This window comes from Labeo rohita, chromosome 8, assembly GCF_022985175.1.
Source record: "Labeo rohita strain BAU-BD-2019 chromosome 8, IGBB_LRoh.1.0, whole genome shotgun sequence".
Taxonomy (NCBI): Eukaryota; Metazoa; Chordata; class Actinopteri; order Cypriniformes; family Cyprinidae; genus Labeo; species Labeo rohita.
The window spans coordinates 3,984,330-4,056,418 of NC_066876.1; the positions used below are offsets into that span (position 1 = coordinate 3,984,330).

Genomic DNA, 72,089 nt, shown 5'->3' on the forward strand with positions numbered 1-72,089 from the left:
ATTGGCTGCCCACTGCTCTGGGTGTATGTTTGCTCATTACTAACTGCTGTGTGTGTGCATTTAAATGGGTGAAATTCAAAGCATAAATTCCAAGTATGGGTCACTTGGAATCACGTCCTTTCCTTATTTTCCTTAGAAGAGTAAGAGTTCCAGAAGAGTAAGTTTTTGTGTCATTGTGAGGGAACAATAAGACGTGGTTCATTCAGTGACCTGAGTTGGCAGGAGGAAGCACACATTTGTAGTAGTGAGTTGACGTAGGGTGGAGCTGTTCCAGTGGTATTCCAGAAAGCCAGTGTCAAAACTTTAAATTTGTTTCTGGCCACAACTAGGAGCCAGTGGAGTAAGATCAGGAGGAGTGTGACAAAGGTTCTTGAATGATTGAAGTCTAGACATGCTGCCATGTTCTGGATCATCTGTAAAGGCTTAGCTGACTGAGTTGGAAGGACCACCAGTGGAGCACTACAGCTGTCCAGTCTTGAAATAATAAGTGCTTGGTTGGGAAGGGCCTGATTTTTTTTCTGAAGTTGTGAAGTGCAAGCCTGCACAATGGGTCGTTGTTGAGAACTACCCCCAGGTTCCTTGCTGTCCTGGTTGGTGTTAGTGTTGTGAATCCCAATTACACAAAGATATTGTGATCAGCTTATGGGTTGCAGGGATTACAAAGAGCTCTGTTTTTGCAAGGTTGAGCTGCAGATGATGGTCTTTCGTCCAAGCTGAGATATGAATTGAGACATCATATGAATCATATGAATATGATCTTCAGGTTTAAATGTAAGATAGAGTTGTATATCATCTGCATAGGAATGGTAGGAGAAGCAATGTGTCCTTATGATCATGCCTAGTGAAATTGTGTAAATGTAGAAAAGAAGAGGTGCAAGGACTGAACCTTGAGGCACCCTGGTGATTGGCAGATGTGACCCAGACACCCATCCTCATCCATCTGCCAGTAAGGTATGAATTAAGCCTGATGCCCAAGCCAGAGAGGGTGGCCAGGTGGATCTGGTGGTTAATGGTATCAAAGTCTTCAGAAAGGCCCAGCAGAATAAGAACAGAGTTCATTCTTGCCAGCCGAAGAGTTTCAGCAATAGTCAGCAGGGCGTTCTCCCTGAAATGTCCACTTTTGTAGCCAGACTGGTTGGCATCAAGTAGGTTGTTCAGTGAGAAAAAAAGCAGAGAGCTGACTGACTCTTTCGAGCACTTTAGAGAGAAAAGGCAGAAGAGAGACTGGTCTGTAATTTTTCTGTAGGGTTAAGTGTTGGCTTTTTGATGAATGGGGTTACCCAAGCCTGCTTAAATGCAGAGGGGAATGTTCCAGTTGTGAGGGATGTGTTGATGATGTGAGAGCAGGTAGCAATGTTGGTGAGATCTACTGTAGTGGGTGGGAGGGGACTAGGTTCAAAGAGACAGGTTGTGGTATGGCTGACATGAGAACTTTGGGGACCTTATTCTATGAAATGGGAGAGAAGGATAAGAATAGTGAAATGTGTGTGTGGCAGTGGGTGGTTGGTTAGAGGCTTTACTATCTTTAAATAGTCAAGGACGAACCTGTAATAATAGCCTGAGACACCAATGAAAAAAGACTTCAACTCCTTGGCTAGGTCTTAAGTGTTTTTGTTTTCTCTGGGCCTGTCTCCAAACCTTTATTTGACATGACCCAGGTAGTGCACTGAAGTCTGAAGAAAACAGGATTTATCAGAAGACATCTTAAAACCATATTCCCTCAAACAATCTAAAACATTTGTCAGCCGTGCTTTATGCTTTTCCAATGTTTTGGTGAAGACAGTCAAATCATTAAGGGGAACCTCTCTCATGCACTTCTTCATTAAGCACTGGAATGTGCTTGGGGCATTCGTGATCCCTTATGGCATACGATTCCATTCCCAGATTCCATACAAAGACAAGGAGGACATTGGTGGATGTCAATCCATGATATCCATTACATTAGGGCACATAGAGCACCTAAGTGTATCTATATTAAATCACTTTTTATATATTATACTGTATATAGATAAGTGTATCTATATTAAATCACTTAATATTTATGCAATTGTGAAGCATGTATATGCTCTCAAACCAAGGCAGCCAGGAGTGTATATCTTTACTTAGGCATTTAAACTTGGAATCCAGAAGAGCAAAGCTTCTCTGAAGCAAGATGCTTGTAAGACCTCCTGATCGGTGTGCACCACAAAATGTGTCATTCAATTCTCGGGCAAGCATAAGCTTGAGGAGTTTTTGACTATCGCCTTTAGCGCTGCCTCTAGCAGTCTGGAGTAAAAGGATATAGAATGCTTTGGACACTAGCAGTGGACAGAGACTATGATGAGAAATGCGTAAAGTGGTTGTCCCTGGTTGTAGCTTTAGGACATCAAGTGTTTTTCAAGTTTTAGAACCCTAAAAGGAGGTAACAATATGCCCCTTTGGTCCTTGGCTCTAAAATACTACTAATGCTAATACTAATTATTTACAATAATATAAAAAGATAAGGATTGAGTGGTTGTTGGGCTAATGAATATTAACCATGCTCAAACTGATTTGCTAAAAGGCTCGATGATAAATATTCCAAACAAGTCCCGTATTTTGACCCCCCAAATAAGAAAAAATAGCATTTATATGTAGTGCATCACTTCAATGTGGTGTTACTTGCAATGCAGTGTGGGTTGTTGAATATAATTCAGCAGTACATTTTTGGAGGACACAAACAGGGTTGTGTGATAAATATACAGGTTTGTCAAACAAAACAGGATTTTTAGTAGAGCTGTCCTCTAATTATCGACTAACCATTAGTTCGAAGTGGCTTGGTTGAAAATTTTATTAGTCGCTTAGTCGCAGAAAAATAAATGCACAGGAAGTGGCAAAGACACGCAGTCCTTGGCAGACAGATCATTAACAGCTGGTCTATGTAGTAAACGCTCACCTATCATTCATCAACTTCAAATATGGCTTTTCATCTGAAAGATGTATGTAATAGCAACTTTACATGGCAGCTCAATCTAATGTTAACCTAGAAAAATGAGCGCTATTCAAGTGTCTGTGCAGAGTGTGGAAGCTAAATAGTAGCATACTCCCTGCATGACAGATGGAGGAGCCGGTGCGGTCACTTGCTCTCAAAATACGCAGTCATTTTTGGATATACAGATGAGAGTAATAAATTTTTTGAATCTGTATAGACTCTACGTTTATTTGTGTGCATTCACAATAACAACAAAACGTTGCGCTTTTGTAAAATAATTAAAGCAAACAGGATGCGCTTTCTGGCGTGTTGGTCTCTGTGAACATGAGCGTGAAACTTCAAAACTCTATGTATACTTGCCTTACAATGAAAAATATATCTATAGAGAGTAAAATGTCTACTTTTAAATTAACCAATTCAAATAGAAAAAAGTATTCTCAGATTTTGCAATCCGCCTGAAACATGCATACAGGCGCTTCACTACTACGGAGTTGACAAGTCAGTGTCGCTGATTTAATCTCTTAAGTCGAAAACAAAGAAAGCACTAGTTTATCAATAAATCATTCAAATGTTAATGCAGCCTCCTTACTGTTTTTCCCTGACACATTCATAATTATTATATCTGTCAATGCACTGTGGCAAGCTTTTTTGCATGCACTTGACTGCTTATTAGGTTATTTAGGCAATTAAAGGTTCATTATTATGATTTATATTGTTTATCAATAAACGTGCGGCTAATAGTCGACTAATGCTTAAAATGAACGACTACTAGTCGACCAGAAAAATCTTTAGTCAAGGCAGCCCTAATTTCTAGTGTCTTGAATCAAAGTAATAGAGCAAAGACTGCACTGTCCTTATATATATTTTTTGTGGATATCAGTGGTACTTTAATGTGACACTTGTGGGATGACAAATCTAGATTAATGTCAGATATGTAAAAACATTTAAATTTATGCAGGAACTGCTTTATCTTAAATGCACACTAAGTTAAAAATGTAAAGTATATGCAAACTGGTCAGCACTGGTTTTCAGCCAGCAGGGAGGGTAGCCTGTTTACAGCTGTTGTTGTTGTTGTTGTTGTTGTTGTTGTTTTAATACTCAAAATACCCACTATCTCAGAAATCTTTTTTGTGATTATAATCCAACCTTTAAAACCCTGCTGATAGTTCAGAATGTTACACTTTGTTTCACAAGAGTTTGAATTGTAAATTCAAAAATATGTAACATTTGTTATGTATGAAGAGATGTTTGTGGTGTAATGCTCTATTTAAAATTGATTGACATACTTTGTGAGTTAGATATGGAAATTGACATTTGTATCCTTGAATATGATGGTTTAAGCAAATTGAAACATGCTTTAAGAAAATTAAGTTTAGAACTTAAGCCTGACTGCTTTTAAATGGCTAGACACTACACATCCCTGTTTCAGGACCAGTGGCCCATCTTAAACCATGCTTCTCAGTAGCATTTACATTTTGCTTGTGGGCTTTACTAATTGCTTCATTTTCAGAGTTTCTTGGTCATCATCTGACTTCAGCTTGGAGGGAGATTACTTATTGGGTGGCCTTTTCATGTTACATGAAATTCAATATGAAACAACCCTGTTTTCCGCAGAGACCACTGAATGTTCCAGGTAAGTAAGGACCTTCCTCAAAGTCACATTTTTGAACTGAATATTCAATTACATGCTATTAACTTCTTCACTGATGTTTTCAAGGCACAGTTCCTCAAAATCTGGTTATCAGATGTTGCAAGTAATGAGGTTTGCTGTTGAGGAGATTAATAACTCCACCACTCTTCTGCCCAATGTTTCTCTGGGCTATGAAATTTTTGATCATTGTTCTAATACAAAGAATTTAAACTCAGTCTTACATTTTATGTCAAAGAATGGCTCAGTAAAACCTAAAGAAAAACTCAACAACTATCAGCCTAAAGTGATTGCTTTAACAGGGCCATATGGAAGCACAAGAACTATGACTATTGCCACTGACACAATGGACCTGATTCCAATGGTAAGCTCTTTCTTTTTATAAACCAATGGTAAATTATGTTTCTTTATAAAGTTCCTACATTTTGTTTTGTTGCTACTATATGAGTGTTTTCTTCTCTTTCAAAGGTGAATTATGGAGCTGCTAGCTATGTGTTAAGCAATAAACTCCATTATCCTTCTTTTGTAAGAACAATTCCTAGCAACAAAGATCTGATAGAGATGATTATTCACATCATACAATGGTTTGGATGGAACTGGGTTGCTTTTCTTGGTAGCCAAGATGATTACAGTTTAGATGGACTGAAGCTGTTTAACAAGTATATAAACAATACTGGCATTTGTTTGGCCTATCAAGAGGGTCTGAGTCTAAATGCAAACTACAGTCAAACACTTAAAAAGATTGATAAGCTCAACATCAATGTCATTGTTATTTTTGCTTTGACACCGTGTGCAAGCAAAATGATCAAAGCAGCCATAGCGAACAACATCCAAGACAAAGTATGGATTGCAAGTAATTCATGGTCTATGAATCAACAGATTCCAAGAGAGCCAGGAATTGAGAAAATTGGCACAATCATTGGCATTACGGAGAGACTGCTGTCATTGCCAGGATTTAATGAATTCATCTATAAAGCCAGAGGAGCAATGGATGCTGGCCATAACGTTAGTGCTGCAGGTGACGTCCAGAGTAAGAGCAAGACATGTAATCAAGTTTGTGATTACTGCTCATTGCTGACCACAGAGGAGATTATAAATGAAAATCCCACATTCTCCTTTGCCATCTATTCTGCCATATATACCATAGCTCATGCCTTACATAAGGTTCTGCAGTGTGACATGAATGAATGTTCCAAAAACATAAAGGCCAAGCCATACATGGTAAGCAAAGTGAATCATTATTTCAAATACATGTTTGAAGTAGTTAGATATTACAATAATTTGACTAAAGAATAAAACAAAAGTAATGTTAATTTTGATATAATGATATACTTTTATTATTACTATTATTATTTGAACACACTTCACACAGCTTCTGGGAGAGATAAAGAAGTTGGATTTTCGACTCAGTGGCCGTCAGGTGAAATACGATGATAATTATGATCCAACCATCAGTTATGCAGTTGTGCTCTGGCACACTGATGTGAATCCTCCACAGTTTGAGATTGTAGGCAGATATGATAAGCTTTCAGAAATTACTTTTACCATCGACAGCTCTCTCCTGCCCTGGCATAACAATTCTGTAAGTCTTATTTGATAGTTTTGCTTTACTGCTTTTCTCAGTCTTTTTCCAAATGAAACATTAATTAACAGAATTCTACTTTAGCAAAGCAATTCAGTTTATCATCATTATTAATGAATAATTAGGTCTGCTGTGGAGTAGATTAAAATCTCCACAGTGTTTCTCTGGGCTGTGAAATGTTTGACCAGTCTTGAATTTTTATCTGCTTAAGTTTTATATACTAATCCATGCAACAGATATCAATTTATCTCTTTTTATGCATTTATAGCAGATTCCATTTGAATAAAGTTTTTAAAAGCAGGATCTAAGAAATCTTTGTGCATTTAAAGTAATTATGTAATTTGTATTATATAAATCACAGTTAGTTTATGGACATTGCATTCATTTCCCTTCCAAAGTAGAATTTTGATGTAGCATGATGAAGTAGATGCTATGGGGAATATCATCAGCATGACCACCGTGTAAAGCATCTGTAGACACATGCCAGTAATCACTGATGGACGGTAGTTCATAACGTCACAAGCAGAGAGCCCATAAAAAGGCACCTGCAACACACCTCATTAACTTATTTTGTCTTTAAGAGCAACTTGTTTATGTACCCAGACAGCAGACGTACAAGATGTATGTTAAAGATTGCTTGATCTGGAAAGATTGCATCTGCTGTATACAAACGTCTGACAGACGTCTGTAAGATGTCAGTTTTACATACATCCTAAATCATAAACATCTTAAAGACATCTAATAGACGTCTATTTGACATCTGATACGAAACATCTTATAGACGTATTACAGATGAGCAAACACTCTAAAAAATATGTCTTCCAGATGTAAATGCAGATATCAAATAGACGTCTCCATGATGTATGTGTGCTATCAGGGTAACGGTTTAAGATAAAAGCTGGGTGCACTCATTGGGACTCATTCATGAAACTTGTGTAAATATATGAGTAAATTCAAAATAATTTGCGTGTAAAACAGAAAATTCTCATGTGTTAAACTTGTATGTTAATGAATTCCAATAATTCGTCAATAGGGCGCTCGTGCACGCTCATTCACAATTAGCATAATCCCTGCCTATGGATTACAGATTGCGTGTCCAGGAGTGCAGTTGAATATTCTGGTCTGCTTTCTCAGATTTGGCTCCAGTATATTGCATAAATGCAAAAGAGACTAATAGGCCATATCCCTAACAATAAATATTCAAGAATGTGTGTCCACCAAACAGTTTTAGCCAGCTGAAAAAATGTCAGACACTCCAGCTGGTGGCGCTTGAAAATGCTTTGGTGGCATGCAGCTTTTTTCCATCTGAGACGCTTTAGTTGCTATGATCTGGAAACACCCATGGCGGCAACATATTGCTAGTATCATTGAAAGAATTTTACTAAATATATACGGCTGGGTAAATAGTGACAGTGACAAGTGCAGTGTTTTACAGTTATCAACAAAAAAAAAGAGATCAAGGGCAAATTAATTTGTAATTATTATGGCAGTGCATCAAAATTCAATGTCATCAGTTTGTCAAAAAGAACATAGAACTTTTTGTTCACTTTTTACGCATCATTTACATGCGGTAGGAAGCAGGTGTACTTTTCTTTGTAGCATTTTATAGTTTAACCACTCACTATAGTGAGTTCTGGAGAAAGGCCTAGTTGCCCAGCCAATGAGTTTGATCCTTTACCTTTAAATGGCTGGTTGGCATTCACTCAAGCCTTTCACAGCAGCGCGCTTTGAGTTCCTCTGAAACCCACCACCTTCCCCAGCTCCACCTGTATAGATCTGCTACAGGTTATTTTGTATGCTATTGTGCAGCAGCAATATGTCTTAAATACTCACAGCACTGTATCACCATATGCTTTAGCAGTAGCAAGTTCCTGTACTTGCTTGCACAACTACAGCAATAACCAACAGCAGCAGAAATTGAGCAGCAGCGTAGCAGATCTATTCCACCAAGACCAAATACATTAACATTGTCATATCCATTACCATGATAAAATCTTCCAAGAGTTGTCATGGAAGCAGTGCATTTACTCAAGCATTTACTAATTTACTCTCCGCTACTTAATCTAGTCATTAACATTGAGTAAAATCTCTCCTGGAAATGCTGCCTTTGGTAGCCTGCTCACTAATAGCCTTGTTTAGATTCTGCATCTCATTGCCATGGCTAGGGCTTCTCTGGGTGCTCTGTCTGTGATGTATTGGACTGACATCTGTTGAAGATTATTGGTGTGTGCTTACATGTGCTTTCAACACTAGTCAGGCTGATTGCATTCCCCATAGCATCAACTCTAAAATGCAGTGTCTCATTCCCCTTCTCAAGGAACCATGGTTACATATGTTACCTGAGATTTCATTAATAATTGTTTGAATGCACTAATTATAGAATTGTGTAAAAGTGCTAAAGACACATAAAAACACATTTTCCTGTTCCTTAAAGGTTCCCTTTTCGAATTGCTCTGTTGAGTGTAAGGCAGGATATTCAAGGCAACCTGAAGGCTTTCACAGTTGCTGTTTTACGTGTAAAAAATGTCCACGTAACAGCTATGTGGATTTTTCTCGTAAGTACCATAAGGCATTGGTCAATGACAACTTGGTATTTAAAGAGATTCATTTTTGGTGTGGACTGTCTCTTTAAGCTTCTTCAGTCCATTTTATCTCCACAATACCATACTGTATAGGAGATATGGTGTTTTCCTGAAGTGTGATTTGAAGACAAAGTATTTCCTCACATCCAGTTACTATTATTATGGCTTTTGGCAAAATACTATACTGAAAATTCATGTTATTTTACTGTTTTTCAGGGGATCCTTATACCTGTTTACCATGTGCAGAGAGTGAATGGTCTGATGAAGGCAGTGCTACATGTAAGACACGCTCTGTTGTCTATCCTCAGTTCACAGAAATCCCCTCCATCATTGTCATGGTTTCTGCTGCATGCCTAATTATTCTCCTTATTGCTGTATTTTGCATTTTTGCCTACAATTACGACACACCAGTGGTGAAGTCTGCTGGTGGCAGCATGTGTTTCCTCATGTTGACCAGTTTGATTTTGTCTAGCATAAGTGCGTTCTTTTTCTTTGGAAAACCCACATTTGTATTTTGCCTTCTGAGAAATGCCATATTTTCCTTTTTCTTCACTGTCTGTATTTCCTGTTTGACTGTCCGTTCCTTTCAAATTGTTTGTGTTTTTAAAATGGCTGCTCAGTTCCCTAAAGTGCACAGCCTTTGGGTAAAACACAATGGCCAGTGGCTCTTCATTGCATGTACGACTTTTATTCATTTTATTTCTTGTGTGATATGGATGACTGTCAGTCCTGTCAAACTCATTGCTGACTCATGGACTTATAAAGACCAACTCATGCTTATTTGTGAAAGGGGGAACAATATAACCTTAACCATAGTTGTGTTCATGGGCTGGTTTCTTAGTTTCCTGTGTCTGTTGTTTTCTTACATGGGAAGAGATCTGCCGAAAAATTACAATGAGGCCAAATCAATAACTTTCAGTCTCCTTTTGTACTATCTGACCTGGATTGCATATTTCACAGCAAACCTCACTCTCAAAAACAAATACGTCATCATTTTGAATGCCACGGCCCAGATATCCAGTATAAATGGAATTCTCTTCAGTTACTTTATTCCAAAATCTTACATCATGATCTTCCAACCACAAAAAAACACTCCTGCATACTTTCAAACATCTATTCAGAACTACACCCAAACCATTAGTAGAACTTAGACGTTAGTCTTTGTGTATAGAAAAAGTTTGTTCTTAAACTCTGTTTATACCCTGGTTTAGATCTTTCACTTTTATGTTACCACAATATTAAAGAATTAAGAGACTTTGACATTTTTGAGATTTACATTTAGATGTAATGCCGTTTAAATGCAAATGATTTGTGTGTGTTTTCTGCGTCGTCTTCTTATTTTAAACTTTTAATATCTTAATAAAGTTGGTGTCCAAGCAATTATCTTGCATGTTTGATGTCATACTGACTGTCTATTTAAACTCACAATATATATACATTTCCAAAATGTAAATAAATGGTTGTACACCATGAGAGAACAGGTGCTGCAAATAATTTATTAATAACTTCATAATATTTCTCATTGTAAAAGTGCCGTTTACAATGAGAAATAAGAACACTGACTGCGATTGTTTGAAGATGTACAGTACTGTGCAAACGTTTTAGGCCACTAGTATTTTCACCAGCTAAAAAATGGTTTAAAGTAAGTTATTTCTATCTTTTGCTGTAGTGTGTCAGTAAAAAATATCGGTTTACATTTCCAAACATTCATTTTGCCATTAATTGTAATAATCTAGTGAGATTTTTGTTTGCACAAGGAGTCTGACAACAGCCAGTGCTCCACACAGAGATCTGAACTCATCATCATCCAGTCTGTCTCTGGAATGACATGAAGACACAGAACAAACTGAAACAGAGTAAATCCAGAAGAACTGTGGCAACGTCTCCAAGATGCTTCAAGAGACCTACCTGCAAAGCTACCTGAAAAATTTTGCGCAAGTTCACCTAGGGCAAAAGCTGCTGTAAACGCAAAGAATGGTCGCACCAAATGTTGATTTCATTTAGTTAATAGAAGGTAATTGATAAAGAAAATCTATTTATGACAGCATCCTCATTTTACAGCATTTTTACACAAGTGTCTAAAACTTTTAACAGTGCTGCAGCTTTGCAGGTAGGTTTCTTGAAGCATCCTGGAGACTTTGTCACAGTTCTTCTGGATTTAGTCTGTCTGAGTTTGTTCTGTTTCTTCATGTCATTCCAGACAGACTGGATGATGATGAGATCAGATCTCTGTGCAGAGCACTCGCTGTTGTCAGACTCCTTGTGCAAACAAAAATTTCACTGGATTATTACGATTAATGGCAAAATGAATGTTTGGAAATGTAATCTGATATTTCCTACTGACACACTACAGCAAAAGACTGACTTTAACTGACTTTAAACCATTTTTTAGCTGATGAAAATACTAGTGGCCTAAGACTTTTGCACAGTACTGTATATGTAGATGTATGTATATAATGTCGAAGCATGTTAGCACGAGAGGTTAATGGCTTGCTGATAAAAGTAACACGTTTTGTTTGAGCATCAGTAACTCAGTGGTTGTTTGTGCTAGATCTCTGAAACTTTGATATATATGGTAGCCACGCGTCTACTACAAATAAAACTTACTTGGATGTGTACTGCATAATCACAGATTATGTGAGTTATTGTCAAATACGAAGAGTTCCGTTGTGACAACTTACCCCACTACTGGGGTGAATTGTAACACAGGCTGGGGATAGATGTAACAGTGTGAAGTAATTTGCTGAAATAAGACACACACTATGCAAACACTCGACTGAAGAACAAAGAATAATCTTTTTTTTTTTTTTTTTACTAAAGTGAACCATTTAAAGTGACAAAAACAGTATGCTGTATTCATTTTAGGACTTTAAATTTAGCACAAAAACAATTGCTGTGTGTGTGTTTGTGTGAGTGCATGTGTGTGCTGTATTTAGTCACTAGCTGTGTTGTCATCTACCTAGTTTTATGTGAATTCTGGAATATCACATTAAAAAAAATGCTGGATGGAAATGTCAAGATGCGCATAGATTCTAAACATGTGCACAAAAACACGTATGTGCTCATTTGAGGCGGATAGTGTTTTTATCGAGTAAGAAGATGTGCATAAACTATGATGGAAACACATTTTACATGGTTAAGGCTTGAAGGGATACAACTCTATCTATTGGGCATGCGCACGCACGTCAATCGTAGATGTAGATGTAAATGTAGACGTAGATGTTAAAAAAACACAATCTAATAGGTTGTTAAACAATTAATTTCATTGTTAGTTTCTGGTAGGAGCTGTATCCTTTCTAGTCACAGCCATTTTACATAAATCCCTTGATGTGCAACAAAAATGGAATCATCATAAAGAGTTGGTTGTAACATTTTTAATGAACCGTTACAACTAGCAAACTGTTTAGCATGTGGGTTTTAAGTTAGCATGAATGCAAAGTATAAAATTCAAATAGAGAAACAGTTACTTTAGGTTATGTAAGTCAAATAATTGTTTCTACAACACAAGGCAAAAAAAAACAATCTTAATGAAAAAAAAATTTACTTTCCTAAAAATCTACAATGCTGCTCACATTCACATGACACTTCTCCTGTAGCATTAAAAATGTGACTGAAGTGTATGAAACTGATGACATCATCACAGCTCCTTTCTGACTTGTCAAAGTGACAGTGTTCGAATTGTGTCAAAGCTCTTGGGGGCCCCTCTAACCAGATCCCCTTTTTTTTTTTTTAAATAAATCAATAAATCAATAAAACCTTATACAAATATTATTCATATTTTTGTCTTGTCCTTGTTATCATTGAGAGAACCTAATTCTAAGATAAAAAGCTTATTTTATGATGATCAGCAAACAATCACTAAGCAAAGAAGAATTAAGTATCTAGCCAAGGAATGTGCGATATTGACAAATAATTATATCTCAATATTTTAAGAGAATTAATTGATAACGATAATCAGACAGTATTTTGCTGAGTGTGTTGCACTGCAGGACCGCAGTGGACAGCTGACTCCTAAAGTTCTTAATATTCTTCATATTCAGAGTGGTCAGTTGTGACAGAGTGTTAATATTTTAACAATTTTAAAGTGATTTTTACCTGTTATGGGCATTTTTTACCTTTATAAAGCCATTCTTTTTTCTATAAGTGTGCATTATTGTTTGCGTCAAATTCTTATATTTAATCAGCAAAGTAAATTAAGAATTTTAGACTGTTACCAAACAAATAAAATCATTATCAACAAAATTCTTCTTTTTAAAGCAGAGGAGACACAGACAGATGTATTACCCACTGGTTAATGCAGGTCATGAATGCATTAAATGCATAAATAATGTTTTGATATTTTAATCTTAAAATGTTGAATGCTGATCTGAATCTGATTTTTTTTTTTTTTTTTTTTTTTTTTAAATGATAAGGGATTTTAAATGTGAAATTAAAACCGCCAGTAGGTGGCAGCAAGTCACTGCTAATAAGTAAGTCATTGCTATTGTGTTCAATGTTGTTCAAAGATGTAAAACAGTGCTGTTGCTGTGTTTGGAACCATTTTTATTGGCGAAATAGAACAAAAATGTAACGTAAGTCCCTTAACTTATAGTTTATTGAACTGTTGTATAAAATCAATATCACATTAGTGATTTTTGTGGAAAAATGGCACTCTTTATGTGATATTGATTAACTATAGCCTATGAAATTATATGAATATACATTTTCTGCCCTCATACCTTGAACTTTGGGAACGTTCTAAATGCATTTTATTAGACTGAGTCACGCAGTGAAATAACTAAATGAGCACAGTCAGTCTAGCTATTGTTTAAGCACTCGTAACTTCTCTTATAATGAATGAAGCTGTCAAATACACTGTATAATAAAATAATCTCTTACATCGTACGTACATATGCACTTGTTGCTTATGAGGGAATTCGCAAGATTCAGTCTGAACAAGACTCGGGGTTTCATCTATGACTATTCTGAACGCCTCTGATTGGCCACTGCATTCTAAACTCAACAGAGTCGTGTATGATTGGTTATAATGAACAATGCTGTAAAAACATGCAAGAATAAAATATGATGTAACGTGAGCAGGTGTAAATTTAATACAGCAATCGAATCTTTTACATCTAATCATTTAATTTTAATTTTCACTAGTTTCATGTTTGAAGTATTACAGTTTTATTGGCAAACCAGGGGAACCCCCAAGCATATTTGTTTTGGTGTTATGGGCGGTCCCTTAATGCTAATAGGAGGTGAGTTTTCAGGAAAATGTCCAGCTTTCGGGAAAGCACTCCCATATTGAATCTCCTTAATTTCAAGTGGCCGTCCAACATCATTTTCAGCAAAATTAAGTGAAACTTTTTATCATTGCAATCACTTTGAGTTTAAATTAACAAATTTTTATTTAGTATTATGGTTAAGAAAACTTTTTTCGTGGATTGGCTGGCTGTTTTTTTTATTGTGTGTGTGTGTGTGTTTTTTTTTTCAATAGATAACTTAAAATTATACATTTTATAATGCAATAATAAGAAGTAATGATGCTGGTAATTAGCTGTGAGCTCAGCTTGAAGGCAGATTACGTGTACGATGAATTTCCCAGAAGCCATTGAATGTTTCAGGTAAGAAAGGGCTTTATTTTTTTCCTGCAGCATTTCCTTAATATTTCATTTTAAGCCATTTTTCTAAAACAAATCTTCAGTTGACTCAATTAACTCCTATTCCATAAAGGTTCCTTTTCAAACCTCTCTGTTGAGTGCTAAGAAATGTTTTCGAGAGAATCTGATAGATTTTATAATTGTTTTCTGTATAAAAAGATGTTTGACTAACAATGTGGACTGTTCTCATAAAAGTAGACAACAACATCCTGGCACTTTCCTCAAAGCTTACAAACTCTTAGCTTAATCTCTCTGCCTTGCATGATTTTCAAGAAGAATTTGTTGACGCAGACTTCACAGCTGGTTCTTCTTCTTTCTTCTTCTTCTTCTTAATGTATGGGCAATATCACAGGAGCAGGAGTTTTTCAAATTGGAATTGCTTTTGAAAAAACATTCAGCTTAGATTTATATTACCAAACAACCTTTTTGTCTTCCTTAAAGACACTTGGCTTGAAGGTGTACTTATTGACACATTTTTGTCCTTTGCTGTCAGTGGATGAACCATGAATTCAGAGCTGAATAGTCAGGGGTGTATGAAATTACTCAAACAATATACTTGCGTGAAATTATGGATACTGAGTAAATTACGCAAATTAAAATCTAAGTATTTTAAGTTAAACTTAAACTAAAGGAAAACTTTTTTGTTTACGGGGGTGTTTACACAACACCGTTTTCAACTAAAAATGGAAAGCCCATACATTTTGGCCAATGGTGTTTTGGGGGCCTGAAAATACAAAATTTTGAAAGCAGGTTGCAAAGTGCAAGGTTTTGAAAACGATACCATTATCATCACTGTGTGAACTAAAAAAATTTGTGAAAACCCAAATGAACAGTCAGTACTCAAATACAACCTCTTTAAACAACTGGAGGAAATGGCATCATTCTTTTTTTAAAGCTGGACCTGGCTGTGCCAATGCTCAAGTGACAAGTCTGTATGTAAAGTCCAACAGAGAGAAGATCTTCATCAGAACAGATCACACACTGTATCCTGGTCATGGTGCAGGATGAAAGGGACAACGCAAATGACCGAGGATCCTTTCATGGATTTGTACAAGAGAGGAGAGGCAGAGCTTGGTGAGTCTGAAACAGATATTGCTGTATCATTATCGTAATGTTGTTCTCTCATGTGACAGAGTTGGATATAATGATTCCCAGAAGCTTGAATGCCACAGGAGACTCAGGGAGATTGGGTGTGCAGGCTGTTCCTCATGTTCATCTTCTTCTGGTCATCATGACAGTACACATAGACCTTGAAATTTCACAAATATATGTTTATACGACTGCCTAAATAAAATAGTCTTGTTGATGCATATATATATATATATATATGTGTGTGTGTGTGTGTGTGTATTTATTTATTTATTTTTTTTGGTTTGGGACCAGTGTAAACCCACTCACCTCTGATTTCACTCTTATATTACATTCTTGAGACCATTAGCAGTTAGCAGTCAAGTCATTACCTTGACTGTGTTTCAGTTGCAATCAGTGCACATACTGTGTCATTTATAAAGCAAAACATTAAAATTTGATACCAAAAAGGACAGTCCTATAATATATATTAGTAGCCTTGTTTTATGCATTATGCATCTATATTATAAAATCTCTGTTACACTTGACAATATCTGACAGGTCTGTCAGAAGTGGTTTACTTCAGCCAAATAACCTTCATCATGGGGTTACAAAATCACTGATGCATGCATTGCATACAGCTGTGTTTGTTGTGATTCTGTCATCATGTAACTCCTGCCAGCTTCCTTTCTACTGTGGATTATTACAAAAATGGGTTTTCTCCATACGATGAAAGTCAGTGCTCACCAAAATGGTTTGGTTACCAACACTCTTCAAAATATCTTCTTTTCCACAGAAGAAATAAATGCACACAGGTTTGAATGGCATCGGTGGAGTAATTGATAATTGATTGAAAAAGGCCTAAATAACATTTATACATAGAGTCACGGCCAAAAATATCGGTACCCTGAAAGCAAATGCAACCCTTCTCTCAGAAAATTGTTGCAGTTGCAAATGTTTTGGTACTTACGTGTTTATTTATTTATTTATTTTTGTTTGCATTGGAACAACACAAAAAAAAAAAAAAAAACAGAGAAGAAAAGTCAAATCTGATACAATTCCACACAGAACCCAAAAAATGCACTGAACAAAATCATTGGCACTCTTAACTTAATATTTGGTAGCACCCCCTTTGGAAAAAATAACTTAAATCAATCGCTTCCTGTAACTATGAATGAGTTTCTTACACCTCTCTACTGGAATTTTGGACCACTCTTCTTTTGCAGATGTCTTCTCCCAACTGCTGTTTTGAGATCTCTCCACAGGTGTTCTATGGGATTCAGATCTGGACTCAATGCTGGACATTTCAGAACTCTACAGCACTTTGTTTGTAACCATTTCTGAGTGCTTTTTGAAGTGTGTTTCGGGTAATTGTCCTGCTGGAAGACCCACGACCTCTGGTGGAGACACAGCTTTCTGACACTGGCCACTACGTTGCGGCCCAAAATTCTTTGGTAATCATCAGATTTCATGATACTGTTCACACAGTCAAGGCATCCAGTGCCAGAAACAGCAAAGCAACCCCAAAACATCTTTGAACCTCCACTATGTTTGACTGTAGGGACTGTGTTCTTTTCTTTGAAGGCCTCATTTCTTTTTCTGTAAACAGTGCCAACAGTGTCCTTTACCAAAAAGCTCTACTTTTGTCTCATCTGTCCACAGTACATTCTCCCAGAAGGATTGTGGTTTTGTCACATAAGTTTTGGCAAACTCGAGTCTTGCTTTTTTATGTCTTTGTGTCAGCAGTGGTGTCCTCCTGGATCTCCTACCACAGCTTCCCTTTTCATTCAGATGGCGACAGATAGTGCGACCTGACATTGTTGTACTCTGTGTCTGCAGGTCAGCTCAAATTTGTTTGGAAGTTAATCTGGGTTCTTTATCCACCATTCGAACAATTCTTTGTTGTAATTTTTCATTAATTATTTTCTTCCGTCCACGTCCAGGGAGGTTAGCTACAGTGCCATGGGCTGTAAACCTCTTGATGATATTATGCACAGTGGACACGGAAACATTAAGATCTCTGGAGATGGATTGTATCCTTGAAATTGTCCATGTTTTTCCAAAAATTTTTCTCTCAAATCCACAGACAACTCGTTACACTTCTTTCTTTTCTCCATGCTCAGTGTGACACACAACACAAAGGTTGAATCAACTTTTCTCCATTTTAACTGATTGCAAGTGTGATTACTATATTGCCCACATCTGTTACTTGCCACAGGTGTGTCTAAATACAAATTACAGGACCATCACATGCTTGAAAAGCAATTATTTCTTACAATTTTGACAAGGTGCCAGTAATTTTGTCCAGTTCATTTTTGAGTTCTGTGTGATATTTTAGGGGGGAGGGGTTGTTGCAGTTCAAACAAAAACAATAAGCATGTGAATACCATTTGCAATTGGAACAATTATGAGAGAAGTGTTGCATTTTCTGACAGAATTGCAAGGGTCCTGATATTTTTGGCCATGACTGTATTTGTCCCCAAGCATCCAGTTAGTCATTGGTTATGATTTTCTAAAGATTTCTACTCAACAAAGCCACTTCCTCTGTTATTCAGTCTGCCATGCAATTTCTAGATAGATAACATTTTTAAGCAAAAAAAGAATCTTTGCAACTGCTTATGAGTTTCTATTGTGTGAAATCCAGATTGATTTTATACAAGGCCGAATGGGGGTGTGCTGGAGGCAGTTGACACATTGAAGGCTCAGAATCTGTCCTCACATGCTTCTGTGAGCCATCTATATTAATTCACCAACAATGATCTGAAATGAATACAGTGCAGAGCTCAGTGCGTCACAAAATAATGCTTTTGAATTTAAGCAGTCTTTGCTCTAATGAACTGTACACTGACAACAAAGTGTTAAATGAATAATTCACCCAAAAATGAGAATACTGTCACCATTTACTCATGTAATTCCAAGTCTGTGTGATATGTATATAGTACGATAAAATTTGAGTTGACAATGTGATCAAATGTAACATCTACCATAGTGAAAAACAGATACTAAAATGTAATTAAAATACATTTAGTATACTACAAATACATTTACATATTATGTACTTAATATACCCTGCATTTGAACTTGAAGTGTGCATTGTGCACAAGTAGTACTCTTGTGAGTCTCAAGCGATATGTCATTAAATATGTTAATAGACTTGAACTATACTTAGTATAAAATACATGCATTTTAAATCTATTACTTTTTACTAGGGTATGTTTAAGCCTACAGGATATATTCATCATAGTACATGCTTAGTGCAAATACAGACAATGGTTATTTGTCAGCCAAGTTATAGAAATGTAACTGATCCATCGCAGAATAGGGTGATTGTTTAAATGTAGACTTTAGGTGAAACTGAAATTGTCTTTGGCAAGCCCTGAAGTAAAGCAATACCACTGGTGTGAAATAATTTCATCTTAGTTTGGAACATGAAAATGCTGCTGATTCAAATCTCAAAGAAGCTCTTTTACAACATCAGCACATGGTTTGTCTAGTCAAGTGCACTGTTTCAGACGGGTTTAGTGCCAGAGGTGTAGTCCTGATGTTGACCGTAACAATATCTCTATGCAGAAGAATCATATGACACATTTGCATAGATCAGGAGGAGGCAGCTAGACAGGATGCCCCACATGTGTAGATCAGTGTTCCCTGAATGTGTTGTATGCACATATGCTTACTGGCTAGTTGTCACACTTTTTCCAGTAACATTTTTGGTTAGGGGTATTTCTGAAAGTAACATCCAAACATATACAGGTACATGTCAATAAATTAGAATGTCGTGAAAAAGTTCATTTCAGTAATTCAACTCAAATTGTGAAACTCGTGTATTAAATAAATTCAATGCACACAGACCGAAGTAGTTTAAGTCTTTGGTTCTTTTAATTGTGATGATTTTGGCTCACATTTAACAAAAACCCACCAATTCACTATCTCAACAAATTAGAATACTTCATTAAAAAAAAGCATTTTTAGTGAATATTTAGTGGCCTTCTAGAAAGTATGTTCATTTACTGTATATGTACTCAATACCTGGTAGGGGCTCCTTTTGCTTTAATTACTGCCTAAATTCGGTGTGGCATGGAGGTGATCAGTCTGTGGCACTGCTGAGGTGGTGTGGAAGCCCAGGTTTCTTTGACAGTGGCCTTCAGCTCATCTGCATTTTTTGGTCTCGTTTCTCATTTTCCTCTTGACAATACCAATTCTGTATGGGATTTAGGTCTGGTGAGTTTGCTGGCCAGTCAAGCACACCAACACCATGGTCATTTAACCAACTTTTGGTGCTTTTGAAAGTGTAGGCAGGTGCCAAATTCTGCTGGGAAATGGAATCAGCATGGTCAAACTGGTCAGCAGAAGGAAACATGAAGTGCTCTAAAATTTCTTGGTAAATGGGTGCAGTGACTTTGGTTTTCAAAAGACACAGTGGACCAACACGAGCAGATGACATTGCACCCCAAATCATCACAGACTGTGGAAACTTAACACTGAACTTAAAGCAACTTGGACAACTGTAGCCAAATTCCTTGACACGTCTGTGTGTGGTGGCTCTTGATGCCTTGACCCCAGCCTCAGTCCATTCCTTGTGAAGTTCACCCAAATTCTTGAATCGATTTTGCTTGACAAGCCTCTCAAGGCTGCGGTTCTCTCGGTTGGTTGTGCATCTTTTTCTTCCACACTTTTTCCTTCCTTCCACTTTCTGTTAACATGCTTGGATGCAGCACTCTGTGAACAGCCAGCTTCTTTGGCAATGAATGTTTGTGGCTTATCCTCCTTGTGAAGGGTGTCAATGATTGTCTTCTGGACAACTGTCAGATCAGCAGTCTTCCCCATGATTGTGTAGCCTAGTGAACCAAACTGAGAGACCATTTTAAAGGCTCAGGAAACCTTTGCAGGTGTTTTGAGTTGATTAGTTGATTGGCATGTTACCATATTCTTATTTGTTGAGATTGGTGGGTTTTTGTTAAATGTGAGCCAAAATCATCACAATTAAAAGAACCAAAGATTTAAACTACTTCAGTCTGTGTGCACTGAATTTATTTAATACACAAGTTTCACAATTTGACTTGAATTACTTAAATAAATGAAACAGTGGAGGTCGGACTGTGACAGCTGATCTGAGGTAAGACGCTCATGTCAGTCAACTATCATGGGAACGGCCTCTGTTGGTGTGAAAAAATAAAATAAATAATAATAATTGTCTTCTGGCATGATTTTTTAAGGCATTTTATGGCTTTTTTATGGAGCGATAAAAAGAGATATCCAAAAAAAAATTCCCTCTGTAAAAACCTTTGAGTCTAATATATCAACAACATGAATCAAGAATTTTGAACCTGGTTTCATCCAGTGTTGAGATTTTTGTTCTAGAAATGTATAGAAATTAGTGCATATTTAATTAGATAACACCTCATTTGCATATTTCGTCATAGCATTTCAGAAAACATTTATTACAAAAAAAAATGTCATTTTTAATGTAATCAATAAACTGTAAGTATGGTGATTTTTTTTACCCTATTCACCTGGGGTGTCTCGCTTTAACAATCACCAATAGTGAGGCTGTCACGATTGTGCTGGATGGACTAGACGAAACACGATATAAGATAAACAAAGTCTTTTAATATACATCCAAGGGTACACAGGTCAGGAACAAGCAGGAACAAGGGAGACATCCACACACGGAAGTAAACAACATCAAAGACCGACAGAGAACTAAACACTGGGACAGACTTATAAAGCGTAATTGATAATTGAACACAGGTGAAGGGGATGACGATGACGAGGACTAAACCAAGGCAAACAGATCAACGGGGGGAGACAATGGGAGAAACCAATATATATACAGACAGAACTGTGACATTACACCCCTCTCCCAGAAGGCGTGTCCTCACGCCGTAAACAAAAACAAAAAAGGACAAAAGGGGTGGACAGGCAGAAACACAGAGTCTATATGGGAGGAGGCTTCGGCGGAGGATGGACTCCCGGGAAAGGAACAAAGAACAAAGTCCAAAGGGAAAACAAGACAGTCCAGGGAGGTGACGATGGTGGGAGGAGCCAAGGGAAAGACAGGAGGGACCCGAAGCAGGAGGAACCAAGCCTGACCCAGACCACAGCCATGATGACCCACGGTGGAGCCGATGGAGGGAGGAGCCATGGTGGAGGGCAGGCTGATGACTGGTGGTAGAGGCCGAGGCGGAGACGGACAGCCGATGATCCTGGGCGACACCGAGGATCCAGAGGGCCCAGGCGGAGCCCAAGGCTCTGGCGACCAAGGCGTAGGCGGAGATCCGGAGGTCCGCGGCGGAGCCGGAGCAACAGAGGACGATGGAGCCCGGTGGAGCTGATGGACTGATGGGCGGCGGTGGAGACGAGGGAGCTGAGAGACTGGGTGGAGCCACAGGGTCGGAGGGTCGGAGGGCCAAGGCGGAGTCCAGGACTCAGAGGCTGAAGGCGGAGATGAGGGATCCTCCAGCCATGACGCCGATGGTGACTGGCAGACCTGCGGTGAACCCACTGCACAGATGGTGGGCTGAGGTTGAGCAGAGGGACTGACAGGCAGCAGTGGTGGCATGGTTGAAGTATAAAGATTGTTAGACGGAGGGAGGGAGGGAGGGAGGGAGGGAGGGAGGGAGGGAGGGAGGGAGGGAGGGAGGGAGGGAGGGAGGGAAATCTATGCAGACAGACAGTTCAGAATTTACAGGGAGTTCAATGTTCAAATCCTCAGAAAATCTCATTTCTGGATCATTGTCTCTTACTGTTTGTCCCAGATCTAAATTCAGCTCACCCTCAGCGGTGGTGCAGTGGGTAATGCTGTACTCAGCAATTTCACACTCCACTGACACTTCCACCGTCGCGGTCATTGTGGCCGGCTCACGCACCTGGTCTGACGGCTTGTGCAGCTCAGGCTCTGTGGTGATCAGCTGCTCTGTCGCTCCTCTCTGCGATGGCTCGCTGGTCGCGGCGGGCTTTAGCTCTCCGTCATCGGTGGGCTCTGGCTGGTATTCCGCGGGTCGGGGTGGTGACTGGCTGGGCTCTGGGTCCGGAGTGGCACTGGCAAGATTCTCCATGGAACAGGTGGGGAATGAGGATCGGTTTCTCGCCAGTGTCCACTCCACAAACGCGGCGAAATTGGCTCGAGGGCCGTCCTCGGACGACAGCGCTCTGCATGACGCGTTGAGGCTAGCGTCATAGAATGCACAGAGCGCGTCGTCCGGGTAGCTGGTGGTGTGAGCTACTAGCTGGAACATGATGGTAAATCCCTCGAGCAGTAGATCCCCCTGCTTCAGCCGGAGGAGGATGAATTCTGGACGGAGTAGGGGATTCATTATGATGACACGACGGAAACAAAAGACTGGGAAAAAGAACGATAAACAAAAAACAGGGAAAAACACGGAGATACAGTGTCGGTTGGTCTTTCTGTCACGATTGTGCTGGATGGATTAGACAAAACACGATATAAGATAAACAAAGTCTTTTAATATACATCCAAGGGTACACAGGTCAGGAACGAGGGAGACATCCACACACGGAAGTAAACAACATCAAAGCCCGACAGAGAACTAAACACTGGGACAGACTTATAAAGGGTAATTGATAATTGAACACAGGTGAAGGGGATGACGAGGACTAAACCAAGGCAAACAGATCAACAGGGGGAGACAATGGGAGAAACCAATATATATACAGACAGAACTGTGACAGAGGCATGCTTTTACACTATATCAAAGTTTTGCATGGTTATTTATTGGCACAGTTAAAGAATCAATATGTTTTTACCTTGGGAATGAGAAATAATGTAAATTAAGACAACCATAATTATTACTACTGCAGTTTTACTTTTGTTCTGTAAAACAAAATGACTGAATTATTGAATTATTATTATTATATTATTGAATACTTGATTGATTGGTTTGATTTTCAAGATGTGCGATATATAGTAGCAATATTTATAAAATATGTTTTTATCATAATATTATTTATTTAATATGTGACATAATACATCATTAATATTTATTATTTTTTTAAGATTTAATATGTATTCATATTGTTCCTGTTGTGTAGCCTAGTTATACTGAATGCTTAAACAACTGAAGTGACATCTTTGTAGCCTTCTTTTCCTCTAATGATTTTAAAAATAGTTTATCTGTATTATCATTTAAACCTGACATGTGTTTCTTGTTTTCTTTGCTGTTTTTGTGTGTTGTGTTGTATTTGGTTGCTAAACTGCCATTTGGTTTAATATTTACTAATATTATGCATTTATATTAGTACATTTTGAATGTGAATTATATGTAGTTAAATTAATAAGTCCCTGTTTTGCCTTGAAGCGTCGGCACAGAGTGAGTCCCCTGCGCTCCTGTGTGGCATATAAGGCAGTGATGTCATTTACACACAGATGTTCATCACGGCTGCACGGTCCAAGATTAATCAGTGTTTTCTATCAAGCATTTGGAGGTTTTGCGGAGAAATTACGTCAAATGAAACAATGACAGAACTTTGGACTCATCATGTTCTGGAGAACCGGACCCAGCAGTCCGCACTCAACAGCACAGATTCCCCGCCGTTGGATGATTTGGATGTTAACACGGATATTTATTCCAAAGTACTCGTGACGTTGATTTACTCTGTGCTGTTTGCAGTCGGTTTAATCGGGAACTCCATGACCCTGTACATTTCTCTCCAGAGGAGATCCATTAAACATGTCCAAGGCACCGTTCATTATCACCTCGCCAGCCTCGCTGTGTCCGACCTGCTTATCCTGGTGCTGTGCATGCCGGTGGAGCTGTACAGCTTCATCTGGATTCATCACCCGTGGGCTTTCGGTGAAGTGGTCTGTAGGGGCTATTATTTTCTGCGGGACGGCTTCTCGTACGCGACGGCGTTCAACATCGTGAGTCTGAGCGTGGAGCGCTACATGGCGCTCTGCCACCCGCTTAAAGCCAAGAGTCAGATGTCCCGCGGGCGCACAAGGAGAGTCATCTGTGCGCTCTGGTGCGCGTCGCTCATTCTCGCCTCCCCGATGCTTCTAACGATGGGGCAACTTTACGTGGGTGAAGAGAGCATCTGTACCACCGTGGCCTCCACCAACACCGCCAAGACTGTTCTACAGGTGAAGTAATTTCACTCTAAGTCATCCGTAGTAGTTCTTTTTTTATAACTCGGTTGTACTTCACATGGCGCTAACAACCCAGCTAGGAATGTTTCACGTTCTGGGAATGTTTTCAGCGGGAAGTTTTATTTTAGTTCCCAGGATGTTCTGCTAAAAGGTAGGATAACATTCTCTAAAAACATTCTACAAATGTTTATTGATAACATTGTTAGAACATTAACCTCTAACATTCTAATAAACCTTCCCATCACACTAGATGTGGCTCAAATGTCAAATTTTGTTTGAAAGTGAAAACCCAACCTTTGCTTGATGTCAAGCTCCAGCGTCAATAAATAACTCCATACCAACAAGTTCTTATTGAGATTAACAAATGTTTAGATGTTGATGTCTGTTTGAAAGTAATAGTTTGGTTTGATGTCACCATTATGGCTATAAGCATTTGCTTTAGTTGGGCAATTTGACTTTTGTCTCAATGTTTTTCTTTAGCTGTTGCAACTATGTTTGTTCTGGTGAAAGCAGCAAAAGAAAATGTGATCACATGATGGTTACTTGTTGATGTTAACAATATCATCACATAGTGATGAATTTCATATCTGTGGCTGTAAAAATGCATTACAACAGCATAAGATCTAGTGGTGTTTTTAATTTAATTGATCTGTATTCCTGCCTGAAATGTTCAAAACACACTATTCACAAACCACTTGAAACAACTGAATGTTTAGACACCAAAAATCAGTGTATGAATCTCAACAATGGTAACGTGCTTCAATGCATTCTGGGAGCCCTGGATGAGTTTTGTATGATGCACCCAGAATGTTGCAGCATGATTAAAAAAGTGGGTCAACATTTTTGAGATTCATAAACTGATTTTTGATGTTTGTGTGAAAAAACAAATTAATGTTTTTTTTTTTTTGGAATCCTTGAAATTATCTGATTAAAATTCTACTGGATTTCAGTCTGTAGAAGCATTGCATTAATAAGAAACTTAGATTAGACTCAATGAAAACAAATAACTACATGATGATACCTGAACTATCAACACGTTGCCAACATCATGTGATGACACTGTCTCTTGCTGTTTTTGCAATAACAAACATAGTTACAACAGCTATTAAAAAAAAAAAAAAAAACATTTTGAAAGAGTCAAATTACCCAATTAAAGCAAATGCTTATCATCATAACGGTGACAACAGCTAAACCTCAAAATTTGACATCTGAGCAACATCAGAGTCCACATCCAATGTCCAGTGGGAAGCTTCCCGATTAAATCTTTATTAGAATGTTAGAGGATAATGTTCTAACAATGTTAGATGGTAAACATTTGTATAAACATAAACATTTGTAGAATGTTTTTAGAGAATGTTATCCTATTTTTTGGAGAATATTCTGGGAACTAAAATAAAACTTGCCACTGAAAACATTACCAGAACATATCATAATGTTCTCTGAACATTTGTAGAACAAAAATTCCCTAGCTGGGAAGCTTGTGCACCTGAATATTTCCAAAAGTATCCACAAATAATGTTTTGTTTTGTTGTTTTCACTCAAAAACTGGGATGCGTAAGCTAAGTTCAATAAGGCCTACCACCAACCAGTTTCAAAAAGAAATACATAACTTGTGCTAATTGAAAGAAAACTGGCAAAAAGATTGATTTTTTTTTTCAAAGACAACCTGAAATAAATCTCAGAGCAAATTAATTAATGTCAGAATGACACTGTTAAAGAGAAAAACTGTCAAAAACAGAGCAAAAATGAGACTCTGCTCTAATGATCCAAACCCAAACTCGTATTAGAGGCACTTTTCAAAAACATATATTTTGTTTCAGATGTAGAAACTATTAGAACAATGGCAGGGAGGGGAAATGTGTTTTCCCCTTTTGACTTTTGGGAAATAATCACTACACATGATGTAATGTCTCTCATTCCCACTTTTTTACTATTCCCTATTTCAGTACTCAGTGTTTTTCCTTACAGGTAAATGCTCTTCTCTCTTTTGTTGTGCCAATGGTGGTGATCACAGTGATGAATGGCCTGATTGGACATCAGCTTCAAAGAATGACCCATCATGACTTACACTGTTCAGCAGCTTCAGATGTCATAGCAGAGACAACCCGTGAACGCTCCATACGCCATGGCGTTAAAGTCTTACGTGAGTGAAAGACATTTGTGATTTAAAAAATAAATACTGAGTAACTTTATTTTAGACACAAATAGTTCCAAACAAAGCCAATACTGAATGATTCAGTAGTTTTGAACAAATTGATTGAGTAAATGATTTATTATAATCACTTGTTTCATTGCTAAATGAATCAGAAATTTTGAACAAATGATTTCAGTGAGTCAAATGGCTAATTCATAAAGACAATCACTTGTCGCCACCTACTGGCCAAAACAAACTGTTGCATAATTCGTTATATTAGTAGATGATTTACCAGTCTTGTGAGTGCACATATTATTTATCACAAGCATTACTTAATGGGTAAAATTAAGTATAGGTTTAGAAATTAAAAATGGGTTTAGATTATATAGTGTTTTTTTCTTTCTGTTATCAGGTGGGGTTGTTTTTGCCTTTATTTTATGTTGGTTTCCTTATCACTGTCGTCGACTGATGTACTGCTATGTAACAGAGTGGACAAAGTGAGTTTTGCATTTACATATAACTAAAACAAAATTCTTATTTGTTTTCAAATATTTCATAACCTTGGTTTTGTTTTTTTCCCAACAGTGCACTTTATGATTTCTACCATTACTTCTACATGGTGACAAATGTGCTTTTCTATGTGAGTTCCGTGATCAATCCTGTCCTTTATAACCTGGTCTCGTCCAGTTACCGGCAAGTGTTTTTCTCCACTGTCACTTACTTTTGCCACATGCACTCTAAAAACCGGAGGACTAACCAAAGCAAGAGGAGTTTAGAGCTACCACAGCATCTTCATCTGTCCCTCGTCACACCCCGTAACAGCCAGCAGACCCTGTGTCCCATGGTGCTCATGGAAACTATGTACTAATCTGAATTCATTCTGGATTACAGTACATGTTGCTGTTTTCTTCCATCAGAAAAACAAAGGGCATGTAGAAAAGTCATGTATCAACTGCAAAAGTAGTGATAAATCTTCAACATTATACACTGTCTATTCACTAGTTCACTAAAATGTGCAAATGTGATGTTTCAAGTGCATATAATATGTGGGCTACTGCAAAAAAAGCAAGAGTATGTAATTCTGAACATGGAGCATGTTGTCATGACAAATATGCCATGTACCTATAAGAATTTTAATTTATTTTATTTTATTTATTTTATTATTATTATTTAATGTATTATAATTTTTTTTTCAAATGTATTACTCACAATTTATTTCCATAAAATATTTAAGAGCTTGTTCATTGGGATCATTTAGAGCCTTTGAAGCTGCTTTGAAACTGCATTTTTAACCGTTCTCTCCACTATATGGAGAGAAATCCTGGAATGCTTTCATAAAAAAAAAACTTTGTTGTGACTGAAGAAACAAAGACCTGCATATCTTTGATGATATGAGTAAATTATCAAGAAATTTTTATTCTGAAAGTGGAGTAATCCTTTAAAAATGGTTGCTCTCATGTACTCTGTAGCATGCAAAATACATATTTCATTCTGTGTGTTGTGTTCATACAAATTACAGTGCCTCATCAATATGTTTACGTTCACTAAAGCAGGATATAGTAATATAAAGCTAGTATTTAGTAATATAAGTGAATGTCAATTTTAGTCTTAATAGGGCATGTAACATATATTGACATGCAAAAAATTACATGCATCACCTTTTATGTGTTAAGCATTGAATTACAAGTCCCTTATGTTTTTGTGCATTTGTACACAATCACTGAATATAAATGTATACAAACACAGTTGTCTAATTTTTCTCTCTCTCTCTTTTAAATCACTAAAATTATAGAACTGTATCACCTTGCCACTTCTATTTGTCTAATTTTTTCCCCCTTCTCTTTGTTTGTGATCTGTCAAGGCTTTATAGCAAAAACTACTGATGATGCTCTTTTGTCTGAGATCTATGATGAAACTCCCAATTTATTACTAGCTACACCTCCTGTCAATCTAGCAGGTACTTATTTTTTATAACAGGCCAGATAGAGAGGGAGGCAGCAGTAGTCTACTACAGAAATGAGCACTCATCTTTCCAGAATACAGCATAGCTTTCAGTAGATTCACAGAAGTCACATGCACTGAATTCTTCACTGAATACTGAGCTCATGTTTGCTCTGTATGTCCTGTATGCCTTTTCTCAGCAAATCCCAATAAAAAATCTTAAAAAGTATCTCTCTTTCTCAATCATTATTTCCCCTGTAGTAAATAGACTAAAGAACCACAAAACAAAAATATTACTCGTTACCTCATGGATTATTAAACGGATAGTTCCAGCCCTTGATTCTGATTGGTTGAGCTGCGTTCGAAGTTGTAAATTACACTACAAACATACACTTTTGTTTACATCTGCGTGTTGCTCAGCAACCACTTTGTTGGAACCACAACCGCTTCTGAGGAACTACATTGTTTGTCAGAAGAATAATGTTATCAGTGTCATAAACAATGCTGGCATTAAAACGTGGCTTGCAACATTAGCTTTTAAAGTAATGCCCACCAACCCTGATGTCTAGCATTTGTTTGGCATTCGCCAGCACAAACAGTTTGACATTCAGTTGCAAAAGCAGCTGGAAAATATTCAACAGCTTATCAGAAGCACTCTGCTTGGTCCTGCAAAACAATACAACAAAACTCAACCTTAACTGCCTTCTTCTTCTCAACTATTTTCTTAATTTTCCCTAACCATTCTCCCCTAGCAGAACACCTTTACATTGCCCAAAAAGTCTTCTCACAGTTAGATATCCCCTCTCCCTAGAGAAAATCTCTGAAATTAGTCTTGATTTTATTGAATTTGTTTTTTTGCTTTATTCATAACTTGCTTGAAGCCCACTACTGTTGTAATCATGATTAACTGTCTCTACTAGCCCATCTAAACTATGGCACAGGCATAAGTTCTCAAGGCTGGCCTTTCATTTCGCACCTTGTGATTCTGACCACTGCAGCTCAATGTCTAGATAAGGTGTGTCACATTCAGTTCCTGGAAGGCCACTGTCCTGCAGAGTTTAGCTCCAACCTCAGTAAACACACTTGAACCAGCTAATCAAGGTCTTCAAGATTACTAGACAGGCAGGTGACTTGGAGCTGGTTGGAGCTACACTCTGAGGGACAGTGGAGCTCTAAAACAGAGTTGAAAAGCACCCACTTACCCTTACCATAAAAAGACCTAAATGTGCTACCTTTCCTCATTGAGCATATTCGCTTCTCGTGCAGCCAGCAGAGCAAACTTGGTGGGTCTCTCTACTCGTTGTTTCAGAGAACCAGGGCTATTAACAGTAACCTGTTGTTCTCTTTCATCAATTTGTGTTCAAGATCCACCTATAGGAGATATGGACAGCTCCCCGGTTACCCAATACACTCACAGTGAGGCCCTGAAACCCAGAGGATGAACTAGGAAATAACAAGAATAAAACCCGCTTAAATGCGGGGGTACCACTCAAACTGCTCCCTTCTCAAGAAGGGAGTAGATTTTGTCTTTTAGACAAAAAGAAGAGATAACTCTCTTGAAACATGTGGGTTTTCTGGCAAACTGAAGTTTGTACCTCTTCGTTATTGTGTGACTCACCCATCCAGGGCTGACACAGACTGCCATACAGTGACATGACTCTAGAAATTCCCTACACAAACCGGAGAATTGCTTAGGGCTGCTAATTTGCCTGGTTTGCTCATTTGTGACACAGTGGTGCTATCTAGTGGACAATTTAGTAACAAATTCATTAGGTTTGTTACTTTTTTTGGATCTTTTTGTGTGTTGGGAAACACTGGGGCCGAAGCATTTATTACATTTGTGTGAAGTGTATGTGGGAAGCTGTGAAGTGGCATTCCTTGTGCTTTTTATAACTCTAAAATTACCTCTGTTTTTTTGAACAGGGGAATGCAAAGGGCAAAAGTGGTGTCCAGAGGGCTGGCTGCCCATGTACATGGGGTTAAATGGCCATATATCCGGTTATGTTCCATAGCAGAAGCAAAAGGAATGGGAAAAGCGAGTTTAAAAAAATGCCAGTGTTTAAAGCAGTGAGTAAAATATATATTTTAATCTCATATCAATGAATTTCAAATGTTTAATTCTGACAGATATTCTAATAGGCTAAACCCTGCAAACATGTCCCTGTGGTACCCAAAACTAAACAGGCCCAGTGTGGACTTGCCCAGGTGGGACCCACAGCTTTGAGCTCACCGGCTCTCTGTCAGCAGCCCACACTAGCGGACTACCCACATTAATCCCACGATGGCCCAGTGTGGGCCAGCCCGTTCGGGCCCAGAGCAACTTTTGTACTTTTGGGCCCATGCAGATTTTGCGTAGGTAGCCCTGTAATGCAACTAGGAGAATACGAACAACATTGACTGACCATTCTAATGTTGCCATTCAATTGAAATGGAATGGATCAAATCAACACAGACCTTTTCAGAACTTGTTGTTTCATATAGGCCAGGGACCCTCAAATCTGGCTTGCGACCCCGCTAAAAAATCCAGCATAAACCAGCATGGATTCCAAGATGGTTCAAGCTGGTTTATGCTGGTTAATGTTGGTATAGTGCTGGTCCAAGCTATTTTATGCCGGTGTAGTGCTGGTGGACCAGCATATCCATGCTGTTCTCAAGCAAAATGGAGCTGGTGATGCTGGTTCAAAAGCATGGTCTTGCAGGGTAAAGTGCCAGTAGGCCAGTGTTCTGTCTGCAAGTAGTGTTTGGGGGACAGACAGTTATTGCTTGCATATTTTTCTGTTCAACACATTTATGCAAAAACAGTATAATTGCTTTAGTTATAATTACATTATTAATATCAATGTAAACTGATAAAATGTTTCAAAGGAATTGCTGCATAAGACCTATACACAAATCAGTTTAAAATCAGTTAAAAGGAGCTTAAGTACATTGCTTAACAAATGCATTTAGAGATATTAAATCCAAAAAACAGAAGCTTATTCATAAGCATCTGTTCAATAACAGGGGTTATTAGCGAGAACTCTTTCAATTTCAGTTAACAACAACTTGATAATGAAAATTCAAAACTGAAAGCTGTTGTTTTTAAAGACTTTCATACTTATCTGGGAAGTCACATACCTCAAAATCCAGCAACTAAAAGGAACACTAATTACCATAATGGTAACAGACTTCAGCAACCTTTGTACTTGTACCATATGAAAGAAATAAAGCCAGACAAGTGCATATGGTAATTTTGTTTTTGTAGCTGTTTAATCATCATCTGGTGAGATACTGATTTCACCTAAGGCTGTGTTGTTGTAAGTAGTTGTGGTGTTTCTGCTCACCTCTTTCCTTTTTTTGTTGTTCTTGCTGTTCCTCTCAGTGATTCTGCTTGTTAATCAAAGGTGACCTGCTTACCATGCTGGGGACCAGCAAACCAGCAACCAGCATCCCATGCTGGGGACCAGCAAACTAGCAACCAGCAATCAGCATCCCATACTGGGATCCATCAAACCATCATCTCATGCTGGGGACCAACAAACCAGCAACCAACATCCCATACTGGGCTCCAGCAAACCAGCATCCCGTACTGGGATACAGCAAACCAGCAACCAGCATCCCATACTGGGATCCAGCAAACCAGCAACCAGCATCCCATGCTGGGGACTAGCAAACCAGCGACCAGTATCCCATACTGGGATGCAGCAAACCAGCAACCAGCATCCCATACTGAGGACCAGCAAACCAGCGTCCCATACTGGGGACCAGCAACCAGCATCCCATACTGAGGACCAGCAAACCAGCGACCAGTATCCCATACTGGGATGCAGCAAACCAGCAACCAGCATCCCATACTGAGGACCAGCAAACCAGCATCCCATACTGGGGACCAGCAAACCAGCAACCAGCATCCCATACTGAGGACCAGCAAACCAGCGACCAGTATCCCATACTGGGATGCAGCAAACCAGCAACCAGCATCCCATACTGAGGACCAGCAAACCAGCATCCCATACTGGGGACCAGCAAACCAGCAACCAGCATCCCATGCTGGGGACCAACAAATCAGCATCCCATACTGGGCACCAGCAAACCAGCATCCCATACTGGGGACCAGCAAACCAGCAACCAGCATCCCATAAGGACCAGCAACCAGCATCCCATACTGGGGACCAGCAAACCAAACCAGCATCCCATACTGGGCTCCAGCAAACCAGCATCCCATAATGGGGACCAACAAACCAACAACCAGCATCCCATACTGGGGAAACCAGCATCCCATAATGGGGACCAACAAACCAACAACCAGCATCACATACTGGGATACAGCAATCAGCATCTCATACTGGGGACCAGCAAACCAGCAACCAGCATCCCATACTGGGCTCCAGCAAACCAACAACCAGCATCCCATACTGGGGACCAACAAACCAACAACCAGCATCCCATACTGGGCTCCAGCAAACCAGCATCCCATAATGGGGACCAACAAACCAGCAACCAGCATCACATACTGGGATACAGCAACCAGCATCCCATACTGGGGACCAGCAAACCAGCAACCAGTATCCCATACTGGGATCGAGCAAACCAGCATCCTATACTGGGTTCCAGCAAACCAGCAACCAGCATCCCATACTGGGGACCAACAAACCAACAACCAGCATCACATACTGGGATACAGCAATCAGCATCTCATACTGGGGACCAGCAAACCAGCAACCAGCATCCCATACTGGGCTCCAGCAAACCAACAACCAGCATCCCATACTGGGGACCAACAAACCAACAACCAGCATCCCATACTGGGCTCCAGCAAACCAGCATCCCATAATGGGGACCAACAAACCAGCAACCAGCATCACATACTGGGATACAGCAACCAGCATTCCATACTGGGGACCAGCAAACCAGCAACCAGTATCCCATACTGGGATCGAGCAAACCAGCATCCTATACTGGGATCCAGCAAACCAGCAACCAGCATCCCATTCTTCTCCCATCATGCAAAACATATCTTATGCTGGTGACCAGCAATGCTGGATTTTTTACCAGGGAAAATCCACTTTCCTGCAGAGTTTAGCTCTAATCCTTATCAAACACACCTCAGCATGCTAATCAATGTCTTCAGGATCATTAGAAAATCACAGGTGGGTGAGTTTGATCAAAGTTGGAACTAAGCTCTGCAGAAAAGAGGATCTCACAAGCCAGATCTGAGATTCCCTGATATACGCCTATCTGCTTTTCAGAGGCTGATTAAAAATGCTCCTTTCAGCCAAGACCTACTGATTCTGAAGTTGAAAGTTTTAGGCCACGTTCATACAGCAGCAGAATACGGTTGTTGATACTGTATTTGAGTCTTTAATACGGTAACGTTCACACACAGTACGGTTATTTATGGGTGTGACAAATGTATTCTATAACCAAACTCCGGTAAATTCTTGGAACACACGCGCTGTGTAAACGGAACAGGACTGGACAACAAGAGGATAAAAATGGATGCTCTTGTCCAGCTTGATGAGAATATAAGTCAATGCCTTGAAAGGTAATATGAGAACAGTAAAAAAAAAAAAAAATCGAATGCATATCTATGCAAATTATAACACATATGATATTCAAAAACACCACTCAAAACCGCTGATTCATTATTTTTCCTTTCACTGACCATGATGAAGTAGATTACAAATACCACATTGTTTGAATTGCAAGCTCTCAGTTGCAGAAAATGTAACCAGTCATACTCAAAGAAAAGTGACTTTCCATTCAGAGATGGTGACATTTAAACATTTCTGTTTCTTTGTTTGGTCTTTGTTTGGCTGAGCTTTATTTATTTCAATAAATTATAAAATAAAATTATACAGGTATAACTGAAATGTTCTGCATATTGATTTAATTAAAGTTAGCATTATTAGCATCTCTCTGATCTTTGTTTTAATTTACTATTATTATTTCACTCTTACCTTGATAATGCATTTCTAATGAGTTGATATGCTAGTGAAAATGTTCTTGAAGAACATTAAAGTGAATCTTAAAATATATTCTATCTGTAGTTCAAGAAGTATAAAAGTGTGTTATAAGTGGAATGTAAAGAAGTACAATTAAATTACACTAAAGGTACTTGAAGTGGTTCAATTTTAACACAACTAAATATTGCAATTAGTTTAGATTTGATCTTAAAGGGGTCCTATTATGCTGTTTTACAAAGTCTTGATTTTGTTTTGGGGGTGTACTAGAACATGCTTTCATGCTTGGTGGTTTGAAAAATGCATTATTTTTAACATAATTCACATTATTACAATACATTTCTCCCAGCCTGGCACAAATGGCTCGATTAGTTCGGGGTTTAATGAAGGCCCGTCTTTCGAAAAACGAAATGTGTTGTGATTGGTTAGCTGTCCCACTGCATTGCGATTGGCGAACAGCTTAGATGGTGTTTCAGTACTGCCACGCCCAGCAAGTTCTGTGTACAACTGTTAGCACAAGCTAGATTAAAGTGATTCTTACGTTTTAAATATGGATATTTTTTCTTACAAAAACACATAGATTCGCTACAGGAGGCCTTTATTGATCCCCCACCTTGTCCCTACACACCAACAGCCAACAGGAACTGTGCCAATGTGAGATCACTCAAGCCTGATTGCTCAGCCCCCTGACTCGATCGAAAACGATCTTTGAGCAAAGCAGGTCAAAACTCTTGAAGTGAGAGCAGTCTGTCTTAGTTGACACACCTTTTTTGTCTGAAGCGTGCAGGGGTGCCCAGCAGGAGCCACACTCTTGGCATAAGATTTGCACGATGCCACTGAAATTTGCGCCTAAGAAATTTGCTCTCTGATTTGCTGATTGCCACAGAGGAGAAGCAATGAGGAGCTGATGTAATTATTTTGGAGTATGCTAGGATGTGGCATAGGTGGTTGAATGTGACACGTGTGCAGTGACATATAGATTAATGTGAAATATGTAAAACATTTAAATGTATGCAGGAACTGGCTTAGGCAAATTTAAAAATGTAAAATATATGACAACAGCATGTTGCTATTTTTTCCCTAGTCCATTTAGAATCTATAAATTTTGTATTGACTGGTTTTTAGTCTCCAGAAAGAGCATTAACAGTTTTGAATACTCAAAAAAAAAAAAAAAAAAAAAAAAAAAAAAAAGGATGAAACCATATCAGTATTCACCTCAACAAATGCTGCATAAAATCTTATATACATATACATCACAAAGTAATCACAGCTTATTTGTTTAACCATCCCTAATCTGGAAAACCCTTATGATTCTAATCCAACTGTAAAACCCTGCTGAGAGTTCATAAGGTTTCACAAGAGTTTGATTTATAAAATTAAACATTTGTGCAATTTCTATGTAAAGAGACATTCGTGGTGTAATGCTCTATTTAAAAATGATTGACAAGCCTTATGAGTTAGATATGGAAATGGACATTTGAATCACTGAATATAGTGGTTTAAGCAAATCGAAATGTGTTTTAAGAAAATTAAGTCTTGAATATAAGCCTGGCATTAGCCATAAGCACACAGTCTGTTTCATGACCAACGGTCTATCTTGAACCATGCTTCTCAGTAGCATTTACATTTTGCTTGTGGGTTTTACTAATTCTTTCTTTTTCAAAATTTCTTCAACATCAGAATTCAGCTTGGAGGGAGATTACTTATTGGGTGGCCTTTTCCCTTTACATGAAATTGAACATGAAACAACCCTGTTTTCCGCAGAGACCACCGAATGTTTCAGGTAAGCGAGGACCTTTTACCAGTCTAGGATTATGAGTGTACAGTCATTTAAATCAAAGCAGCATTTTCTCATTGCTAAACTGAATATTTAATAACATGCTATTAACTTCCTCACTGATGTTTTCAAGGCACATTTCCTCAAAATCTGGTTATCAGATGCTGCAGGTAATGAGGTTTGCTGTTGAGGAGATTAATAACTCCACCACTCTTCTGCCTAATGTTTCTCTGGGCTATGAAATTTTTGACTATTGTTCTAATATCAAGAATTTCAATTCAGCCTTAAGTTTCATCTCAAACAATGGCTCAATAAAGCCTAAAGAAAAACTCAACAACTATCAGCCTAAAGTGACTGCTTTAGTAGGACCATATGGAAGCACAAGAACTGTGACTATTGCACCACTGTTCACAATGGACCTTATACCAATGGTAAATTAAGTCTTTATACAGCGTATATAATAAATTGCTTATGAGCTTGCTTCCTACCTTTTGTTCAGGACTACCAAGTTACTACATATATATGTGTGTGTTTCCTTCTCTTTCTAAGGTGAATTATGGAGCTTCTACCTATGCGTTAAGCAATAAACTTCAGTATCCTTCCTTTGTACGAACAATGCCTAGCAACAAAGACCTGATAGAGATGATTATTCACATCATACGATGGTTTGGATGGAACTGGGTTGCCTTTATTGGTAGCCGAGACGATTACAGTTCAGATGGATTAAAGCTGTTTAACAAGTATATAAAAAACACTGGCATTTGTTTGGCCTATCAAGAGGGTCTGAGTCTAAACGCAAACTACAGTCTAGCACTTAAAAAGATTGATAAGCTCAACATCAACGTTATTGTAGTTTTTGCTTTGCCACAATATGCAAGCAAAATTATCAAAGCAGCCATAGTGAGCAACATCCAAGACAAAGTATGGATTGCAAGTAATGCATGGTCTATGAATCAACAGATTCCAAGAGAGCCAGGAATTTGGAAAATTGGCACAATCATTGGCATTGCAGAGGGACTGTTGTCACTACCTGGATTTAACGAATTTGTCTATAAAACCAGAGAAACAACTGATGCTGGCTATAATGATAGTGCTGAGAATGACATCCAAAAGGACAGTAAGACATGTAATCAATTTTGTGATTACTGCTCATTGTTGACTGCAGAGGACATTATAAATGAGAATCCCACACTCTCCTTTTCCATCTATGCTGCCATATATACTATAGCTCATGCGTTACATAAGGTTCTGCAGTGCAACATGAATGAATGCTACAAAAATACAGTGGCCAAGCCATACATGGTAAGTGAACTCATGTGAAACCATGACAAGTTGAATCAGTATTATTACACATTATATTGTATTATCACTTATATTGCATAATTATGCAATAATTTAATAAAGAGTAAAACAAAAGTAATATTAACTTTATTGATGTTATAGTAATTTAACATTCATATAATATAATATTAATAATATAGTTGTGTATTTATACATTTGTCTTTTTTATTTCTTTACACGCCTCACAACAGCTTCTGGGAGAAATAAAAAATTTGGATTTTATACTCAATGGCCGTCAGGTGAAATTCGATAATAATTATGATCCATCTATCAGTTATGCAGTTGTGCTCTGGCGCACTGATTTGAATCCTCCACAGTTTGAGATGGTGGGCACATATGAGAAACATCCAGAAATTACTTTTACCATTGACAATTCTCTTCTTCCCTGGAATAACAAGGGTTCAGTAAGTTTTTTGAGCCTTTATCTAAACATTTAGCTTTGTAGACTACAGTTTTCTCCATTAATTCTATGTTTTGCCAAATGAAAGTTAACTAACAGACTTCTAGCAAAACAATTTATTGTCATGATGATTGAGAAATGAGGTTTGCTGTTGAGGAGATTAAAGCAGTCATGAACTGCCTTATATTATTTGGTACTGTTCTCTGAGGTGCCCTTATAATGTTATCATGATTTTAAGTAATAATGTTTTTGACCCCTGATTTGACCCCCTTTTATGACGATTATAGACTTTGAAGTAAACACCCACTGCATGATTGGCTAACAGTTGTGTATGTTTGACAGCCTACATCCTTCACAGATGAACACTGCTATAATTTAGGTTTAAAAAATGCATACTTAGTACAAATGATCTGTTATAACAGACAAAGCAATAGTGACCACTTAAAGGAGAAGTCCACTTCCAGAACAAAAATTTACAGATAATGTACTCACCCCCTTGTCATCCAAGATGTTCATGTTTTCCTTTCGTCAGTCGTAAAGAAATTATGTTTTTGGAAGAAAATATTTTTAGAGTTTTCTCCATATAATGGACCGCTATGGTGCCCCGAATTTGAACTTCCAAAATGCAGTTTAAATGCAGCTTTAAACAATCCCAAATGTGGTTGTAAATGATCCCAGCTGAGGAAGAAGGGTCTTATCTAGCAAAACGATCGGCTATTTTTATAAAAAAAATATATAAAATATAAAAATATTTAAATAGTTTTTAATCTCAAACGCTCATCTTGTCTTGCTCTGCCTAAACTATGTGTATTCTGGTTCAAGACAGTTAGGATATGTTGAAAAACTCTGATCGTATTTTCTCCCTCAACTTCAAGAATCATTTTAAAATCATCCTACATCACTGCAGAAGTACAGACCCAGTCTTTGCAAAGTGAACATGCAAAGAAGATCAAACACCCTTAACAAAAAAGGTAAAACAGTGATATAGGGAGAACATGATTCTGGAAGTGGACTTCTCCTTTAATAACAAAGGTCACACTTGAAATTACTGTCGGGGCCAATGTAGTCTGCACAGCATTGTCTTTCAGTTTTAATCTTTCTGAAAATCCTGTCGAATTGTGCGTAGTTTGTAGATGACTAATTCAAGGTTCCTCAGGTGGCAGCCTTGCTTGTTGTTGACCATGGCTTTGGGGATAGATTCTGTAATTGACTTTAGATCCTGATCGTACAGCCAGCGATAGCGGCCCTCCCTCAGGAAGGACATTATAGATTGCTTGGTTCAAGAACTTGCAGGGTCATAACGGGGTTGTGCTTGGCTCCTAACCCTGCCTAGCTTATAATTACCATGCACACCAAAGTGTGCGTCCCTTTGTTTCAGTTGGGACTCAGCAATCTCCAGGTCTTCTTTTGCTTTCCACTTTCTGCCTATCTGCACCATGATGCCTGTCAATGCCAGGCTTGACTCCCAAATAGAGTAGTGCCTCTCTGGTGTGAGAAACCTTGAACTCCTTATTGAGGATGCTGAATGGGAGCTGGAGTGCATTTCTCTTTTCATAGAGTACTACGCTGCGTGGCAATCCCAATCACCTGCGGAGATAGCTACTGACCTTCTTTTCCATGGTCTCCACTGTTGACCTAATACATCAGCAGAAGCCAGAGAACTTGAAGTAAAATGCCATGTTGGTATATCAAGGCCTTTAATCGGACTAGTAAGCCAGACTTCTCGACTGTGGTGTGCCAAGATTCAAGTTCCCTGATGGTGGATAATTGGCCGTTGCATCCCTGAGGCTTCACTCAAAGACCTTGGCAAGGCTCCTAACAGACTTCTTGGTGATGGATGGGATTACAATCCCACCCACCTGGAATCAAAACTTGTCCATCACTTTCCCCTTTTCCTCACCATGGACCTGGACTTGGCAGACTTGAAACTCATCCTAATGGGCTACTTCCTCCTTGGAACAAGTCAGATGTCTCACTTCCTTACTGTCTCTCTCTGCCACCTTTTGTATCAGTCTGTTTTGCATCGTAATGAGTTTCTTCCGAAAGCTTCCTAGAGCTCAATGAGTGATAGTTTCTGATCTTCAGTTTCTACTTTGAACTGTCTTGCCAAAGCTTGAAGCTCTTGTTGCAGCTGGTAGATTTCATCTGCCTTTTGGTTCATGGTGTTCTTTGATCTGCTGGTCTTGCACAAAACTGACAGTGATGGTGGTCCCTGTGGTTTCCTGTGGTGGTAATGTTTCTTGCAGTATGCTCTTCAAATTGGCATCATACTCTATGCTGGCTTGCTGCAGACCACTCGATCTGATGCTGCTGAAATGCTCTGCCTGAAGCAGAATAGTTTTATGCTTGGAGGTTCTGGGCACTCTGGGGTGTCTTCAGGCAAGTGTCATCCTGTGTCTCACTAGAATATACATTTCATCTTGGTCTAATAGATTTTAAGGCTGCACTGATTCCTGCAGGCCTTGCTGCAAATGTTCCTTGCAATTGCAGTTATTGCTAATCTGTTTGCCAAGGTCATCACTGTTGGGACTGTGCTAGTGCGGCATGCATCCTCCACCCTCTCAGAATTTCCAAGGTTTATGACTCTGTGGGTGAATCTGTAGCTTTATGAGGTCCCTTTTCTTGGAATATGCAAGTTGGGCTACTACTCTTTCCTGCTTCAATTGCTGTTTGTCAGCTGACCTCCAGTCGTCACCAATCTATTCTCAGTTGTCAACCAGTCTATTCCTGGCTGTCATTGGCTGAGCCAGTATAAATGCTTAAAAGATACATCATAGGATGCACTGAGACACATGATCAGTAATGTTTCTGTGGTCATTGGGTGTTTCAGGTCTTTTAACATCATACACCCTCACCTAGGTGACCCAGCCAGAGTTGATCAGACCCTGTCCCAGTAGCACTGGGCCACGGATCAGCCATCTGAAAGCCCTTACAATCATATAGCAACCATAAAGAAGGAGCCCTAGCATTCTGTGGAAATAACATATGGCTGGAGCTCCAGTGTGTTTAATTGAAGGAGGTTTTTCCTACCATTGCTGTGCTGATGACGTACAGTTCTATCTTTCATTTCTACCAGATGACCCAACGGTAACTGCAAGGATCTCAGGCTTTCTGGCGGTCATCTCGGCATGGATGAAAAATCATAACTTGCAGCTCAACCTGGTAAAGACTGAGCTTCTCGTCTTTTCTGCCACTCTGTGACTCTACAGCTTGGTTTCACCATCCAGCTAGGTTCATCAACAATAACCCCATCAAGTTCAGTCAGAAATCTTGGAGTAATCTTTGATGACCAGTTGACCTTCAAGGACCATACTGCAAAGCAGCTCTGTCATGCAGGTTTTTGTTGCACAACATCAGAAAGATCAGACCTTTCCTAACAGAACATGCTGCACAATTTCTTGTCCAGGTCCTTGTCATTTCTTGTCTCCATCACTATACTGGGGCATTAGGACCCACCCAGACCGCAGGGTGAGCACCCCCTGCTGGCCTCACTAACACCTCCTCCAGCAGCAGCCTAGTTTTCCCAAGAGGTTTCCCATTCTGGTACTGACCAGGCCCAACCCTGCTAAGCTTCAGTGGGCAACCAGTCTTGGGCTCTAGGGTGATATATCTGCCGACAACTTGTGTCTTACTTGTGTTGATAATACAGTATGAAGTTCTTCAAGTTAGATATCTTTCTTATATGATGGAATTATAACTGCACCTTAAGTGGCACGTGATCCAAAAACCATAATGTCATCGGTGAGCACCCATCACTACACTATTTCTCCTCCCTCTGTGGGTGAAAACAAAATCATCACAACTTTGTTGTAGTGTCCATGTGTGATCAACTCGTAAATATTATCTTTCCAACTTGCACCATACTAATATCACATAGTGGAACTACAAAAATAAAGTATGTCTTCAAACAACCTTTGCAAATAACCCTTTCAGGCAGTATGTCTCCCCCAGTCACAAACACAGGTCATAAAATCTTGTTTTACACAATTGTCTGTCTGTATAAGTATAAGTCTATGAATTTTGCTTGTAAGACCACTTTAATTAATGACTGCGAACAGGAAGAGACTTTCAACCAGTATGACAAAAATGTTTCTGGAAAAAATTACCTGCCTCAACTTTAACAGTTCGAAAGCAAGAGCTAAGAAATTTTTTTGCATTTAAGGCAATAATGTAATTTTTATTGTGTTCACTGATTTTAGTTAAGGGAAATGTGTAAAATCGGTTGAAATAATTGGTAACCTAACTTTAATAACACGTCTTCCCATTCCTTAAAGGTTCCTTTCTCGAACTGCTCTGTTGAGTGCGAGGCGGGATATTCCAGGCAACCTGAAGGTTTTCATAGTTGCTGTTTTATATGTAAAAAGTGCCCGTCTAACAGCTATGTGGATTATTCTCGTAAGTACCTTAGGCAGCAGACAATGACAACTTGGAATTTAAAGAGGTAGTCCACCCAAAAATGGAAATTCTGTCATCATGTACTTCCCATCATGTGATTCTGGACCTGTATGCATTTCTTTTTCTATCTGCAGAACACAAAAGAAGATATTTTGAAGAACGTTAGTTCCAAATAATAATTTCGGTTCCTATTGAATTTTCTATTGTATTTTTATCCATTCAAAGTCAGTGGAAACTTTCTTCAACATATCTTTTTAATGTTCCTCAGAGGAAAGAAAGTAAGAAAGTCATACAGGCCTGGAATGACATGAAGGTGTATAATGGCAGATTTCATTTTTGATGTGGACTATGTCTTTAAGCTTCCTTAGTTCATTCTACTGTACAATAATTTACTGATATTTGAAGAGAAAATATTTCCCACATCAAGTTACAATTATTGCAAAATACAACTAAACATTGATATTATTTTACTATTTTTTACTTTTTTTCAGGGGACCCATATACCTGTTTTCCATGTGCAGAGAGTGAATGGTCTGATGAGGGCAGTACGACATGTAAGACACGCTCTGTTGTCTATCCTGAGTTCACAGAAACCCTCTCTATCATTGTCATGGTTTCTATCGTATGCCTAATTATTCTCCTTATTGCCATATTTTGCCTTTTTGCTTACAACTATGACACACCGGTGGTAAAGTCTGCTGGTGGCAGCATGTGTTTCCTCATGTTGACCAGTTTGATTTTGTCTAGCATAAGTGCGTTCTTTTTCTTTGAAAAACCCACATTTGTATTTTGCCTCCTGAGAAATGCCATATTTGTATTTTTCTTCACTGTCTGTATTTCCTGTTTGACTGTCCGTTCCTTTCAAATTATTTGTGTTTTTAAAATGGCTGCTCAGTTCCCTAAAGTGCACAGCCTTTGGGTTAAACACAATGGCCAGTGGCTCTTCATTGCATTTATGACTTTCATTCATTTTATTTCTTGTGTGATATGGATGACTGTCAGTCCTGTAAAAGCCACTGCAGACTCATGGACTTTTAAAGACCAAACTATGCTCATCTGTGAAATGGGGAATACTATAACGTTTACCATAGTTGTGTTTATAAGTTGGTTTCTTGGTTTCCTGTGTCTCCTGTTTTCTTACATGGGAAGAGATCTGCCGAAAAATTACAATGAGGCCAAATCAATAACTTTTAGTCTCATTTTGTATTATCTGACCTGGATTGCATATTTCACAGCATACCTCACTATCAAAAGCAAATACATTGTCATTTTGAATGCAATGGCCCAGATATCCAGTATAAATGGAATTCTCTTCAGTTACTTTATTCCAAAATCTTACATCATGATCTTCCAACCACAAAAAAACACTCCTGCATACTTTCAAACATCTATTCAGAACTACACTCAAACCATTAGTAGGACCTAGACTCTGACATTAGCATTAGATCCTTCACTATTATGTTACCACTGTCTTAAAGAAACACAAGCACAGAAAACAAGTAGACAAAGAATGGAGATCTATTCTGGGGTTCAACCTGCATTAAGATACTATGTGATTTCTGAGATTTGTACTTGTAACTTACAATAAAGAACATTTTTAAATTCAATAATTAGTGTCAATGTGTAATCCATATAGATTTGTGAAGTATGGATCTTGTATGTTGGATGTTATACTCACTGTCTATTCAAACTGATATATACTGTATATTATAGTTTTATGCAAAAATTTGGAAACCCCTTGCAGAAACTGTGAAAATGTGAATAATTTTAACAAAATAAGAGGGATCATACAAAATGCTTGTTTTATTTAGTACTGTCCTGAGTAAGATATTTTACATAAAAGATGTTTACATATAGCCCACAAGACCAAAAATAGCTGAAATTATTAAAATAACCCCCTTGAAAAGTTTGGTAACCCTTGGTTCTTAAAGGGGTCATCGTATGCCCATTTTCCACAAGTTGATATGATTCTTTAGGGTCTTAATGAAAATTCTATAATATACTTTGGTTAAAAATTCTCAATGGTTGTGTCAAACAACACCCTTTTTACCTTGCCAAAATCAGCTCTGCAAAAATCATCCCATTCTGGTCGCGGCTGCTTTAAATGCAAATGAGCTCTGCTCGCCCCGCCCCTCTCTTCTCTCTGTGGAGTGACGAGCCTGTTTACTTTAGCTGCATTTAGCCACTAAACTTGCTAACTAGCACATTATTAGGAAAGGCGATCACAAAGATTCATAAAAAAACCCTTATACTCACTTCTGCTGTAAGTGAAGCTGGATCATGAATGATTTGCACGAACATAGCAGTGGCGGCTACTGGTCTGTCAAATAGGGGAAGCTCATTTTTGGCCTACATCATAAAATTGTCTATTTATTTAAAAGTAAATTCTGCCCTACATTCCTTTTCAAGAAAACGGTCTGTGACCCTGTCGTACCAACTAGGCGTCTTTTCCAGTGACTTGACCAGTGTCCTCTCAATGGCCAGCAGAGCTAGGCTGCTTAAACGGCCTTGGCCCATTGTGTTTCGGGTGTAGGACTTGAGCCGCTTTAAACTTCTACACCTGCAGATGTAGCTCCAATTGTTGCCACTAATGAGAACAGTTTGTAAAGCTGAGGCATTGCACTGTCCAACTCCATGTCTTTAAGGAACACCAAGTAATCAATGAATGAATGAACGATCTAAAAAAAAATATTAAACTCTGTAAAAGTGAAACAAGGAATGTGGTGTATAATTGTGTGAAATGTATGATTAAAATCAAGCAATTTCGCCAAGCAAATATAAAGAAATAGGTTGCAGCAGTTTTTATTTCGACTGAACTTGAGAAATCCGCGATGGGACTGAGCGCGAATAGCTTCAGCGATTCCTTATAGTACAAAATCGCTGTCAGTCAAAAGGAGATGCAATCTTTCGACAGACCCTCCAATCATCACGCAGAAGCTCGGAGTCCAGGCCAGCCCACTCCTCATTTGCTCCTCATTCACCCCCAGAGACGCTGAGCGTCCGTGGGCGGGACATAATCGCAGCGTTTATCCAATGACCGTCTAGTTTCAAAGCACTGAAAAAAAACGTTCAAAGCAGCCGCATTGAAGTCAATGGACGCTGGGTTTCAACGGGGAAATGCACTGTGACGCTACGGGAATGTATGAGAAGAAAATCAAGTCAGCCGACCTGCTATATCTAACTGATTCTGAACGAACTCGTCTTTGAGATGAACGTTTTCTAACGCATTTTTAGTCAATAAAATGTTAATACAATAGTACATAATTTGACCATTAATTTTGTGACATTATAGGGGAAGCTGAGCTTCCCTTGCAGTCTTAAAGAAATCGCCACTGGAACATAGATATATGCAGATCGGGAGGCGCATTCCCTTCACAAACAAATGTAATCCACTGCATCTTCAGCGGCTCAGATGTCGGGAGTAAATGACGACCACTATGTTCATTATTACATCCAGCAACACAACACCTCAGTCGCTCAATATGAGATATTCTTGTCTAACTTACATCCCTGCTCCGGCATCAAAACATGGAGGTTGGACTGTTACAGCTGATCTGAGGTAAGAGCTCATGTCAGTCAACTATTGTGGAGCGGCCTCTGTGGGTTTGACGCCACACCGACAGGCATCTGAGAATGGCTTGATTTGAAAAAGGGGATTTTATTTTTACAGATTAATTAAAAACCACTGCATGGATTTTTATCATTATAGGGTAGATTTGTCCATACACTGCCAACACACATTAATGTTCAAACAACATGTAAAAGTGAACTTAGCATCTGATGACCCCTTTAATACTGTGTGAGGTTACCTGGATGATCTACAACTGTTTTTTTTGTTTGTTTGTTTGTTTGTTTGTTTTGTGATAGTTGTTCATGAGTCCAGTGTTAGTTCTGAACAGTTAAACTAATCACTGTTCTTCAGAAAAATCATCCAGGTCCTACAGATTCTTTTGCATATTTGAACCCTTTCCAGCAGTGACTGTATGGTTTTGAGATCAATCTTTTCACACTGAGGACAACTGAGGGACTCAACCATTTAAAAATGTTTTCCCAAACATTTGAAGGGGGTTATTTTATCAGGATAGTACTAGATAAAAAAAATAACAGGCATTTTGTATCATCTCTCTTATTTTGTTAAAATTATTCACATTTTCACAGATTCTGCAAGGGGTTCCCAAACATTTGCATATAGCTGTGTATAATTATTATACAGTTTTATACAATTAGTAACAAGTAATTATAGTAATATAGCAACACCACTTGCATTTATTTAAAAAAAAAAAAAGTGCATTCATCTAAAAAACAAAACAAAACAATAATATGATCTCACTGCAGTTTAAAGGTAAAAAAATGATTTTATATTTCTCCAAACTGATCCATGCTCTCAAAACACAGACAAAGAAACAGACTTTTAATTTTTGCAGAACAATTGAGTTAATTGCATAATTATACACTGAATTATTTTCTAACAAGACAGTAGAGTCTGGTTCTTCAAGGGTGAAGGTGTGAAATAAGAAATATCCTGATTCTCCTGTACACTGATTTGAGAAGTTAAGTTCTGCTGTGAAGAAAAGTAACATTAAAAATTCTCACTTAATTTTGTGTAGCCTGTGAAAAATGTTTAACAGCATTATTTTCTCTAGACTCCGAAAGGGGTCTATTATTTATTTATTTATTTATTTATGGACTGATTTCATTAACTTGCTGCGAAAATAAATTGATAAAGTCTATACTAACACGTAATTTTACACACACACACACACACACACACACATATATATGTATGTATATATATATATATATGTATACATAATATATATATATATATATATATATATATATATATATACATATATATATATGTATATATATATATATGTATATATATATATATATATATATATATATATATATATATATATATATGTATATATTATGGGCAGCATTCCACATAAGTAACTAAAGTGCACGTGAAGTGGGCGGGAAATTCATACAGTATTGATGAACGCTGAGCGGCAACAGGTAACGTTAGCCCTGCATTATAAAAATAAAGGATGTCTAGACTTTTATAATTTATTTAGAAACAAATAAAGCTTCAACTTTCGACAAATTTCAAGTATACTGAAATTATGAAACTGCCGAACACGAAAGGCGTGTTTAATTGGCTAGCTTACACATGATGGCGTCGCAAAAAGTAGTGAGCTCCCTACCTAGACAGCGTTCTTAGGCGTCATATGCTCGTTCAGAACGAACAACACGTTTGGTGTCCATCTAGACAGCATTTTGGAGCATCATTCAAACATTTAAATGATGCCTGTTGAGGCGGTCTGGGTCGTTAGCTAGTTTTGAGACACAACCTAATAAACAAACAAACGCTACGTAAGGACTTTGGAGAGACCGCCGGAACAACAAAAAAAGTTAAATGAACAAAAAACAAAATTAAAAAAAAAAAAAAAAAAAACAATTCTTATGTCACCGTGTGAATGAATTTCTATATTTTAATGTACGTTGGTGTTAATAAATGCTAATGAATTCATGTAGTTACATTAGTCTCCAATGACGGTGTGTATTTTCTCAGATACGCCACACATCACAATGTTTTATGCCCAAATCTTCACCTCTAAACGAAGCACATTAGCCAAGATATGGCTTGCAGCCCACTGGGAGAAGAAAATAACCAAAGCACACGTGTTTGAATGTGACCTAGAAACCACCATCCAGGAGATCTTATCCCCCCAGGTAACGTGGTTGATCCATATATTGACACTAAACCAGTTAATTAATGTTGTTAGTGCTCACTAACTTTTGTTTAAATAACCATTTTCTTTCCCTGTGTGTGTGATTTATCTCCATGATTCATTACCAGATTAAAATCGGTCTGCGAACTTCAGGTCACCTTCTTTTAGGAGTTGTCCGGATATACTCTAGGAAAACCAAATACCTTCTTGCAGACTGCAATGATGCACTGATCAAAATTAAAGTGGCTTTCCGGCCAGGTGAACGCAGCTACTGTATGCCAGTGACAACAGAATGAGTGAACACTGAATGAGCATGCGACAATATGTAATGTTTGTTCACAGGACAGACAGATCTGCCTGAGGATGCGATGGAGGCCACGTTAAAAACTATCACTCTGCCAGAGGACTTCACTGACTTTGATTCCCAACTGCCTGATCTCAAGTATCACGTTTATCAACAGCATTTGATCACAGCTCTTCATATTGATTTTTTTGCTGATGTACCTGTTTTTATGACATGTTATGTCTCACCCAGCACCATTGGTGTGGCCGATCACTTTTCTTTGAATCAGTGCCGCACTGAAGATATTACTCTCAAAGAGAGCTTTGAGAACCACTTTCTCACCTTGGAGAGAATAGGTAACACCTCTGAATGATCAACACAACCAAGTATTTTTTACATGAACTATGCATGTTTGTCTGCATTTATATTCTCTGTTTATTCAAAGGTGAGGAAATCCAGTCTTATCAAGGATTGTTTGATCAGAGTTTCAGTGTTCATGGCGACTGTTTTGGTGATGAGGAAATGGCTGTCGACCTCATTGGTACAGTTTATATATCCTGTTTTGAAACTATATCAGCCTCACACTTTAGCCTCTGAGTCTAATATATGTTTTCTTTTCTTTATTTGTGGTCTGTCAAGATATTATAGCAAATACTAATGATGATGCTGTGGTGCCTGATTTCTATGAGGACACTCCTAATGAATTACCAGCTACACCTCCTCCAACTGCTGTCACTGCAGCAGGTAATGATGGTACACTTTTTCTGTATTTGTGTATTACATTATATTTTAGCCTTTAAAACAAATAGACGTGAATTGTTGTTCATGATCTGTTCATATCATTAACAGTTGTTTTTGGTAACATTGAAGGAGAAGTCCACTTCCAGAACAACAGTTCACAAATAATTTACTCACCCCCTTGTCATCCAGGATGTTCATGTCTTTCTGTCTTCAGTCGTAAAGAAATTATGGTTTTTGAGGAAAACATTTCAGGATTTTTCTCCATATAATGGACTTCAATTGTGTCCCCGATTTTGAACTTCCAAAATGTAGTTTAAATGCAGCTTCAAAGGACTCTAAACTACTATAAGACCCTTCTTCCTCGGCTGGGATCATTTAGAACCATTTAAACTACATTTTGGAAGTTCAAAATCGGGGGCACAATTGAAGTCCATTATATGGAGAAAAATCCTGAAATGTTTTCCTCAAAAACCATAATTTCTTTACGACTGAAGACAGAAAGACATGAACATCCTGGATGACAAGGGGGTGAGTACATTATTTGTGAATTGTTGGTCTGGAAGTGGACTTGTGGTAACATTATATTACACACACAACTAAAAAAAAAAGATAAAACAATAACAATGAGAAGGAAAGGCAAAAAATGATTTGCTTTGTCATCTACAACACTTTATGGCTTTAAGGTCTTCTAAAAACAATTAGACATCTTTAATCTGCCATCATACAGTCTTCCGCTAGTCTCACAGTTTTTTAAACTTATTTTCAAAATGAAAAAGACTAAATTTTCAAGGTTAAAAACTTACAGTTGCTTTAATAAAACTATGTTTATAAAATAAAAATAAAATAATATATTTTAAAATACAGAATAAAAATACATTTAGATGTATATTTCCATAAACTTCTTTGGCACTTTGGACATGTAACATTATAAAATTATAAATGGTTATTATCTGATCTCTCATACAGGTGTTCACTAGCAATCTTAATATTATCAGATGTATTATTTGTAATTAAGAATTGGCTTTTGCTTGCAACATTTACCACTGTGTCATTCTCCTAAAGAGCCGGAGTCTGTGAAACCAGAACTTTCCTGTTTAAAGGATCGGAGCAGTCCGGCCTTGACTGAGACCACTTTCTTGGTAAATGCAGAGGAGGGTTTTGCTCTTGCACCGGTTGCTGCCACACGTGAGTTTTAACTGCTCTGGTGAATTATATGAACAGTAGTTTTGGCCTTTGCTTCAAGTTGTTGTACGTTGCTCGCTATTAAACTGTTAAACAGTCAGTTAACCAAAAAAAAAAAGAAAATTCTGTTATCATTTACTCACCATCATGTCATTCCAGACTGTATGAGTCTTACTTTGTTCTGTGGAACATAAAAGAAGATATTTTGAGAATTGTGTTTTTTTTGTCCATATAATGGAAGTCAAAGGTAACTAAACTGTTTTTTTATCAACATTCTTCAAAATATCTTATTTTATGTTCTGCAGAAGAAATTTGTACAGATTTGGAGCAACATCCGGGTAAATAAATAATGACAGAAATGCCTTTTTTGGGTGAATGTTGGGGGTTTAACTTCTCTCATGAAGCCACTTGAGGGTGCTGTTGACAACCAGGAATAAAAATATCCATGTAAATCATGGTAATGAATCAGGTGCTACAGTGTGTACACAGTGCACACTATGTAGATTTTCTGTGTTTAGGAAAACCATAATGGCCTACTTTATTTGCTAAAAGTTGTAATATGCAACCAGAGCATTTCCGCTGACAAATATTAAGACATTTTTGTACAATACTGTATCATAAGTACAACATTTGCTTATTTTTCTATTTTGAGATGACAACTGGACACCACTCACTGAATTAAACATGCAAGAGTCTGAAACTAATTTTCACCAATTAATTGTAGTGTTATATAGTACATACTGCTAAGTAGGCAATATTCTAGTATTCCATTCTGCATCTAGACGTGGTCACAAATTTGCTAACACATCCTAAAACTAACATTTTGCAGCATTTTGAAAATGCAGAAAATTTCATTTAAAATGTTTTAATTGAAAATTAAGGTCTCTTTTGCTCACCAAGCCTGTATTTATTTGATCCAAAGTACAGTAAAAACATAAAAAAAAAATACATATTTTTACTATTTAAAATAATTTGAAAAAAGTTTTTAAAAGTTTTTTTAATAAGTTTTTTTTTTAAGTATAATTTATTCCTGTGATTTCTAAGCTGAACTTTTTGCGTCAGTACTCCAGCCGCATGATCCTTCAGAAATCATTACAATATTCTGATTTGCTGCTCAAGAACATTATTATTATGTCGAAAACAGCTGAGTAGAATTTTCTTCAGGGTTTTTTTTTTTTTTTTCTGAAGGATCATGTGACATTGAAGACTGGAGTAATGATGCTGAAAATTTAACTTTTATCACAGATATATGCAAATAGAAAGGATTTATTTTAAATTGTAAAAAGTAGTTCACAGGATTACTGCTTTTGCTGTATTTTGGATCAAAAAATGCAGGCTTTGTGAGCAGAAGAGACTTTTAAAAGCGTTAAAAATCTTGACTGGTAGTGTTTGTGTGCATCATTTAATTAAAAAGGGCAGAAAATTTGGGGAGACATATCTAACTGCAATTAGTGTTGTTGTTATGAAAGTAAAGTTTTTCATATTCGTAATTTTAATTTCTATAATAATAATAATTGTTGTTATTTTATATGACAACAGCTGTTACAATAGTAATATTTATGCTTGTTTTTTTTTTTTTTTTTTTTTTTGTTTTTTCTTTTACTTCAAATGTTAAACCACAGAGATTTATTTGGGCAAACCACAGCAGGGAAACTTCTCTTTTGAAATGCTTCTCTTCTGGTGACAACAGATTTATAGACGCTCATTACAAACTTGGGAAGATGTGACTAATGCAAAGATTAAATATGTTTTTAGCATCTTCAACAAGGAAAAGAGGCACAAGGAAGCGGAAGCTGGTGATTGACCGGTCAAAGGAACTAACAAACAGTGACATCAGGAATCAACTGGCTGACTGCTCTGACCTTGTAACCCCGTTGGAGATAGCCCCGCCCACTCGGCAGCTCATGGAGTGGAGGGAAAATGGAGGAGTGAGGGAGCTCTTCTCCAGTTTTTGCCTTCCACTCTTACACCCTGACTTAAAGCAGGTAGAACACACATCCGCTGCTGAAGCAGCAGCTGAACTCAGCTGAAGTGCACAGCTGTCATTACACTGTCAGTGTAGCATTAAGCAGTGCATCATGGGAAATATTCCACTCCCTCTGTTCCTCTAGCTGTTTCCTTCTGGCACATCATCTAGGAGACTAGGCTTGGAGGGAGGAGCGAGAGAGCAGACTGACCCCGAGGAGATGAGAGAGCAACCTAGAGAGGGTAACAAATCACACTGCATCAGACACAAGCAGAGTTTATGAAAATCTGGCCCTGTTTCCACTTTGTGTTAAAGGAGAAGTCCACTTCCAGAACAACAGTTTACAAATAATTTACTCACCCCCTTGTCATCCAAGATGTTCATGTCCTTCTGACTTCAGTTTTAAAGAAATTATGGTTTTTGAGGAAAACATTTCAGGATTTTTCTTCATATAATGGACTTCATTGGTGCCCCGATTTTGAACTTCCAAAATGTAGTTTAAATGCAGCTTCAAAGGCTCTAAATGATCCCAGTCAAGTAAGAAGGGTCTTATCTAGCAAAACAATCTGTTATTTTTTCGAAAAATAAAAATTTGTATACTTTTTAAGCACAAAAGCTCATGTAGCACATGCTTTGGAATGCGCATTCTTGAATGATTCTTTCATTTTGAACGGATCTTTAAGGTGACTCGGGAAGAACGAGTCGTCTCGAGGAGTGATTCATTCAGTCGCACATGCGCAACATCCTCTTAGGTTCTGTACAGGAATTAGTTCACCTGTTTCGAGTCTTTGGGTTTTCCGAGTTGTTCGTTCATCTTATGGGGCTGTCACGTGATGAATGAATGACTCAAACCCAAAAACTTGTCAGATAAGAGGTGAGGTGAGCTAATCATAGACTAAACACCCAGGTAAACAATGAATTCATCTTTTCTGTCTCTTATAGCATTATAGTTGTGTCTTGTTTGTAGTGTGATCAACGTTTGTGTAAGCAGTAGATGTGTTAGGGAAGTAACACGTAACATTTTAATTATATTTTGCTAAAATGAATGAAATGACTCGAAAAAAGATTTGTTCATTTTGCTGAACAAGACTCAAAGGTCCGAGTCGGTAAAATGATCCGAACTTCCCATCACTACTACGAATCACGTCTAAGTTCATCGTCTGTGTACTCCAGCTCAAAAAGGTAGAGTATGGTGAAAAACTCCATCTTATTTTCTCCTACAATTTCAGAATCATCTGACATCGTTGTAGCTTTTTGTTTGTAAACAGTGTTTGACTTACTTGCGCTTTGTTAGTCTTTGCACGTTCACTTTGTAAACACTGGGTCTGTAGTTCCGCGTGACCTTTCGACGTGATTCAGTAGTACATAGTGTCGTGCTACACCAGCTTTTGTGCTGAAAAAGTATACAAATTTTTATTTTTCGAAAAAAAAAAAAAAAAAATGACCGATTGTTTCCCTTTAAACTACATTTTGGAAGTTTAAAATTGGGGGCACAATTGAAGTCCATTATATGAAGAAAAATCTTGAATTGTTGTTCTGGAAGTGGACTTTTCCTTTAAGATGCATTTTCAGTTATGTAATAAGTGATGCTACAAAAAAAGTCCAGTTGAATGCAGTTTAGTATTTTAAGCCTTATGTCAAATGATGTGTGTGTTTCTGTGTGAACCTGTAGAGGTCTGGGAGAGCACTGCTCAGCTGGTTCTGGATGACTGGAGTGTGTTGCAAGAGTCTGTTGGTCCAGATCAGCCAGCAGGTGCAGACACTACTGTAGAAGCTTCTGTCACTCATTCAGAACCTCCACCTCCCTGGAACACCACCAGTGTAAGAGCTGCATATTAACTTTAGCCCTCTTTACTGTGTTTATACATGCTTCTGGTCTCATTGTTAGTGATTCACTGGTCCAAGTTTGTAATTTTATAACTAGTCATTTTACAACCATCTCACCCTTTCTCTGTAAAAGGAGGAGAGTGGATTGGAGGTGTCATATCCAGAGCCTCTCTCTGAGATCTCCATGCTTCCCAATCCATCTGGAGAGATGAGGGAAACCCCATTGACACAAACACAGGTAGTGCTAAACACTGAATCACACATAAGATTCTTTTCCACCGAAATTGCCTGGAACAGTTTGTCCCAGAAAAGGGTTTCTGTGGGTCTTAAAAAAGTCTTAAACAGTCTTAAATCACTTTTCCGTGAATTAAGGCCTTGAAAAGGTCTTAAATCAGAGCAGCAAGTCTTAAATTCATATGATCATGGCATTAATTTTTGTGAGGGATTGTTTTCTCATTTGTTTCATTTTAAAGTGAAGTAAAAGCTCAAAATTCATTAAACACTATGCGGTAGATGGCGGTATGTGCTGCTTCATCTGTCAGTCACACAAAGAAGAACTTGCTGTTTTGATTTTTTTTATAGTAATAAAAATCATTTAGTTCAATTAGAGAACAGACAATACTATTAAAACGCAGCTGCTCAATGCAGTGTGCCGAACGACAGTCTCATCACATTTCATTTATCACGTGAAGAGAGAGGTGAGAAAGACAAAACTATGGCGGAAGAGTTTCAAAACTAAATGCAAAAGTGCCTGTTTTAAAATTATTTTTGACTTTGAAAAGCCTGTTAACTTCTGCCATTTGTGGTGATAGTGGAAGTTTCATATTTATTTGGTTCCACAGTATTTGCTGATTTTTATTTAACTGTGTAATTTATTTTTTTGTTTTATATTTCATCAATGTGTATGCAGTGTTTCCAAGCTTTCTTATTCGTTTTTCTAATAAACGTTCTCTGTTTCGTATTTATTTGGTTACACAGTGTTTTGTATACCTATTTAAACTCTGTGTAAATTATTATTTTATATTAGGCACGTAACATGGTGTATTATTATTCATTTTGTTAATAAAGGTTTATGTTAATGCTGCAAATTTGAAAGTGAAAGTAATGTGCATGGCACTTTTACTGAAGGAAAGTGAGGAAAAGAAGGAAAGATCAAATGAAATAAAAACTAACAATTGCTAGACGCTGAATTACTGCAAATTTGAAAGTGAAAGTAAAACTCAAACTATAGAGAACAATGCTGTATTGTTTTCCCTTCAATTTTTATTTATTTTATTTTATTCTTACATTTTCTTTAGTTGGTCTTAAAAAGGTCTTAAAAGGTCTTAAATTTACCCTCATAAAATCTGCAGAAACCCTGCAGAAACTTTTTCCCCCAAACCTGTTGCTGTCTGCGTTCCATCGTGATGTAAAGTACCAGGAAGATTAGGCAAATAGTCTGGTGACGTTGGTGTGTGTGCGTTTCTCAATCCCAAGTACACACATTTAGGACTTGCGTCCTCGATAGTTCAGACTTCACAAGTTCAACTCAGGATTCTGAACTCCTGCGGACGGGACGATGCAAGTCTGGTAATTCTGCAAATAGCAGCGTACTTGATAACGTCAGTCAGCTCGCCTAGGCTACTGGGATTTTCTTTACAATAAGACAAAATATGATATCAAACACTGCCACATTTCGTTTTCATTTAACCTTATTACTACCCACAAAAATGTAGTAACATACATTACAATGAAATGAAATGTTATATAAAACAGTATTGTCTCTTTTCATTTTCATTTTAACATATTAATAGATTAATAGAATAAAGACCAAAAATTACCTGTTAGATTTACCAAAAACGAATGATATCTTATGTTTAACCACTACAGAGACATCAGAGTCAGCGGCAAATGTCAGAAGGACTAGCCGAGTTGAGGTTGCGCTCGTTGGGAAACATGAGCACTAAGCACCCGCTGATCATGTGGAGCTCACGTCTCCGAAATCAGCACAGCACATTTTGAAATAGGCACTGTCTTTATAAATAAACCGCTGATTTGAGATTTAAACAACTACGTTCTCGGCAAAGTACTTTTAAAACTACATTTCATAACACAATAACAGTAATATTTTTAAAAAATTATGTGAATATGTGGTGGTTGAAATACAATGCTGCGTAAACTCAACCAGTTAGCATGTTCAGTGCCCAAGTCCCAACCTCGAAAGTTCTGGACCTTTGAAAAAGTACTACCTCACGAGCAGGGACTTTCTGAGAGTCAAATTTTTATCCTGAACTTTATTTAGATCCTAGTTCCTGTGGTGGAAACACACCGAGTCCCTAGTTCCTGGGGAAACTTCCTGCGGTGGAAACGGGCTATAAATACTGATTATTACATAAATAAGCATTTAAAGGGACAGTTCACACAAAAATGAAAATTCTTTCATTAATTACTCACCCTTGTGTCGTTCCAAACCTGTAAGACCTTCATTCATCTTCAGAACACAAATTAAGATAACTTTGATGAAATCCGAGAGCTTTCTGACCCTGCATAGACAGCAACACAATTACCATGTTTAAGGACCAGAAAGGTAGCAAGGATATTATTCAAATAGTGATTCTACCACAATTTTATGTAGCTACGAGAATACTTTTTGTGTGCAAAGGAAACAAAAATAATGACTTATTCAACAATTTCTTCTCTTCTATGTCTTTGATGCACATTCACGACGCATGCATGTGGTGCTGTTGACGCAAGAGCCAGCATTCTGACGTAGAACCAGGATGCGCTGTGCCTTGTTTTCAGTCAGAAGAACACACATGGGTGCATCGTGGTATTCTCATGAATGAGTGTTAAAGACTGATGCTGAAGAAGAGAAATTGATTAAAGTCATTATTTTTGTTTTCTTTGCGCACAAAAAATATACTCGTAGCTTAATTTGTGTTCCGAAGATGAACAAAGGTCTTACGTGTTTGGAACGACATGATGTTGGGTAGTTAATGACAGAATTTTTATTTTTAGATGAGCTATCCTTTTAAATAAGATAACCACTTAAAATTTTTTTTCTCCGAAGACTTTAAAAAGTATTGTGGTTTCCACAAAAAAATAAGGCAGCACAAATGTTTTCAACATTGATAATAAAGAAATGTTTCTTAAGCATCAAATCATCAGATTTCTGAAGGATCATGTGACACTGAAGACTGGAGTAATGACGCTGAAAATTCAGCTTGGCATCACAATAAATTAGTTTAAAATGTATTCAAATAGAAAACATTTATGTTTAATTGTCATAATATTTCACAATATTACTGTTTTTCCTGTATTTTTGTCTAAGTAAATGACTGATGTGTATGTACCCGCATAACATTTGACCTCTTCCCTTTGTCTGCAGTCTGTTGTGAACACCCAGGATGCAGAGGATAAGAGAATGACCAGTCGGGCACACAACCTCCTCCAGGCCCTCAAAGTAAGAATAATCAGCCACCAAATCCACAGACAGTGTTGATGTTGACCTGGCCTGGCATGTGGAGAATTGAGAGTAAATGTATGGTAGTGAGAGCAGTAGTTTTAAGGGCATAAACTTAGTCTCATTCATTTGACACTCTGCTCACAATGGCAATAGCAGACCATGTTAAAGCACTGTGATATATGGCATATGTTCTATACACTGATATATATTGTAGACACATTTATATTAGATATTATATAGATCAGTGGTTCTGTATATGAAATGTAATTTGTGTAGGATAATGTAGTTTTGACTTCGAGAACTTGTATGGTCCTGGAGACATGATAGTTGTTTGGACAGTATTTACAGTATACACAAACATAACTGTCTGAAAGTGCTAGTTCCAGTCAGTCCAAGTCGATTTTACATAACTTGTGGGTGTTTGGGTTCAACAGTGAAATCTCAAGTGTATTAAATAACAATGTTTAAATGTCAGTATAAAATTACTTGATATGTAACTAACTGTTTTATGGAAAGGCCAAAAGTTATTTTATCCCATACAGAGAAAAAGATGGATATTTTATTTTAGTTTAATTTTTGTGACACATTACTAAATGATGAATATACCTAAATGTAGGCTACTCTAAAATTGGAAATGTATTTTCCTGCCTCTGAAATACATTTAGAAATATATTTGGGTATATGATGGTTGAAACTAAACACAATTTTACTTTCAAAAATATATTTCATGGAACTTAACTGTTTTCAGCATATATTTAGCTTATTTACACATTTAACACACTTTAAATATTTTCACACTTGCAAGTTTTAGGATTTAACTTGTGTTAACTTTCTGTTTCTCTTCAGAGACAAGACTCTTCTCCCAATGCTGAGTACAGTCTTCACGCTTTATGTGAGAGCAGCAGTCGTTCATTCGTGGCAGCCGTATTTTTCTGCTTGCTGGTGCTGAGGAAACAACAAATCCTCAACCTGCACCAGAGCGCCCCATACAGTGACATCATCGCCACACCTGGGCCTCTCTTTTCCTCCTTCTAGAACAGGATGCCATGAGGGAGAGAAAACCTTGAGAGATGTTACAGCTCATTAAAAGGCTTTGCTTTATCAAACACGTTCTTTGTTGAAAGCAAATTCAATGGATTTCTGAAATTTAGACAATGTTACATATTCCAATGGAGACCTGCTAAAAACAGTGAAATGTGTCTGTATAGTACTGTTTCTAGAAAAACAAATATACTCAGCTTTATATGAGCTGGGCTATGGTAGAAAAGTACCGTAGAGCAGCACAAAACACAGGGAACATGTATCAAATGATTATTAATTTGATTGTTTCAGTTTTACCAATTTCATGAACTAAATTAACTAAATCTTTGTTCATTGCTTGAAAACTGACTCAAGCCTGAATAGGTCTTAGTCTTTTTGTCCTACCGTTTAATGTATTGAGTTATGTTCCAAAAACAGTTCTTCTCTGTGTTGATTATTATGATCTGTATGTTCTTTTTTACCAAATCTTTGAAACCATTAAATGTGCAAACCAAATAAATAAATATTCCAAAACTACAGGAAAGGTTTAGTAGATATCCTAGGTACTCTTGTAAAATTAGTAAATGGGGACTAATGCTGTATTGAATTCTGACAAAACTATATATTGCAGTAAGTATTTCAAGATAAAGATTTACTGGAATTTACCTTGGAATTTACCTTATAATGGATTTACCTTGCACTCCATTATAAGGTTTGCCCACACAATAAACGCCACAGAGCTTTTATCATAAAACTTTGATTTTGAAAGATATGGTGTAACAACTAATATTTACATGCATTTTATGCAAGTAGTCTGATACACTGGTATAAAAATAAATGATTTGCATTACAGGCTATCAGAATGACATATTTGATTGTTTTTCTTTCTTTCCTTCCTTCCTTTTTTTTTTTTTTTTTTTTTTTTACCTCTGAATAAAAGTTTTTTTCCCTCCTTGAGCCTAAACTCTATATTCTCCTGTATCACACTGTAAGGGTGGTTTTTAATATTTTCATGTCCTGTATAAATTAGCACAACAGGGTGGACATGGTTTTACCCTAGTAAATAAGTCTTGTAAAAATTAGTTAAAGAGAGAGAGAGAGAGAAAAAAAGGCTAACTCTTACTTTGTTCTTGAAGTTACTTTCCTCAAGAAAATTGTCACTTCCAGTAAGTCTCATGATTAAGACGTATGCCTGAAATTTAAAGGACTTTTAAAACTGCCGTAACAGGGTGAACTGTTTTTTCAGGGACAAAAAATAATTTAATGGTTTTGGACATTAAAAATATGTATCACAATAATTTGGATTTTATGCCAAAGAGAATAAGTAAATATATATACTAATACTCAAAATTGCTAATTTAGAAATATAAGTGCAATCTTTCTTCAAAGTGAAGTTGAGAAACATAAAACAAACACACACACACACACACACTGCCGTTCAAAAGTTTAGGATCAGTAAGATTTTTAATGTTGTTTAAAGAAGTCTTTTCCTGCTCAGAAAATACAGAAAAATATGTAATATTATGAAATATTACTGCAATTTAAAATAGTGGTTTTCTATTTTAATATACTTTAAAATAGAATTTATTTCTGTGATGCAACGCTGAATTTTCAGGATCATTAGTCCATTCAGTGATCCTTCAGAAATCATTCTAATATGTCGATTTATTATCCAATGTTGGAAATGATTAAAACATTAAAATGAACAGCACTTATTCAAAACAGTAATCTTTTGTAGCAATATGCACTACCGTTTAATGTTTGGGGTCAGTCAATTTATTCTTTCTTTCTTTGAAAGAAATTACTACCTTTATTCAGCAAGAATGTGTTAAATTGATAATAAAGTGATTGTAAAGACATTAGAAAATATTTCTATTTTGAATAAATGCTTAAATACTGAAGACTGGAGTAAAGGCTGATACAAATTCAGTTTTGCATCACAGAAATAAATTATATTTTAAATTAAAACATTACAATTCTTACTGATCCCAAACTTTTGAACATATGATTAACATATGTTTTCTTTGTCTCAAAGTGTTCAGTGGCCTTCTTGTCCAATGAACATTGATACTTGCTCCAGTAAAATCAGTAGGCTAGTTCAAGCATTTGCCATAGACTCCCATTACTGAACGGCAATGGGTCAATTTAAATCATGAAGAGTGTGATTGCATTTTAGAGGAAGATGTCTTGAAGCAGTCGCCACTGGGGTGAAGAATGCCCAAAGCCACTAGAGAGAATCAGTAATCTGTGCTCATAATATGTAAATAGTACGAAAAAAACCCTTGGATGTCCGGGAATTGATGTAACTATAGGTCTTCTGCGGCTCCACTTTTGAACATTTGGTCCCTGTCCCTTTAAGAAACGCCGTCGCAGCGTCATGCAAATGCGTCGTTTCTGCTTTCGCAGGTCTCATCAGCAACATCAGCAGCAGCAGCAGCATCCGTCCATCAACACACCCGGGCGAAATGACGCGGCGCGCATCACTGGCCCGCGCACAGGGCGCCGCCAGCATCCACGAACAAACTTCACCGGGATACTGCAAGGCGCCGTCGACGGAAGAGCGGAGGATGTAAGTGACGCTCATCCCGCTTCACTCTTCTCTGTCATGAATTTTGTGGACTTAGAGCTGTTTTATAAACTATGACAGGTGCTTAATGTTCATCAGCATGATTTGTGTATCATGCGTAACTGCGTTTCACAGCCTACTACGGTTTCTATCGACTAAGGCGTGTTATATAATTTAGTTTATGCTGAAGAAAGTCAACGACTCACTGTTGCAGCGCCGCGTTTCAGACTCAGACAGGCGCGCGGTGTCTGCTGATATCAGATACTGTTACATAAGACAGCTTGTGCCCTTTACTACACAGGGACGATTTACCTGCAACATATGGAGGGTGGTGACGTCATGGCCCGCTCCCATCATGGGTCCTGAAACCATGGAAGTTGTGCATCTAGGACATTTTCAAATTTTTTGTAAACAAAACTCTAATCTTTATATAGTTGCCTGTGTTATATTGCAGTACAGTCCTGTGAGGTAGAAATTAACCAGGGATATGTCCCAGATATTGAAAATGTGGGGGCATATGTATGTATGTATTCTCTCTCAAGCCTATGTATCCATGGGCTTAGAGTTTCTGCAGATAACATTAGTGACCTGTAGCTGTCAGATATTACTGAAAGGCAAGTATTGTTGAATCTGCTAATGTGAAATGAAAGTAAAATTAGCCCTGGAAACACTGGATGAGACTCCAAAGCTCAGGGGAAAAATAACTTGTGATAGCAATATAACAAATGTTTTATTTTTTTTTATAATATTAAGACTGGAGCATTATTTACAGGGTCGTTCGTGTGTTAAATTAATTTGGTAACATAAACATAGTTGCTTTAATTGAACATTTTTCATTTGATTCAACTGACATATATGACATAACAGAGATCTTCACATAATTTCACATGAAATGTTTTATATGGTTAGAAAAAAACATTTAAAAAAATTAAATAAATAAATAAAAATGAAAATTAAATCACGGGAGAAAATATTACCTCTTAAAATGTTTATTTCTGATACTAAAAATTTTTTTAGGAAATATAATGGTATTTCTGTTACACATTATATTATCATCAAGACAATTTCAAATGCAAATGCAAATTGAAGAGATAATCAGGTGTTCCAAAGAACATCTGACCGTCCGTCTGATGAATATCACAAATTTACTTTAGTTAGAAATAGTGCAGGAATATTACATATTTGTGACCCTGGACCACAAAACAAGTCATAAGGGCAGTTTTTTAAAATTGAGAATTATGCATCATCCGGAAGCTAAATAAATAAGTTTTTGATTGGTGTATGTATTTTTAGGATAGGACAATATTTGGCCAAGATACAACTATTTGAAATCTGGAATCTGAGGGTGAAAAAAAATCAAAATATTGAGAAAATCACCTTTAAAGTTGTCCAAATAAAGTTTGTAGCAATGCATATTACTAATCAAAAATTAAGTTTTGATATATTTACGGTTTACAAAATATCTTCTTGGAACATGATCTTTACTCAATATCCTAATGATTTTGGCATAAAAGAAAAAAGGCTATTGCTACAAATATACCTGTGCTACTTAAGACTTGTTTTGTGGTCCAGGGTCGCATTTATATACCTTTATGTAATTTATATCTTTATGTAGATTTATTTGTATTTAAATATCCTGTTTATTTCCAGATTTAAATAAAGAAAATTCCCTTTTTTATTATAGGCTGACTCCAGTTGTATTATGTATATTGATATTTACATTTAAGTTAGCAGAGGGTTCAGTATCTAAAATTACAAATGACAGGTACAACATAAACAGTTCATCCATATAGTAATATAAGAAGTGCTGCAATAAAAAATATCAGAGATCGTTCAGAGAAATGCAGCCTAGAACAAAGATAAAAATGAGCAATAGGAAGAGAATATTTTGAGGGTTTGTTTTTAGGATGAAAAGAATGAGTCTTGAAAGTTGCAATGAATTTTGACTGGTCAGGCCAGCTTTGGAACAGCATATGGTTTCGTAATCTCAATCCGTGTATGACACCAGCAGCTCCAGATGTAGTGTGTGTGTGTCTCTGTTCATGTTACTTGTAGCACAGACCTTATGTGATGTCCTGACTTGAACTCTGTCGCCTGAAAGATGCTCTCAGGGGCTAAATATATGAACAATCAACTTAAATATCATAGCTTTCTGCCTATTTATTGTGGAAGAAATGTCAGATAATATTATTTTACAAACTGAATGTATATGAAAATCATCCTTTTTTTTTTTTTTTTTTTTTTACTGATGACAGTGCATTTTCCTCAGCATATCAGAACTGGGTCATGATAGAAAAAACTTTTTCTTTTCTTTTTTTTCTCTCTCTCTCTCTCTCTCTCTCTCTCTCTGTCTCTGTCTCTCTCTTTTGTCATTGTGCACATTGTGAACAGAAATAAGCTTTTTCAGAGATGTAGTCTCAGCCCTAAACACAGTCTAAATATTGCAAAACTGACTCCAAAAAGTCACAATCAACAACTTACAGATGACTAAGGAGATTCTTGGACAGTTAGGATTAAATTCTGAGCTTTTTCACCAAATGTGCATTATTAACTAGAAAAATATAAATCCCACACATTGTCCACATTTGCATAATCATTAAAATATTTAAATGACAGCTGTACCAGCTATTAGCTGTAGTAATAATAATTGCCATGCATCTAATTAGAAAAAAAATGCATCAAATATGCATTAAAATAATAAAGAAGCACATGAATCAATAGTTCACAGCAGCTTTGTCATGGCAGCCAGTGTTACGTCAATCACACCCACACACACTCTTGTCACTCATGTCACCACTGCATGCACCCGAGAAACAATCTGCGTTTCTGTGAGTGTGTGAATAGCTCAGTTCAAAGTGTGAAAGAATCCATCAGCTGTACTGTATTCGTGTGTGTGTCGTTGTCTAGTTGATTTTGTTTATTGTTTCAAATGCTTGGTTTACATAAGCATTTATTTTCTGGTGAGTCATGTGGCATCTAGAATAAAATGCTCTCTGTTGGATTGTGTTCAGCATCTGTGGGAATCTAATATTGTCTGGCATGTGTCTTTTTGGATTTGGTATTTTAGTGGGATGCAAGGTTACAGAGTCTCCAAATATAAACACTCCTGTCAACTGGTCAACTAGCAACTTAGACTCACTTATACTCACTCACCCTTGTGTTATTCTAAAGTCTCATTACTTTCTTCAGTAGAACACAAAAGGATTTGACCACAATCTTTATGCTGCTCTTTTCCATACAGTGAGAGTAAATGGGGACTGAAGTAGTCAGGTTCCAAAAGTGAAAAAAGGACCATAATAGTGATTCATTCACTATATTGCAACTCTTCTGAGTTCATGGCTTTGTTCATTTTCGGTCTGTTCTTCACACAAAGCTGTGTGTTTTAATAATAAAATGCAAAAATTATACAGAACTGAGTTCACGTGAATCATGCTTCCTGGATTCATTGGACGAATCCTGACAATTCAAAAAATAGGCTGTGAAGTTCGAATAAATTGCTTTTTTGCATAGTTGTGTTTGAAACATGAAAACTGTAACGTATCTTACAAGGTAACATGATGTAACCTAGCTCTCACTTGAAATGCATCCCCACATTAAGTCCTTGAATTTGAGGGTATTGGACCTGGAAAGTCCTTGAAATGTCCTTGAATCTGAAGTTAACTAAGGTGTGGGAACCCTGTGTTAAATAACAGTGTAAAAATTGATCTTTAGGGTCATTGGGTCAATAAAAAAATACATAAACAGTGCAACTAAAACATAGCTCTTCTATGCTGGACATATTTTTTTATTTTTTAATTAAAATTTATAGTAGTAATTTTTTATGGAGGAACAAAGCAAAAAACTGTCAGTGTAATACAACGTTCCTGGTATTTTGATAAATAATCTAAATGGTATAACCTTTCGTAGTTCTATAAAATATTTGATAAAATATGCATGCCCATATAACAGCTTGAGTTTGATCAAAAGTGAAAGTAAAAACATATAATGTTACAAAATATTTCAGTTTTAAATAAAAGAAAGAATCCTGAAAGAAAAAAAAAAACAGTTTCCACAAAAAAATATGAAGCAGCACAACTGTTTTCAGAATTGATAATAACAATAATAAATGTTTCTTGAACAGCAAATCAGCATATTAGAATGATTTCTGAATGATCATGTGACACTGAAGACTGGAGTAATGATGCTGAAAATTCAGCTTTACAATCACAGGAATAAATTATATTTTAAAATATGTATTTTTAAATAGAAATGTTAAAAAAAAATTAATTTGAAGTGTAATATTTTGGAATTGTACTGTTTTTACTGTATTTTTGATCAGGTAAATGCAATCTTGGTGAAAAGTGAAATAGTGTACTTACTGTATTAAAAAAAAAAAGCTTATTTGTATTTGAAAACTTTTTTCATTAACATTCAATATGCAAAAACAAGCATTAAAAACATAAATAAGGAATTATATTTTAAAGAGGAGCCCTGCAGACCCTCATATGTGTTATGGTCAGAAAATCTGAGCATTTTGTGTTCTGTTAAAAAAAAAAAAAGGTCCCTGTCCCTTTAAGTACTAAGATATTAATATTGTGTGTTTTCTTCTGAATGTATTTCATATTCTGTGATGTGTTTGTGTGTGTGTCGTAGAGATCTGTCCTGAAGAATCCATGTAATTGTGCCGTTACAAGGTGTCAGTCCTCACCCATGTCCCTCTCAGCAAACCGAAGGCCATCTGCTGGTTCCCGCAGGTAATGCTGTCCTTCTCCTTTAACATACACAATCAAACACATTGAAAGTTATGTAATTATTATAATCTGACATATTCATTCAACACATCCGGTTTTCCAGTGTAAAATGTTTCACTGTGACAGCCTGTTTGATATGGACATCAGAGCTCAGCTGTCACTGTGTGTGTGTGTCGCAGAAGGCCTGCTCCCCCAAGCAGCACTCGACACTCGCATGGAGACTCGTCTGTCCGTAGCAGTTACTCAACAGCATCCTGCAAGTGCACAGAGAGCAATACTGTACCACGCTCCAACCCAGCCACACCACGGTGAGCGAAACTCACACACACTCAAGGACAGATTAGATTTGTCTTCCATCAGGGTCGTGTTCCAGATTTTGTATGGTGGCAAAAAGTACAATACAAAAATAGAAATAATGGAACAGATATGACACTCTATCCATTTAAAAGTTGGATATTCAAAATTCAAATTCTGTTATTCACACACCCTTATGCCATCCAAAACCTGTTTTTCTTTCTTTGTGGAACACAAAAGGAGATATTTTGTAGAATGTACCGGCTGCTCTTTCCCATATGAAAGTGAATGGGGAGTACGGTTATCATGCACCATACAAAGCACCATAAAAGTAGTTCATAGTACTTGCACGTTATATTTAAAGCTATACAGTAGCTGTTATTCACTGAAAACCTTCCCATTTGCTGTAGATCTCAATTGCATTTGTGCATTTAAATCAATGAAATTTTTGTGAATGGTTTTGAATGCAAGTTAATGTCTTTGCCAGTGCCATTTATTGCCTGGCAACAAACCTTGACCAAATGTTCAGGGATGCAATGTTGTCTTTGACAGTATAATTGTAGACCTGACAGCTTCTCAAGTGTCAGACACTGATGGGAAACTTGGCAGTCACTCAAGCTCATAGAGCTATTTCAGCTTCAATGTGCGATCAATGTAAAAACCAATTAGTTCATTGATGCTGAAGGATTACACTAAGCTTTTACTCTCTGTTATGTTGAGTATATTGTAAAAACGTTGTGGTCATGAAAAAACTTTTATGTCAAATAATGAGGCAATAGCTGTTTTATGTCATGTTGAGATCATAAGAAACTTAAGTTGTAGGGTTGTCAAACGATTAATCGCGATTAATCGCATACAAAATAAAAGTTTGAGTTTGCCTAATAAATGTGTGTGTACTGTGTGTAATTATTATGTATATATAAATACACACAAATTAATGTATTTATTAAAGAGAAATATTTATGTACAAAATATTTGCATTTATATATAATATAAATTATATAAAAATTATAATAAATACATATACTCATAAATATTTTTTGTGTTTGTATTGATATATAATAATAATAATTACACACAATACACACACGTATATTAAGCAAGGTCAAACTTTTATTTTGTATGCGATTAATTGCGATTAATCATTTGACAGCTCTATTAAGTTGTGAAAAGAAGAAAATAATAATGCATTGCCACTTAGGGCTTCTGTAATTTTCTCTACAGCAGAAATACAGAATACAGAGTACAGATGAGATAGGTAAACATCCTTGTTGCATAAATTTACACTATGAGTGTTGCACCAGTTGCCAATCCGAATATTTGCACTTGGGCCTGTTATTTATTTTATCCTTGAGAGAACTTCACTAAATAAGTTGGAGAGGTTTGTCCTGACTTGTGATAACCAGTTTGGTTTTAAACCTAAACATGGCACAGATATATGTATTTTTGCTTTAAAGGAGATTTTAGATTTGTATAACAGGCACAATTCCACAATGTTTTTGTGTTTTATTGATGCTTCTGAAGCCTTTGATCGTGTAAATCATGAAAAACTATTTGGCAATTTAAGCAATAGAGGAGTTCCTACATTTTGAATAAGAATTCTGTTTTTTTGGTATGCTCATCAGTCAATGCATGTGAAATGGGGTAATTCTGTGTCTGCTCCATTCAATGTATGTAATGGAGTCAGACAGGGAAGTATTTTGTCTCCCTTTCTCTTTAATGTTTATATGGATGATTTATCGAAGCTGCTAAGCGGCTGTGGAACAGGGTGTATTGTTGGTAACACTATTATCAACCACTTAATGCATGTAGATGCTTTGATGGTTTTTTTTTGTCCATATAGTGCGGGCCTTCAACAGTTATTGAGGGTCTGCACTCAATATGGCTTAGATTTTGATATTAAATATAATGCAAAGAAGAGTAATATTATGATAATTAGGAGTAGGGAGGACCAGAAACTTCCATTTCCTGATTTTTCTCTATCTGGTGCTGTCCTTAATGTATGTAAGGAGGTTAAATACTTGGGGCATTGTATAACTGTTGACATGTCTGATGATAGGGATATTTACAGACAGTGTCGCATGATGTACACTCAAGTTAACATGCTGATGCACAAATTTAGTACGTGCTCAGAATCTGTTAAGATTGCACTTTTTAGAGCATTTTGTACCCTTATGTATACTGCCCATTTGTGGCGGTGTTATAGAAAGAGTAGCATGCAGAAACTCTGTGTAGCATATAATAATGGATTGAGGCTGTTGCTTAAGGTTCCACGATGGAGCAGTGCAAGCCACGTGTTTGTTTGTGCGGGTGTGCCAACTTGCTCTGCTGTGTTGCGTAATTTGATGTACAGGTGTATGTGTAGGTTATCAGACTCTGCAAACAGTATAATAACTAAAATAAATTAACACTGACGAACCCGGCACTTAGTTCTGTTTGTGGAACCATTGGCATTTTAGTCTGTATGTAAATATGTGATGTTGTGGATTTTGTCTGTCTTTTAATTAGTTGTTTTATTGTTGTTTATCTTGTCTACTGTATTGTCTGTGTTATTGGACCATGTGTGTCCTTAATAAAGTTTTGATGATGAAGTTTTGATATCGTATTTAGTTTTATCTTACAGGGATGGTTCACCCAAAAATGAAAATCTGTCATTAGTTACTCACCCTCATGTTGTTTCAAACCTATAAGACCTTCGTTCATCTTCAGAACACAAATTAAGAAATTTGTAATGAAATCTGAGAGAGTTGAAAATCTTTCTGACAGAAAGAAGCAGAAGAAGACGCACACTGTCAACTGTACATGAAACTGTCTTTGTAAAAATGTCTGAAGATTTCAACAGAGGATGACTTGCAATTTTTTGTGTCAGTAGCACCACATGCATGCATCGTGGTACTCTCGTGAACACACTCGTGAACAAGACTGTTACGGAAGAGGTGACATTTTTGAATAAAGTCGTTATTTTTGTTTTCTTTGCACACAGAAAGCATACTCATAGCTTCATAAAATTATGGTTGAACCACTGATGTCACATTGACTATTTTAATGATGTTCTTACTACCTTTCCGGGTATTGAACATGTCGGTTGCGTTGCTGTCTATGCAGGATCAGAAAGCTCTCGGATTTCATCAAAAATGTCTTGATTTTTGCTCCAAAGATGAAGTCTTAAGTAGTAATTGATTAATTAAGTTGAGTAATTAATGACAGAATTTTCATGTTTGGGTGCACTATTCCTTTATCTTGTTAAATAAGTTCTAATTATGAAATTAATCATACATCATAATTATACATTATTATATTTATATTGTATTTAAATAATATATTTTTCTTGCTCTTTGACCAAGACGGCAGGCAAAGTATGCAACCTGTAGTGAGAATCACGGGATCCGTCCTCCAGCGCCTGAGCAGTATCTCACCCCACTGCAGCAGAAAGAAGTGTGTATTCGCCACTTACGAGCACGGCTAAAGGAAAATGTGGAGAGGCTCCAGGATCGGTTAGTAATGCTTTTATCTCTCAACAACATGTCAGCGGATTTTTATAGCTTCCTGACATTCTAGGTATCGTACATGCAGATACACAGTTGAGGTCAAAAGTTTACATACACCTTGCAGAATCTGCAAAATGTTCATACATTATTCATACGTTATTTTTTTATTTAGTAATGACCTGAATAAGATGAATAGGACATTTACATATAATTTCAAACGTTCACAGATGCTTCAAAAGGAAAAACGATGCATTAAGAGCCTGGGGTGAAAACTTTTGAGCAGAATGAAGATGTGTGCATATATCTTATTTTGATATATTCTAAATATATATTTTTTTCATTTAGTACTGCCCTTCAGAAGCCCTACAGAAGATACGTACATGTATCCCAGAAGACAAAATAAGTTAAATTCTTATTGATCTTACTCAAAAAGTTTTTACCCCTGACTCTTAATGCACTGGGTTTCCATCTGGAGCATCAGTGAGCGTTTGAACCTTCTGTAATAGTTGCATATGAGTCCCTTAGTTGTCCTCAGTGTGAAAAGATGGATCTCGAAATCATACAGTCATTATTGGAAAGGGTTCAAATACAAAAAAATGCTGAAAAACCAAAGAATTTGTGGGAGCTGAAGGATTTTTCTGAAGAACAGCAGGAAGGTAACTGTTCAGGACAAACAAGGGACTCATAAACAACTATCACTTAAAAAACCAAACAGCTGTGGATCATTCAGGTAACAACACATTTTTATTTTAAGAATCAAGCTTCTGTAAACTTTTGAACGGAGTCATTTTTATAAATTCAACTATTTTTTTCTCTTGTGGACTATATGTAAACGTCTTTTATGTGAAATATCTTATTCAGGTATAAAATAAAATAACACACATTTTCTATGATATAATTAACATTTTGCAGGTTCTGCAAGGTGTATGTAAACTTATGATCTCAACAGTATATATAGAACCTGCATCTAAATATGCCTACTTCCCCACTATGTAGTATGTGAGACATCTCTGAATTCATATTTTTAATAAAATACTATCATACTACACACATTCGTTCCACATAGAACATACTTTTTAATGGACGTAAAGTAAGTTTTTATATCAAATGTAGTACCTACTAAACATCATGCAATTTTAAATTCATATCTATGCCCTTTCTTTAACCATGGTAGAGACTCTGAGATCGAGGAGTTGCGGATGCAGCTGACTCGGATGCAGGAGGATTGGATCGAGGAGGAATGTCATCGCATAGAGGCCCAGCTGGCCCTAAAAGAGGCCCGGAAGGAGATCCGGCAGCTTCAGCATGCTGTGGAAACCGTTAGGACCAATCTTGGGGCCCATGAGGCAGATCAACAGGACTGTAAGTCTGAGGGTCTAGGTGTCGGCAGGATAGGCCCACGATTTGGGGCATCCAGGTCTTGCGGCTGCTCTCCAGCCCACACAATGAGTCGCAGCGCCACCTTCACAAGGCTGAGCAGTGATATGTCACCTGGCGCTACAGATCGCAACGGAAACGTACGCTCTGATCGCTACATTCCCGCCAATAGAGGTGCGATGACGTTACCAAGAGGCGATGGACGTACTCATCTACTTCTAGAAGCTGCGCTGCTGTCTGAGCAAGTCCCACACACAACGCTATGCTCCACATTATCGCGATCCTCCACCTGCGAGAGATTGTGCAGTGGAGAGACGATGTTGCCCGTTAGCCGATCCTGCCATGCTGTTAACAACAACTGCAGCTGTGCTCCGCATACCTACCTCCCACACCACCATTTGTTTTTGCACCTCCCACAGGAGGACGCACCACCTCCTCCTCCGCCTCCTCCACCACCACCAGCAGCGGCAACAGTGCCCTCTAGTGCATCTGAGGTCAGTGACAGGCCAGGGTACCGTTCACAGGCTTGCAGCCCCACCATAACCTGGATTTCCGAAGAGGGTGGAGGTGAGGAATTAAGCGTAATCACTTCAGCAACTTGCGCGCCAGACGTCACTCTAGCAGAACCGCAGGTGTTTTCGCCATCCTCTGCAACTACTTCTCCTGTTCAGATGTCATACGTCACAGAAACTTTGCCGCTAGACAGCACGGTTGAATTTACGACATCAACAACGACGCCAACAGTGTTGACGAAGCCACAGGTTCAACAACCTTGTCCTAGAGCGTCACCACCTCTCGAGCCACCGCCACAGGAAGCAGCGGTGGTAAAGGTCAGTGACGAAGATGGAACTGGGGAGGATGCAGAATCAGCTCCCCCTCAGAGGAGCCACTGGAGCCGTTATTTCCTGATTGACCTCTTAGCAG

The 72,089-nt window shown here is 37.5% G+C and overlaps 5 protein-coding genes across 7 annotated transcripts in view; all 5 read left to right on the forward strand.

Annotated features, from left to right (window-relative positions):
- The first annotated feature begins 4,656 nt into the window (after positions 1–4,656).
- Positions 4,657–17,277, forward strand: LOC127169869 (taste receptor type 1 member 2). Its single transcript, XM_051117532.1, has 6 exons — positions 4,657–4,962; positions 5,067–5,819; positions 5,971–6,180; positions 8,615–8,735; positions 8,979–9,440; positions 17,219–17,277. Exons 1-6 carry the CDS (start codon positions 4,657–4,659, stop codon positions 17,275–17,277), a joined length of 1,911 nt encoding a protein of 636 aa, XP_050973489.1.
- A 6,671-nt stretch (positions 17,278–23,948) lies between these two features.
- On the forward strand, positions 23,949–27,799 carry LOC127169870 (neurotensin receptor type 1). Its single transcript, XM_051117533.1, has 4 exons — positions 23,949–24,572; positions 26,547–26,721; positions 27,125–27,209; positions 27,298–27,799. Exons 1-4 carry the CDS (start codon positions 23,949–23,951, stop codon positions 27,578–27,580), a joined length of 1,167 nt encoding a protein of 388 aa, XP_050973490.1. The 3' UTR covers positions 27,581–27,799.
- Positions 27,800–36,199: 8,400 nt separating this feature from the next.
- Positions 36,200–43,934, forward strand: LOC127169293 (taste receptor type 1 member 1-like). The gene is made up of 6 exons (XM_051116541.1): positions 36,200–36,378; positions 36,506–36,803; positions 36,922–37,674; positions 37,905–38,117; positions 42,388–42,508; positions 43,000–43,934. Exons 1-6 carry the CDS (start codon positions 36,200–36,202, stop codon positions 43,932–43,934), a joined length of 2,499 nt encoding a protein of 832 aa, XP_050972498.1.
- A 3,549-nt stretch (positions 43,935–47,483) lies between these two features.
- rad21l1 (RAD21 cohesin complex component like 1) lies at positions 47,484–59,257 on the forward strand. 3 transcript variants are annotated; one of them, XM_051116545.1, is made up of 14 exons: positions 47,484–47,530; positions 48,087–48,247; positions 48,375–48,504; positions 48,589–48,688; positions 48,782–48,885; positions 48,975–49,070; positions 49,169–49,273; positions 50,333–50,455; positions 52,208–52,437; positions 52,564–52,660; positions 54,091–54,239; positions 54,379–54,483; positions 57,613–57,687; positions 58,537–59,257. In XM_051116545.1, the coding sequence occupies exons 2-14, from the start codon at positions 48,104–48,106 to the stop codon at positions 58,723–58,725; spliced, it is 1,647 nt and encodes a 548-aa protein (XP_050972502.1). In that variant the 5' UTR covers positions 47,484–47,530; positions 48,087–48,103; the 3' UTR covers positions 58,726–59,257. The 3 variants fall into 3 exon arrangements, with proteins under 3 accessions (XP_050972502.1, XP_050972500.1, XP_050972501.1); XM_051116543.1 differs by lacking the exon at positions 47,484–47,530 and adding an exon at positions 47,724–47,925; XM_051116544.1 differs by lacking the exon at positions 47,484–47,530 and adding an exon at positions 47,919–48,011.
- Positions 59,258–61,113: 1,856 nt separating this feature from the next.
- The window catches only part of LOC127169882 (syntaphilin), a 13,807-nt gene continuing 2,831 nt past the window's right edge, over positions 61,114–72,089 (forward strand). The window contains exons 1-5 of the mRNA XM_051117549.1: positions 61,114–61,279; positions 65,909–66,009; positions 66,186–66,314; positions 69,645–69,794; positions 70,963–72,089. The exon at positions 70,963–72,089 is cut by the window's right edge and continues 2,831 nt beyond it. Coding sequence (XP_050973506.1) covers positions 65,966–66,009; positions 66,186–66,314; positions 69,645–69,794; positions 70,963–72,089 — 1,450 coding nt within the window. The 5' untranslated portion in view covers positions 61,114–61,279; positions 65,909–65,965. The remainder of the gene's footprint in view (positions 61,280–65,908; positions 66,010–66,185; positions 66,315–69,644; positions 69,795–70,962) is intronic.

Bases quoted from the DNA above. Each gene is read 5' to 3' on its own strand.
- LOC127169869 (XM_051117532.1), top strand. From the start codon at position 4,657: ATGTTTTCAAGGCACAGTTCCTCAAAATCTGGTTATCAGATGTTGCAA. The intron at 4,963-5,066 runs GTAAGCTCTTTC...TCTCTTTCAAAG, and splicing joins CAATGGACCTGATTCCAATG to GTGAATTATGGAGCTGCTAG. The intron at 8,736-8,978 runs GTAAGTACCATA...ACTGTTTTTCAG, and splicing joins CAGCTATGTGGATTTTTCTC to GGGATCCTTATACCTGTTTA.
- LOC127169870 (XM_051117533.1), top strand. From the start codon at position 23,949: ATGACAGAACTTTGGACTCATCATGTTCTGGAGAACCGGACCCAGCAG. The intron at 24,573-26,546 runs GTGAAGTAATTT...TTTTCCTTACAG, and splicing joins CCGCCAAGACTGTTCTACAG to GTAAATGCTCTTCTCTCTTT. The intron at 27,210-27,297 runs GTGAGTTTTGCA...TTTTCCCAACAG, and splicing joins TATGTAACAGAGTGGACAAA to TGCACTTTATGATTTCTACC.
- LOC127169293 (XM_051116541.1), top strand. From the start codon at position 36,200: ATGCTTCTCAGTAGCATTTACATTTTGCTTGTGGGTTTTACTAATTCT. The intron at 36,379-36,505 runs GTAAGCGAGGAC...GATGTTTTCAAG, and splicing joins GAGACCACCGAATGTTTCAG to GCACATTTCCTCAAAATCTG. The intron at 42,509-42,999 runs GTAAGTACCTTA...ACTTTTTTTCAG, and splicing joins CAGCTATGTGGATTATTCTC to GGGACCCATATACCTGTTTT.
- rad21l1 (XM_051116545.1), top strand. From the start codon at position 48,104: ATGTTTTATGCCCAAATCTTCACCTCTAAACGAAGCACATTAGCCAAG. The intron at 48,689-48,781 runs GTATCACGTTTA...TGTCTCACCCAG, and splicing joins TCCCAACTGCCTGATCTCAA to CACCATTGGTGTGGCCGATC. The intron at 52,661-54,090 runs GTAACAAATCAC...GTGAACCTGTAG, and splicing joins GAGAGAGCAACCTAGAGAGG to AGGTCTGGGAGAGCACTGCT.